General features: G+C 41.6%; 9 protein-coding genes across 13 annotated transcripts; 6 read left to right on the forward strand and 3 right to left on the reverse strand.

The window, feature by feature from the left end:
- Positions 1-10283: 10283 nt before the first annotated feature.
- Positions 10284-16258, forward strand: LOC115740782 (potassium transporter 3). The gene is made up of 9 exons (XM_030674376.2): positions 10284-10561; positions 11125-11368; positions 11450-11698; positions 11842-11892; positions 12262-12522; positions 12611-12663; positions 13043-13157; positions 14162-14416; positions 15007-16258. Exons 1-9 carry the CDS (start codon positions 10559-10561, stop codon positions 16116-16118), a joined length of 2343 nt encoding a protein of 780 aa, XP_030530236.1. The 5' UTR covers positions 10284-10558; the 3' UTR covers positions 16119-16258.
- Positions 16259-18467: 2209 nt separating this feature from the next.
- Positions 18468-21956, forward strand: LOC115740783. Its single transcript, XM_030674377.2, has 4 exons — positions 18468-18965; positions 19298-19450; positions 20974-21045; positions 21165-21956. Exons 1-4 carry the CDS (start codon positions 18807-18809, stop codon positions 21831-21833), a joined length of 1053 nt encoding a protein of 350 aa, XP_030530237.1. The 5' UTR covers positions 18468-18806; the 3' UTR covers positions 21834-21956.
- A 2189-nt stretch (positions 21957-24145) lies between these two features.
- On the forward strand, positions 24146-33908 carry LOC115740781 (fidgetin-like protein 1). Of its 4 annotated transcripts, none has more exons than XM_030674369.2 (17): positions 24146-24293; positions 24845-25094; positions 27277-27398; positions 27495-27583; positions 27660-27695; positions 27922-28015; positions 28512-28554; positions 28673-28773; positions 29505-29569; positions 29721-30217; positions 30315-30402; positions 30501-30662; positions 31681-32249; positions 32348-32486; positions 32565-32633; positions 32748-32882; positions 33417-33908. In XM_030674369.2, the coding sequence occupies exons 2-17, from the start codon at positions 24877-24879 to the stop codon at positions 33528-33530; spliced, it is 2541 nt and encodes an 846-aa protein (XP_030530229.1). In that variant the 5' UTR covers positions 24146-24293; positions 24845-24876; the 3' UTR covers positions 33531-33908. The 4 variants fall into 4 exon arrangements, with proteins under 4 accessions (XP_030530229.1, XP_030530230.1, XP_048141198.1 ...); XM_030674370.2 differs by lacking the exon at positions 24146-24293 and adding an exon at positions 24467-24625; XM_048285241.1 differs by lacking the exon at positions 24146-24293 and adding an exon at positions 24467-24625 and having other exon boundaries at positions 32751-32882.
- A 1534-nt stretch (positions 33909-35442) lies between these two features.
- On the reverse strand, positions 35443-37648 carry LOC115740867 (reticulon-like protein B1). The gene is made up of 5 exons (XM_030674499.2): positions 37341-37648; positions 36411-36591; positions 36174-36315; positions 35956-36025; positions 35443-35878 (listed from the first exon to the last, which is right to left on the reverse strand). Exons 1-5 carry the CDS (start codon positions 37534-37536, stop codon positions 35709-35711), a joined length of 759 nt encoding a protein of 252 aa, XP_030530359.1. The 5' UTR covers positions 37537-37648; the 3' UTR covers positions 35443-35708.
- Positions 37649-39256: 1608 nt separating this feature from the next.
- On the forward strand, positions 39257-42304 carry LOC115740866 (50S ribosomal protein L25). The gene is made up of 3 exons (XM_030674498.2): positions 39257-39738; positions 40533-40662; positions 41653-42304. The coding sequence occupies exons 1-3, from the start codon at positions 39322-39324 to the stop codon at positions 41868-41870; spliced, it is 765 nt and encodes a 254-aa protein (XP_030530358.1). The 5' UTR covers positions 39257-39321; the 3' UTR covers positions 41871-42304.
- A 749-nt stretch (positions 42305-43053) lies between these two features.
- LOC115740865 (glycosyl hydrolase 5 family protein-like) lies at positions 43054-46966 on the forward strand. The gene is made up of 3 exons (XM_030674496.2): positions 43054-43714; positions 45408-46002; positions 46342-46966. Exons 1-3 carry the CDS (start codon positions 43127-43129, stop codon positions 46767-46769), a joined length of 1611 nt encoding a protein of 536 aa, XP_030530356.2. The 5' UTR covers positions 43054-43126; the 3' UTR covers positions 46770-46966.
- A 4737-nt stretch (positions 46967-51703) lies between these two features.
- LOC115740914 (probable membrane-associated kinase regulator 2) lies at positions 51704-54021 on the forward strand. 2 transcript variants are annotated; one of them, XM_030674565.2, is made up of 2 exons: positions 51704-53296; positions 53548-54021. In XM_030674565.2, exons 1-2 carry the CDS (start codon positions 52018-52020, stop codon positions 53631-53633), a joined length of 1365 nt encoding a protein of 454 aa, XP_030530425.1. In that variant the 5' UTR covers positions 51704-52017; the 3' UTR covers positions 53634-54021. The 2 variants fall into 2 exon arrangements, with proteins under 2 accessions (XP_030530425.1, XP_030530424.1); XM_030674564.2 differs by having other exon boundaries at positions 51708-53296; positions 53539-54021.
- A 3795-nt stretch (positions 54022-57816) lies between these two features.
- On the reverse strand, positions 57817-58880 carry LOC115740907. Its single transcript, XM_030674558.2, has one exon. The coding sequence runs from the start codon at positions 58597-58599 to the stop codon at positions 57940-57942; it is 660 nt and encodes a 219-aa protein (XP_030530418.1). The 5' UTR covers positions 58600-58880; the 3' UTR covers positions 57817-57939.
- Positions 58881-65193: 6313 nt separating this feature from the next.
- LOC115740801 (late embryogenesis abundant protein At1g64065-like) lies at positions 65194-65865 on the reverse strand. The gene has a single exon (XM_030674394.1). It carries the CDS (start codon positions 65863-65865, stop codon positions 65194-65196), a length of 672 nt encoding a protein of 223 aa, XP_030530254.1.
- Positions 65866-68574: the final 2709 nt, after the last annotated feature.

The raw sequence follows: 68574 nt of genomic DNA on the forward strand, positions 1-68574 counted from the left end.
CGTCGCCTAGAAAGGGCTGACTGGGCGAAGGTCGTTTTAAAATACCTTTTTTACGTTTTAATCTTATTTAATAAAGATTTTAGTTGAAAAATTAGGATTTAGACCAAAATGACATAGTCTTAGTTTTATATTTCATGTTTAGTAAAGCCAATACCACGTAGAAAAGAGAAAATATTAAAAAAAGTCACATAGGAGAAGAAAACAAATCATGTCAGTATTATCCGTTAATCTAATTGGACGGAATTAATAGAATGACTCGATTGCATAAATTTGCAAGTTTTAGAACTTGATTGTACTTTTTATAAGTTTTAGGACTCAATTGCATTTTCGTTATAAGTATTAGGACTTCCACTGTACTTACCCTTTTTACAAAAAATTCATTTATTAGCCAATTAGCAGTACATAAAAAAAAAACACTCACAAAGACAAAGTCTCAACTCAAAATAGATTTTTTTTTTTTTTGGGTCCATCTAGTGAAAATTAGAACAATTGGAAGACAAGTGCCCAATTCTGAACCGGCTGATTCTGGCCTGAGAATCAGCCGGTTCGGTTCGAATCAAGTGGTGATGACTCTTCATCCAAAAATTGGCCATCTCATTGAAGATTTTGGTGACACAGATGAGACGTACCCCAACATGTACATGTATACACATGAAGTCAATGTCTACTCCAAAGGCCCTAATGAGGAAATTTAATGTCAATTTGCTATGTTCCAGCTGGGTAATCTGCCAATCTTAGCTATAGCTCATCATATTCAAATCATATCGAAAATCACCATAAAAAAGGAACCTAGCGCATTGAATTTCTAGCCCTGTGATTGGGAGCTCAATTGCAATACCTAGGTTCCATGTACTATATCTGGCATCAAAAATAAGAAAAATGCAAGATGTCGAGGAACTTCCCATGATCATCCCCGTAACTGTTAAGGTCATCGAATTTCAACGTTTGATCCCATCACAAAACTAAAGGTACTGATTTATCGATCAAGGGAGAATGATATGCTTGTGATTTCGATATGCTATCTGAGCAGCAAGTCCCGATGGACCAATTATTTGCCTCCTATTATATATTTCCACGCCAAGTCTCAGGCCAAAATGCCTCCTACGTATGAGATGAAGTGTTGGGATCCCATAAAGTCTCATAAAAACGTGAAGAGTTAATTCAAAAGCTCTTGGTCATCATCCAATACCTTCGTGAAGCGACAAGATTTGACCTATCGGTGATTGCATTAAGACACGCATAAATTGAATTATCGGTGACCTACTAGTATCAAAGTATTATCGTACACCAATCTAGCCATTTGCACTTAGCTTTCTGTTGTCGAGAAACCCTGCAATTCTCTAGACATTTCATTACTCAGTGACTCTTCATCTGAACTTGACATCTAAGTATGGCAAATTCACATCTAAGTGGTGGCTTTGCCTCTACTAAACTAACACATCGATGAAGTCTCAATGTTGAGCAAAAGCAACTTGGCCAATTTGTATGATCGCCATCTTGCTAACCTTGGCATTGTAATTACTTCGAGAGGGTAGGTTGTCAATAGATTACGTAATATCATATAGACAACTTAATTTTGTTTTATAAATTGTAGTTCAAATATGTGCTAACCTGCATTTAGTAACTAATAAAAATTTAGCTCTTTGGAGAAATCCAACAGGCAGTCCATATAGCAATTGAAGAAATGTGTCATAAAAGAGAACTCTTTAAGAGTTATCTTCATGAGAATCGCATGCTTGATAAAAATTGTACTAGACCGGAGTTCAAGATAAAGTGTGCTAAAGACTGCAATGATCCATCTTGTTCGGGTCACAAAAAGAAGAGAAACTACAAGAAGTTCTCTTTTGCAAAACAGCATAAGAGGAAAGGAAGATGGAAGTTCCTTAGAAGGAGGAAATCCCATTCCCCCAAGATCCGAAGAAAGTCCAAGTTAGACAGGTGCTACATTTGCAACAAAAAATGACATTTTACCAAGAAGTGTCCTCAAGCAAAAAAAAAAAAAAAAAAACAGGGAAGTTACATGATCCAGAAGATTTCCCAAAGCACGGGAATTCCCTTTGATAATGAAGATATTGAATCAGTCTTTTCCATTGAAGATGAACCCTCATATGAAACCCTTTGTGCCATTAAAGCCTCTTCATCTCGATTCGATGACTCTCCAAGAGAAATCTTTGCTTTCTTCCCAAGCCCCGTTGCAAATTCTTTTCACATCCAATCCCCCGTGTTCCACTCTCCCTACATTCCAATTCGGATATCGCTTCCCGAACGGAATAAGTCTCATCCAAGTTATAGCACTCATAGATACTAGAGTTGCTACTTCCCCGATGGATATCAAAGTACTTCTAGAAGAATTTTGGACACCTCATATGAGGTATTTCAATTCCGCTTCTGGTAATACCTTTTCTACCAAAGTGCGCACCAAGTCATTAACCCTTTAGATTTTTCCCCAATGTTCAATCACTACAAAAATCCTTGGATGTCACTCCTATGATAAAGATCTTATCATTGGCTGGGATATTTTAGCCTAGCTCCCGCAACTTAAAATTCTTCCCAATGGTCTACAGTTCAAAGATCATTTCAAAGAATTGGTTGACATATAGAGACTTTTCATCATCCAACCCGAAATTCTTGACCCTATCACTCAAACCCTCCTATCTTGTTGCGTTGAAACTCATTCCCAATTTTCCTAGATTTCTTCTCATCCTCTTTGGAGGAATCCAGATTTCTTTGTTCGTTTGCCATTTAAAAAGAATGAGGACATCAATCCCACAAAAGCCAATCATTCTGGGATGAATCCCGATCATCTTGCTCTAGCCCAAAAAGAGTGTTCAAAATTGCTTTCTCAAGCTCTTATTAAACCTTCAGATTCTCAATGGGCTTGTAAAGCTTTTTATGTCAACAAAAGAGCATAACAAAACCGTGGCAAACTCAAGCTAATAATCAACTACCGGCCTTTGAACAAGTTTTTCCAAGATGATAAATTCCCTCTGTCCCACAAGAATTCCCTCTTCTCCAGCTTAGCTCAGGCCAAAATCTATTCCAAGTTCGATTTGAAAGCAGGATTCTGGCAATTAGGAATCCATCCTAAAGACAAACCCAAAATTGGATTTTGCATCCCAAACCAACATTTACAATGGACTATTGTCCCATTTGGACTTAAAACAGCCCCTTCCCTCTTTCAGAAAGCTATGTGCAGAATTTTCCATCCTATTATACCACATGCCCAGATCTATATTAACGATATCCTCCTCTACTCTGCTGATGAGGAATCTCATTGCAAACTCTTGTTCCAATTTGTTGATATCGTGAAAAGATATGACATCACGCTTTCCCAAAAGAAAATGCTTGTGTACAAAAGGAGATTGAATTTTTTGGTATATATCTTAAAGAAGAAAGTTACTACCCTGGACCTCACATTGCAGAAGACCTACAAAAGTTCCCAAACAAAGACTTGACTATCAATCAAGTGTAGTCATTTCTTGGCATTTTCAATTATCTTCGGGATTTTGTTCCAAAAATTTCTAAGGTGCTCCATCCACTTCAGAGAATGTTAAAGAAAAATGCACTACCATGAGGATCCAAGTAGACAAAAGTAGTCACTCATCTAAAAGAGGTATTGCAAAATCTCCCTTCCTTACGTATTCCATCTATAGGGAAAAGAGTTTTGCGGACGCACGTCGATGACAAATACTCGGCGGTTATACTTCTTGAAGAAACTAGTGGTAAGCGTCGAATTTGCGCTTACAAAAGTGGACAGTTCACCCAAGTAGAAATGCATTATCATTCCACCTTTAAGGAGATCTTGGCAGTCAAACATGGCATAAAGAAATTCGAATTCCATCTCATAGGACACCATTTTCTTGTTGAAATGGACATGTCCTCTTTCCCTCAAATGCTCAAATTTAAGGTGACGCAGATTCCCCATCCACAGCTTCCGAGATGGGTAGAATGATTTTTGAAATATTCTTTTGATACCAAGTATATTTTAGGAAAGAAGAATGTACTTGCAGATTTTCTCTCTAGGACAAAACAACTCTTTAATTAATACATACGTGCGAAAAAAATTCGCAAGTACATTTCATGCGATTAATATGAGAGAACACTAGTGGCCTTCACACCAATATCCTCTTAATGTTCCAAATTTAATCAGGCAAAACCAACTCACTCCCAACCTCACAAAAAGATTTTGGCATTACCATTATCTCATTTTTAGAGATTATAGTGCATTAATGCTAAAACCAAATGGTCTTAACTATGACTATCCATTCATCTATCCACTTCGGTGGTCTCCAGATCTTGAATTCCCGGAAGACCTTAAATGGATGTTATGGTACATGTTTAATATCTACCATGTTGCTATTGAGTTCCCTACATACAAGATTGTAAGGGCCTTGTCTAAGGCTCTCATGGGAAACTATTCCAACTAGCAGCATATGATGGATGTGTTCACATGGTTCCAGCCTCTCGGAGCTTGGCGAGAATTGTTCAAACAGCAATGGCGAGTAGGAAGACCTGAACCAGAAAGACATACCACTATTTTTTTTTTTATAAACCATGGTTCTTTATTGGTCCAAAAGGAGATCATAGATCAGACGCGGCTCAAACCGGCACTACCACATTCAAGCCTAATATTCATGCATAGGTGGCACAAATTCATCGTACTTTGCCAAACACAATCTTAGCCATTCCTCATGAATACATAGAACTTTAGCGAGTTTTATGCCAAGAGAATCATATTATTCCTCTAGAGATATGACCATATCATGCAACGGATCTTTTCGAACACACCCAATAACCTTTGAAGCCCTGGAAGAATTCAAATAGAACCAACCATCATCTTTAATGGATATAGATACACAAAACTAGTCTCAAGATCCATAGGAAGGACCGCTCTCACGAGACTCGTATGATTTTCCCCAACCAACTTTGCCCAGCCAGTCCAGCCAAAATATGCCAACAAATATTCCATGTAGTTCCATTCCTCATGATCCCGAGCTTGATGATAAGATTTCAAGGTTCGAGGAAGAACAACTTTTGCGAGCCTTCAAGAGACAGAAAGATAGCCCGGATAGCTCGGACTCTGACGACGCAAATTATTACCCTTTGTAATATTGTGTCGGCAGCTTTCATGAGTGTGTATGTATTTGAAATAATTGACCATCTGTGGTCAAAAGTTGATATGTCTCTATCATACCCCGTGTGTGTCAATTATGTGAGTTAATTATGGATTTAGGAATCCAATGCCAATGTCGTGTTGTGAGTCGCTTTGCCTATATAAGGCACCTTGTGTAATGTACCTGGCAAACTAAGCTTTACCTTGAAATATCAGTGTGAAATTGTGATACCATGAGTTTCTAAACCTCTCTTCTCTTCTTCTCCGAGCAAGGTTCCTTAGCTTTAGAATCATTTTCTTAATCCGGTAGTACGATTTGGTTCAGTATGCTCTCCACTTGCCACTTAGTGAAATCTGTGGATCAGAAATATCTAATGTCTTGAGGGTTGAGCTTCAAGAATGAATTTAGAAGCTAACAGGCGGACCCCTCGAAATCGCCAAGGGCTTGATATGGGGTTAGCATACCTGCTTCTTGATTGAGACTTGTCTCCGCTTCCTTCTTTGGTATTAGAGCCTACTATTGCAATTATCAACAAATTCCTAAACCTGTTACAATTTTTTCAATTTAGTCATAAACCATTTTTTTTTTTTTGCTAATTTAGTCATAAACATTTTGCATTTGTGCCAATTCAATACTTCCGATCAATTTTGGCCTAAAATCACTAACGTGGCACGACCGACGTTGACATGGCGCAATTGGGGTCATGTGGCAAATTTTTAGTAATATTTAAATATTTTATTTATTTTTTATTTTCAAATTATTTTTTAATTTTTTTTCATTTCGTTTTCTCTTTTTCTTCCTCCTCCGGCCGGGTGACACTCGCCCTGGCCGGTGGTTGGTAGGTGAAAGCTTCATCGGCCCTAAGCGACCAGCAAAAGGAGGAGGAAGAAGAAGAGAAAAACAAGAAATAAACAATTAAAAAAAGAAAATTTCAATATAAATAAAAATATTCAAAATAAAAAATATTAAAATATTATTGAAAATTGGTCGTGTTAATGCCGGCCACGCCACACTAGCAACTTTTAGCCAAAATAGGTCGGAAGGACAGAATTGGCACAAATACAAAATGTTTAGGACTGAATTGACATAATTACAATATGTTCAGGAATTTTTTGGTAATATTTCCGATGATTGTCTATTTTGGATAAAATACTTCACAATCTGATAACATGTAAGTTAGCTTTACCTAGAAAAGTTATTAGTCTATTTATCTAGTTGAAAAGTTTGGGGGCCAAAAGAACATCGATGAAAATTCAAGGTATTCATTTTTTGCATGGGGAGGACCCCCAAGGGTCTGCACCTTAGCCCTTGAATACGTCATTTGATTATTTTTATCAAGGCAGAAAATATGGAGAGACTATAAATCCTCAAAATTAAAAGCCGAATGGCTAATTGTGCTACGTGTCGTGCCATGTGGCAATCACATAGGCAAAGCTGGAGTGACTAAGCTATAACTTTAACTATGTATTAGTTGCACTTCTAATATGCACATGTTTGAAAACATATCTTATTGGGGTTATTCTACATTGGTCATGAAAGGGGTTGGTGGTTAGTTTATAAGTGTGAGGACAATTCTCATCCTTTAAGCTAGCTTTTGGGATGAGAGAGATCCAAAATCACCCAACATTGAAATCAGAACCAGACGTGTGAAGATATATATATATATATATCTCCCATTTATCAAGGGTGTCAATACATAACTTAGGACCTTGTACTTGAACCTAATTCTTGATTCAAGAATTTTCATCCATGATATTTTGGGTTAAAAGAATTATCCACTTTACTTTAAAAAAAAAATTGACTTAGCTAGATGTTAATTCTGTTCTATTCCAACATATATAGTTATAAACAGAATTGAGGGAATGTTAGCTCTAGTGCTTTATGCAAAGCACTTCACTTTGCCTTTGTGTGTGCCACATGACACGTGGCATAGTTTTGCCACATGGCGCTCATTCAACCAATAAGTTTTTAGCGTGATGATGTGTGATCTGTCAGTTTCTATTTCTTTTTCAATATAAATTTCAGAAATAAACAACGAGATACAATATGAAGAATTTATCTCTTATTGAGCTTAAAAGAAAAAAGGATAAATTAGAGAAATTAATTTCTACATGAGGAAAAAATTACAAGTAGATTCTGTCATGTCTTGATTATTATACTTCATTTATATTGAGTTGAACGTTAAAAAAATCGATAAGAGCAACTATGTCAAATCTGAAAATAGAAAAGGATAAAAGGGAGAAAATATTCGAACTTATATTCTTCGCTAATATTGCTTACTTGCAATGTATTTTCCTTAATATTTTCATAAACAACAGAATTTTCGAGTCAAATACAAGATTTTGCATAAATTCTTTAGTGCCCAGTAATTTTTTTGAGCGAACGGAAATTAAAGTAGGATACTTATTCGACGGCAAAAGTACACTTTTAGTGCCAAAAGTTGTGTACGGATATCACTTTAGTGCCAAAAGTTTCAATCGGATCACTTTAGTGCCAAGTTGGAGAAAAAAGGATCACTTTGGTGCCTCCGGCCAAAATTGTCATGTGGCATTTTTAATTAATTTTTGAATTTTAATTGGCATTTAAAAAAAAAGAATTCCACGTTGGTTTCACATGGACTTCAAAATTTAGAAAAATAAAATAAAATAAAAATTTTAAAAATGAAAAACTAACAGAATTTTCTTTTGAATTTCTATTTTTTTTAAAAAAAATTTGGCTTATTTCTCAAATTATGTTAAATAAAAATTCAATTTTTTAAAAAAATTCTACTGTGGACCGCGGGTGAGCCACGTCACCGTAAATATTATTAAAAAAGTGTCACATCAAAATTCCGACGGAGCAAATCCGACTTGGCATCAAAGTGATCGTTTTTCAAAAAACTTGGCACTAAAGTAATCCAATTGACACTTTTGACATCAAAGTTATCTCTATACACAATGTTTGGCACTAAAAGCATACTTTTCCCCTTATTCGACTATTCGTGGTGAACAATTAACGTCGAACGAAAATATTGATCCATTAGATGAATTAAATCAAGTTAGCATTTGTCCATACCAAATACAAATTGACTCGACATCTGTTAGAATTAAAGTAAATATTGATCAAAATGCAAGTTGTGGATACATTCTCCGAGGTTGCCACTAAGAAGTAGTATGAAACTCAGTTAGATTTAAGTCACGGGGAAAAGTTCGGAGACAACTAAAAATATCAATTCCTTGACCATCAGCATTTTTCATGCATCTTCCCCTATGTATATGACGAAAAGATCTCCCAATCACATACATGCTGGCTTAAGCGTTGAAATACCTGATGAAATATGCCCTTCTCTATTCTTTTTATCCTAATTTCTAAGTCTTATTACGAATAAGCTTTGGATATTCTCCCCCTTCTCTCCTTCTTGTTCTTTGTTTCCCCGAAGGAAAGTTAAATGGCATGTATTGCAAACTGGGCGGGCATGACAACACTTCTACGAGTAGAATTTATGCTCCAAAAATGCTTCTAGAGTAGAAATCCATTTGATTACACGACTTCATTTTTGCACTTCCGGAGCATTTTTTTTTTTTTTTGGCTGCAGAAGTAGTTTTGGAGCTATTGAAAAAGTTATAAAAAAAAAAGAAATTACTTCTCTTCAGAAGTAGAAAAATCATATACATATATCTATGCCCAACAGACTATTGAAATTCGAATTTGGATGCTGACGATCCTAACTATTCTGTTCTCACCAAAAAACAAAACAAAATTTTGCAAGTGCCAATGTTCGTAAATTGGACCACCACCCCACTCTTCGGTCCACAATTTTTCTCTGTTAGCTTTCAATTTTTTTTGTCATTTCTGTAAAAATATAAAGTCTAAATATAGTTGGAAATTGAGATCAGCGGCTCGAATAATTAGTTTGGCAATGTGGGGTGGCCCTTCCTCAAGCTGTCCGTTTAACCTCGCTGGCTAGAAGACAAATTTGACATGTTAGGCAGTCGTTACCGTGTCGCTTTGACGTGTCTCCTCCTCGGCCACTTGTGGAGAGGTTCAATTAAAGAACGGTTCGTGCACGTTTGCCAGCCAGCGGTCCGATGCACCCGATAATGACTTGCAAGTTACTCATGATAGCACGTTCGAATGTGTGAATTAGATGCGGTGAAAAGTTCAATTTGCAATTTAGGTACCCACCTAGGTTCCGCTCGAGTCTTGATTACCTGATCTAGAGATTACGAGAGTGTTTTGCGAATCCAAAAGATAATCCTTATGCATTGGAGTTTCGCGTAAATGGGAAGAAACGGAAAAAAATATATATATAGTGATCACGAGAAATGGATATTGATTAGAATATGCTTGAATCCACTGACGGGTCCTTTCGGGATATGCGGGATACTAAATGATTATTTCAATGGTTGAATCATCTTCTTAGTAGGGATGATCGACAAATTATCAACTCGATTATATAAAGTAGCAAAGTAGAGCGGATATGAAACCCGATTATCACTACTTACTTAGACATCCGAATTACCTCGATTTGTATCATTGCTATAACTAAAAGTTGTTGTAATAATGGGTTAATGGCTCAACAAAAGTGAGTCAAGGAGACACCACAAATATAAACATAAGGAACTTTAGCAATCTATGTAAGTAGCAGTGAAATGGAACTTATGTGAATTTCCTTATTGAGAGCATGCAAATGGATGTTATGGACTCTTTTCCGACGGATTAGTCAGTATAAGTAGCAATGAAATGGAGGAGCTTATGTGATTTTGGGATATTCGAACCAAACTCAAAATCGTAAAATTTTAATCCGTCCAATTCTAAGTACTGATGTCGAATCCACAATTAAATACCGATGTCGAGTCCCTCATATTAAATTATACATAACGTAAGACTGTGTACCCTCGTTTTTTTATGACATTGTAGGTTATACTAAATAAAGTTTATGAAATTTCATTGCGGGAGGCCGTAATATTAAAACGGTTTTGACAACTACTTTGTTGAATACTTAACAAAACACACATTATAGATATTATAATTTTCGGAATACTAATTACATGTAAGAAAGGAAAGCTTCATTTAAAACAACAAGCTTGTTCTTTTCAAACTTGAAAAAGTAAACGAATTAGAAAACGCTTGTTAATAATTTTTTTTTATTACATAAAACAGCGAAGAATAACCAGAAAGCACAAAAGAAAAGTGGAAAACAGGTGGCAAATGCAACGCGTCGGTCATCACATGATTCATGATCCATTTTCTGGGCCCGCTCCAAGCAAAAAGCGCCGATCTTCGCCAGAAATTTTTGGGGGAGATCTGAAATTCTCAGTCCGTTACGAACAAGAACAAACGTTGGACGGATTCAGAGCTGCCCCTTTTCGGAGCATCGCATGTCCGCCTTCACCCCCATGCATATAACCCCGCCTGTGTGCAGATCTCTTCGCTTGTCGCCTCCCCGCGCAGAGACATAAGCCATGGTATGTATGTCGTCCGTTTTTTCCGGAGTTCTTGCACGACATTGATCGATAAACGAACAAGGCCCGTTCAAAGCAATCGACGCCTCCCGGGTCTCAGTCTTGTTTGCGTATGCATTCGCGTTTCTCATTGAGATGGGTCATCGTTTATGGGATCTTAATTTGAGTTGGGTTTGAGTTGATTCGGAAGAAATGAATTCGTGGGCTAGTATTATATGCATTGCCCAATGCGACATTGTTTTGTTGCATCTGGTTCAGACTGCAGGAGAGAGAGTTTTTGGTGACAGATCGTGTACCTTAATTTGATTAGATATCTGCTTCGAAAGGTTCAGGTTCGAGGCGCTGTTGATGCTTTGCTCCCGCTTGCGCTTCGGAGTACTTGTGTAGGAGGCTTATTGCCCGGATTCGTCGATTAAGCAGAAATTAGTAATGATACCACTTTATATTTAGGCAAATTGGTCTTAACTAAAAGGATTGGAAGCCCATTGCCTGTGCAGCGAAAGTTGGTCCTTTGAAAGTGTTAGTACTCAACATTGCTCAACTGACTCTTGTCTCTGTTTCGACAGGTTGGGAGTAAACTTCAAGGCAAAGAGGTTATCTTTCTAGCATATCAGAGTCTTGGCACAGCCTTTGCTGACTTAAGCATCTCACCCATTTACGTTTATAAAGTTACATTTTCGGGCAAATTAAGGGACTATCAAACTGAAGATGTGGTGTTTGGCGCGTGTTCGTTGGTTTTTTGGACGCTGACCGTAGTTTCATTGTTCAAGTATGTGATCATCACATTGACTGCAGATGATAATGGCGAAGGTATGAATGTTAAAAGCTTTTGAAAGATACTCATGAGCCTAGGCTTTGTGCTTATACTTTGTGATCGTGTGTCACATGCAGGAGGAACTTTTGCTTTATATTCTCTTCTATGCAGACATGCGAAATTCGGTTTGCTTCCTAATTATCAAACAGCGGATGAGGAGATTTCGACATACCATAGTCCGAACTACTCACTCAGGGGGACAACTTCTTCTAGGTTCAGAAGATCTATCGAGAGGCTTAAAAGAAGAAAGACTCTTTTACTTCTCTTGATTTTATTTGGTGCTTCCCTTGGGGTGACTCTTGGTGCTCTTACACCTGCAATTTCAGGTATTATAGTATGCATGATCCATGTTGTGAAAAATAGGATTGGAACTTGTAATGGATGAGAAGGATGCAGTTTTATCAGGTTACTTCTGCCCATGATCTCTTCAGGAACTCATTCTTTGATTTGATTTGCTTTTTTTGTCCAGTGTTATCGTCAATTGAAGGTGCACAAACGCGAGTAACATCCTTGCATGAAAGTAAGTATACTTTTAGTCGCATCATCAATACATGGAGCTTAGCTCTTATGTAGATTGAAGATATAAAAGTTCTACGATCTTGTGAGATAAGATGAACCGAACTTTAATGCTGACTGTTTCTTACTGCTTCGGGACGTTGAGTTCGCATATGACATATCCCATGAAGGCTGGCTTTTCTATGGGTGTTTAAGTTCAAAAGGGGTTCTAATGTTGTTTCATTCAATATGAACATGAATGCATCTTGCAGGAAAGATATAAGTTCGATTTGTGAGCTTTGGGCATTGCCAGGATCATTTGATTGTCCTTTTAAACCAAATACTTGCTTATTCAAATGTCTTCCCTCAATCTTTGACTCTTTAAAATTCACAGGGTCTGTGATTGCTATTGCTAGTGTTGTATTAATTGGCCTCTTCGTTTTGCAACACCGTGGAACATACAGGGCGGCCTTCCTATTTGCTCCAATAATGATTCTCTGGTCACTATCAATTGCTGCCGTTGGCATCTACAACATCATAGTTTGGAATCCTAATGTTTATAAGGCTCTTTGCCCTTACTATATCGTTGAGTTCTTCAGGCACACAGGAATAGATGGTTGGATATCTCTAGGAGGAGTACTTCTATGTATCACAGGCAAGTATTTTGTGTGAGATAGTGCAAGTCCTAATCAACGAGCTTTTTCTGATCATCAATTTATGGAAGTAATTCCTGTCGAATACAGGAACAGAAGTCATGTTTGCAGAACTTGGTTCCTTCTCAGCTTCATCATTACGGGTATGTACTGCTGTTAGGGCCTAAAGATATTAAAGACAACTTTGGTTTGGTTTATGGCATTGTAGTTGTGACTCGAAGTGATTGACCAGGGGCTACTTAGGTTTTGTTATTTCACCTTTAAGGCTTATTGTAGAAACACGTTTATCAAACTCATGTTGAACTTTGAATAATTCCCTTTGAAGAATGATGATATCCGATGCTGACACCTTAGGCACAATATCTGTTGCACAACATCAACTTACCTTGAATTGCTATCATGATACAATCTTTCAGCTTAATCATATTCTTGCTATTCAGTCAATTTTATTGGGGACATTTTGCGCCTCACAAGTCCATTGCACTTTTTGGATGGAAATTCTCATGAAGTTTCTCTATGCAGATTGCTTTCTTATGTGTCACTTACCCTTGCCTGGTGCTTCAGTACTTGGGTCAGGCTGCATTTCTGTCGAAGAACTTCACAGCATTTCCTAGGAGCTTTTATGCATCTATTCCAGGTAGATTATCTGTTCCAACACGGACGTTAATATCTGGCCCTTCGCCATCCTTCCCCCACCTCTCCCCCCGAAAAAAAAATATATATACTTAAAAAAAACCAAAAGAAAAGAAAGAAGCACAGATGTTGACATGGATTACTGTTAGAGTAAAAGTAGTTAGATGTGTTAATAATTCCAGTCCGTTCAGCACTAGTCTATGTGCTTTTCTAACTTTGCAAGACCGATCTTATGACTGGATAGCGGTCCTTTAGTCTTAACTGAAATAGTCATCTGATTGCATAAGTTTAGGGCATTTCCATGCATGAGATTATGATAAAGTGCTCACTTAAAGAAGCTGATATTATTTAGATAATTATGGGAATGCTCGAAATTAAGCTGACAATATGGATTCTACTTTCTTTGTTAAGAATATGGGTTGTTTAGTGGAAACTACTGATTCATCAGTGATCACTATATCTTTTGCTGCTGGAGGATTCTCATTTCAGGATAAATAAAACTGTAGGATCTACGAAGTTTTCTGATGTCTTTCTCTCAGTTAAATGGATTAGGTGAAAATAAGATGCAAGTAATGTTCAGCAGTGGCATGTGTCTACTTTGCTAAAAGTAGAGCTAGAGATCATGTAGTGAACTGGTGCTCCTCCTCTATTTACTTATATTATATGGAAAAATTTAACATTTAGACTATTAGTTGCTTTCCCCAATGGACAAGATGAAGCGATACACTTTCAAGAAGTGTAATGTGTCCGATTATATTATCATGAATCAAACTTAAATGATGAGCTCGCTAAATTTTCCCTTGGTTATTATTTGAGTGGTGTGAGCAAGTTGCCATTGGAGCTCTCTTCTTCAAGCTATATCTCTGTGAAATTTGATGGGAAGTTCCTAGAATCAATAAATTAACCTTATCACGACACCTTGTAGGAGTTCCAGAACCATTGTCCTAATACTAGAGCATAATTTTGCGTTTGTGTTCTCTAATGAATGCTTTTTCAAAATTTTGTTAGATCCCTTATTCTGGCCATTTTTTGCCATGGCTGTTTTGGCTGCAATTATTGCCAGTGAGACTGTAATATCTGCCGCATGCTCATTGGTTAAACAAAGCCAAGCATTGGGTTGTTTCCCTCGAGTCAAGATCCTGCACACATCAAGGTGGATCAAAGGACGGATATATGTACCGGAGTTGAACTGGGTTCTAATGATACTTTGTTTGGCTGTGGCAGTTGGTTTCAGAGACACTAACCGCATGGCATATGCTTTCGGTACGTCAACCAGAAATCTAGAGCATGCCGTCTTTTTGGAAGTATTTTTTTCTGTTTAACATTATTCTGGTCGGTTTCATCTAGTTGTAGGGTATCTAGTAGGCATTCTACACACTAAACCATTTGAGATGTTCCATAATTAAGTCGATTTCCTCTAGATATGGTCGTTAGAGAGGTTGAATCGTGGATATAAAAATTCATTTTACTCATCTCAAGCAACATAGTGACCTCACACAGTTTGCAGTTAATCACTGTCCTCTTGAGCATGAAATGGTTACTTATTCATGAACCAAGACAGGTGAACTTGGCTGGCCATGGTAATGTTGTCTGCCTAGTGTGCTGACATTCAACACAGGATCCTGAACCCTGAGTCTCCATCAGTAAACTGGTTTATTAGCTATTCACAGTGGTATTATATATCGTAGAGCCTACTTTTGCATTGTCTTGGTGAAGAATTAGGGTGGGCTTCATTTTTGTGAGTTAATAATTAGTTTCCTATCGGTTACTATCTTGATTGGAATGAGAACAGAAATTGGCATGATTCTAGGTTTTTCACAATTGGAAGGTTTATGTTTTTGTCTTGATTTCAGCATTTGCATGGATTCTGAAGGCGTTTGTGACCACTTGGCTCATGTCCCTTGTAATTCACCTCGTGTGGCATAAAAATCCTGCGGTCACCATCTCTTTCTGCTTGTTATTCGGATCGATTGAGACCATTTACTTCTCGTCTGCCTGTCTGAAAATTCCAAAAGGGGCATGGGTTCCTCTTTTTCTCTCTGTGCTGTTCACGTTCGTGATGTATATATGGCATTACGCAACGAGGAAGAAGTATAAGATCGACCTGAATAACAAAGTACCCATGAAGTGGATTCTCAATTTGGGCCCCACTCTTGGTGTTCTCAGGGTCCCTGGGATCGGTCTCTTCTACACTGATCTGGCTACTGGGATCCCAGCAACTTTTGCACATTTCCTATCCAACTTGCCTGCATTTTACCAGGTGGCTGTGTTCGTCTGTGTCAAAACCGTTCCCATCCCACATGTTCCCCATAAAGAGCGCTATCTGATTGGCCGGATTGGCCCCAAGTCGTACGGATTATACCGCTGCATTGTTCGGAACGGCTACAAGGATGTTCACAGGAAGGACGACGACCTGGAAAACGACCTCATCATGAGCATAGCGGAGTTCATTCAGCTCGAATCGGAAGGTTCCGGGACCGTCGATGGCTCTATGGACGGCCGGATGGCCGTTGTGCGAACATCGGATAAATTTGGGACGAGATTGGCGGTCTTGGAATCAGACAACCCCACCATAAGCTACAGCCCAAGCTTTTCAGATTCGATGGGCAGCAGCTGCAGCAAGTCTGCCGCCTTGAAGAAGCTGCATTCCATTTATGTCAAGGAATCTTCCCACCTCACCCGTCGTCGGGGCCGCATATACCATTTCGAGCTGCTCGAGACGAAGTTCAAGAACCCGCAGGTCAAGGAAGAACTCTTGCTTCTCGTGGAAGCTCAGCACGCTGGGGTGACTTACGTGATGGGTCACTCCCACGTGAAAGCTAGGTCGCACTCGTCGTTCTTGAAGAAGTTTGCGATCAATGCAGTGTACTCTTTCTTGAGCGAGAACTGTCGAAGCCCAGCGGTGGCTTTGAACATACCTCAAGTGTGCTTGATTGAGGTGGGCATGAAGTACCATGTTCTCTAGTCTTTGATATTCTTCTCTGGGGATTTGGTTTGTGTTCTTTGGTCGTTTTCGGTTTCCACTTCTCCTAGAGGTTCTCTTGTATTGAAATTCCTTTGAACGCAAGCATAAAATTCCTTTTGATCTGGGCCTTTAGCTCCTACTATGCTTCTATCTGTACGTTTTCGACGATGCAGATTCCAGATTTCATGCTCGACTCGCGTTCGATTTTTTGAGCTCCACTCGAAAGAAACGCTCAGGATGAATCTGAACTTAAAATAGAAGGCCATTGAATTTCACATTATGAATGGGTCACAGGGTGTTTCAAAGATAGAACAGATTTGACCATTCGATCATACTGAACGAGCCTTTTGAGCTAAGTTTTATCAGGGTGATTTGTTTTCGGTCCGGTCCCACCTCGGAACCGGAGTTGCTTGGAATTAGATTGGACCGGACTGGTTCAGTCCGTATTCCCAGGCTTGCATGTGTTTAAAACATATATTCTCATTTTAAATGTGTAGAAATACCTCTAATAATTAAAAGCTTAAATAATTTTTTTAGAGATTTTAAAAAATAAAATTAGAATTTAAAAAAAAAAAAATAGCCTATCCAATCCGAGCAACCCCACCCCTGGAACCTAATATCAAACCGACAATTACCGGCGCCAATTATATGGATTCGAAAGCCGAATTGTTGCCCCCGAAAACCGGACCGGATCGGGGTCTGTTCGGTTTGATCAGATCGATTCTTTTTGCTCACCCCTAATATGAATCTGGAGTGACTCGACGTGGCCACATCAAGGTGGCATTAGACAGAAGAAGCACGTGATCTGTGCTGTGCACCCATCTTTGTCACTGGTGCGCAAAAGTCTCGTGCGTGTTGGGACAAACTCTTGCTGAAATCTTTGCGCATATGGAGCATGTTTCGCGCGTGCTACGTTATGTCACAAGCAAAGCCCTCGAGACTTTCCCCCGAGACGATGTAGTCCAACTTCTTCCATGTTTCCATGGTTGTTGTCTTGTCTTAACCGTTGAAACATTCAAACATCTTGGCTACCGATGGACTAATCGGCTCGGACAGAAATTCTCTCTTCTTATTCCGGTAAACTTATGGTCGAGGACATTACAAGATTCCGATAGACATCGAATCGATAATTCGATAATGGATGCACTCGACTTCGACCGATATAAGCCTCTCGAAGTTCGCCAAAAGACCCATTGGAATCATATCAAAAAAGGGTGAATCGGGCAAGCAGGAATGACTAAGCTAGTTCTCTTGAACTCAACAGCAAACTGATGGTTCTAAATGGAGGTGTCAATGAGAGTCTTTGACCCACTTTTATTCACTTGTGTCATATAGAGGTTCAATAAATTAAAAAAAAAAAATGGGTCAAATAAGGATTTAGGCTTATAAAGCCCATTCAAATATGGCTCTTAACCCAACCCATTTTTAACTCGTGGCTTGTAGCTTCTCAGGCAAATGGATCAGACTCTAATGAGCCTCAAGTATATTAGTTTATATTTGATATTTTATATTTTTATAAGTCTAAGAATGAAAAAAAATAAAATGTAAAAATTGTTTTGGAAGCCGCCATCGGCAGTGTTGTTAATAAATTATAAGAAATAAATATTCTATGATTTGGTTAAATATAAAAATATTTAAGTAATACAAATCGGGTCGGGTATAGGTTGAATTAGGTATGTATTGTTAAATTTCCATTGTATGACAATTGGTCGAGACAGGTTAGATGGGTCAATATGGGTCGAATTATATTCGATCGAATCGAAACCCAACCCGATCCACCCATTGACACCTCTAATATAATAAAAAAAGATTATAGCTTTACCCGGACTCTATATGAACTTTGCATATTGTTTCATATCGATCGGACATCTTTTTTTTTTTTTTTTTACTAGCAGAAAAAAGAGATGGCTAATTGGGAAAGGATACAGGAACCTTGGATTGGAAAACTGATTGGTGAATCGATGGTGTGATGGTGGAGAAAAGGAAAAGGAAGAGAGCCCCATGTTTGACCAGGAACGGTTAAAAACATTGACTTTGCTTGACACGTGGGTTGCTGGCTCGCCTCCACGTACTCGTCCTTAGCTAGACGGTAGGTTAGGTACAATAACTAACAAAGACTATTTGTGAAAAAGAAAAAAAAATTAAGTGTCTGAACTGTTGTTAAGAGATAATTAGAAGGGGATTAAGTGTTAATTCCGGAATTTAGCAAAATCGAGAATTTTTTCCCCAATTTTCACCGCGTTGACCGTCCTTCCTTTTTTTTTCCCTTCATCGCCTCCATCGTCGACGTCGTCGTCATCCATGGAGTTCTTTTCCACCACATTTAAGTCATGCGTGATTCATTCCTCATCGTCATCGTCAAACCAACAGTGATTCCTACTCCTCTAACCTAACCCTAGAGAATCACAACCGCATTTCAAATCCTCCTCCTCTTCCTCCTCCTCCTCATCCTCGATTTCCCGCGTTGGATTCCCTAACCTCCTTTGCCGGAAGATTAGGTCGCTCGTGTTCGTTGCGCTCTCGGGTGTTCGAAATCTGATTCTTGTTGTTGTTGTCGTCGTTGCGTTGGATTGGATTGATCGGCTGTTTGGATTGGGCCGGACCGGATCCAATTCGCGCATGAGCTGAGAAGGAGAGGAGCCTGTGATGCGAGATACGGAACCCTAAGATTGCATCATCCGCCATCCCATGTTGAGCTCTTGTTGCTCTCACTCTCTATCCCTTCGCCCCCTGGTTTCGCCTTCCGTCGTTCGGTTTAGGGTTCCAGCCAGACCGGCCTCGTCGCTCGCACTCTCGCTCTCGCGCAGCTCTGGGGTCTCAGGTTCGCGCTGCAATTGCGCCAGAAATGTAAGCTTTGATTCGTCTTGTGCTCGATTCGGTTCAGCTGCGTTTGGTTCATGATTTCCTCGTCGCCGCATAGGAATAGGGTGATTATGATTAATCTTTTTGCGTACTTTGGCCGTACGCCAGGATTGCATTCGCTGATAGTTGATTCAACGGAATTGCGTATTTCTTCGATAACCTTACTTTTTGCGGTGGCTTTTAGATCAAGAGGAAGGTTTATTTAATCTTTTAGTTGCTGGGAGCAATTTCTTTCTTGCACTTGTGATAACTGGTCTCTAGTTTATGACAGTTGTTGATTATTTGCTTGATGTCTTGGTGCTCTGATGACCATGCAGAATTGGAAGATTTCTTGCTTCAGGGACCAGAGTTTCTCTCCAGATAGTCAACAATTCAAATTCATTGAAAATGCTCTGCCAGAAGAACGTACCGAGCCTGAATTGAATACTGAAGTCACTGTTCAGAAGGACTGGAAAGCAAAATTTAGAGAGGTAGCTTTTTTCTGCTTTCCTTTCTTCAAACCAAGTCATTTCGATGCATGTGGATGAGGAGTCTCATTTTGTTTACTGAAAAGAGAATGTGTATGCTTAGGAGTATTGAGTAGATATCTGCTGATTTAGGAGTTTGAGAGGGCAGAACCTTTTTACATATAGGAATAAATGTTGCACAAGGGTTCGGCATAGCGATGGTCTTTTCTTCAGAGGCTTTGGGCTTGAATTCTGATTCCGTTCTTCCCCATTCACACACTTTACCAAGCCCAAAATACCAAAGCCTGCTTTCCTCAGCCATGAAATTCTATGTATGCTTTTATATGGTTGAGGCTTTGATCAATGTGTTAAAATTACTGACATACATCCCTTGCTGGAAAGCTACTTCTGTCATGACCTTTCAACTGTGCTGTGAACGTCAGTATGCTAGATCACAAGTCAATTGAGAAAAGCAATACAAAGCAACGTGAAGCAAATCAAATAGTTAGGGAAGAGGATAATATAATTGCTGATGTACAACAGAGACATCTAGAGAGTCTGAGCAGTTGTGGGAGAGACTTCTGCTGAAAATGGCCTTAGTTGTTCGGGTCGTTACTGGTCACTTTAGTTTGTATAGTAAGTTGTATGACAGCTCTGGAACGGAAGCACATTGTTAGGTTGAACCATGAAGATATCCAAGTACTTAAGGGGATTGAGCATGGTTTATTATCCTTAACTTGAAAGAATTCCGGGTTGATTTTGGTTACTGTTGAAAGTATCAATACCCACTGTTTGGCTGCACTTTGTTGAAAAGTCTGGTTCTGATATCTGTATATGCTTTGAACATCCAAAACATTTTATGCATCTCTTGCATTGTCGATATGGAGAAGCTAGCCAACCACTGATTGCTTACTAATGGACGTAAACCTCCTAGTGATATAACATATTCATAAGATACTTTCTCCTTGAATGGGATGAAGGTCATAAATTATGATCACTTGTCAGTTATTAATTCTTGGTTTTCCTATGTTTTAGACTTAACTGACTTGACTGTAGCAATAGTTTAGACAGAATCAGGGTCATGCTAAAGTAACTAGGAGTATGAATGTGAGAGTAAATGCAAATAAATGCATTCATGATATGGAAATTAGATCCAATTGCATTTGGAATTGCATCGGTGAGGGTGAGAGAGGAGCTTTCCATTTTGATGTTGTTTGTACTGGCATAAAGAAGCCAATCCTTGGTCTTGGGTGTAGTTACATTCCCTTAGTTCAAATTTTGAAGTCCGGGGAGGACTTATGAGAGGGCAAAAGAGGAGGAGACCACAGGGTGTAGGCTGAAGATTCATGTGATCATTCCCAGAATGAAGATTTTTAGGCTTTGTTCTCCTGTTACTTAATTAAGAGATCCTCTATGTATATTAGAGCAACATAATGCAAGAAATGAGAAGTTTTATGGAATCCTAGTTTTAAGCAATAGTTCCATGTCCTGACACGTCACATTTGAACACCCTCAGGTTTCTAAGAAATGTTTTGGTTATAATGTAGGCTGTAAATGCATTATTCAGAGCAATTGGAAGGCCTTGGACAGTGCCCTGGACAGCAGAGACAGTGTTAAAGGTACTTCCTTTTAGTTGCTATAAATCTCCACGTGCATGAGAAGTTCTTGATCGAAACTTTGAAGTAATCAGAATTTCTTGTTAATTGAAGGTCTGAAGAATTCTCCAATCGTGATGCAGGTTATGGTTCTTTGGGTTACCTCATTCTGGTTTATAGGGACATGGCTGGTTCCTTTCGCGGTGCATATAGCAGGTTTCAGCAAGGAATCTTTGACTTTCAGAGGGCAGGCACTCTATAGCCTCTTGACGGATGTGACTGAAGGCATTGCCGGAATTTTGATCCTACACCGCTGCCTCTCACGGTTTTATCCCCTCCCGTCTGATTGGTTTCGTTTCAGTCTAAAAGGCAAGTGGCAGTTTGACGTCGCGCTTGGGTGCCTCTTGTTTCCTCTGGTCAATCGCCTCTCACAAATCAACCTTGATCTATTACCGATTCTCCCCTCCACACCCGTAACACTATCAAGTGTTGAACAGTCAATTTTGGCACGGGATCCGATTGCGATGGCACTTTATGCACTTGTAGTAACAGTTTGTGCTCCTGTATGGGAAGAAATAGTGTTCCGGGGTTTCCTTCTTCCTTCGCTTACAAAATACATGCCTGTGTGGTGTGCAATACTGGTGAGCTCAGTCGCCTTTGCTTTAGCGCATTTTAATGGACAGAGGATGCTTCCGCTCATCTTTCTCGGGGTGGTGATGGGTCTTCTCTTTACACGGTCAAGGAACTTATTACCATCCATGCTATTGCATAGCCTCTGGAATGCTTTTGTTTTCTTAAGTTTAATGAGATAGCCTGTAGCTTTGCATGTAAATTAGTGATCAATCAGTAAAATTTTTATCCAAACGTTAATTTTGTCCAGGGTTGATGTGCAAACTCACCCTAGTTTGCAAAATAATAGCAGTGTCTTCCTGAAACCGCATCTTTAGATTAACAATCCGTTGTTTATTCACATTTCTTGTGAGGGTTGAATACCTGGTGCTTTTGTCAACGACAAGATCTTAAAGCGAATTAATGATGTCTAAAATCCGAGGGACAGATATGCAACGCAAATTAAGGTAACGTTGTTTTTGCATGTATGAGGAAGGACGAGAACGAAAGCAAAGTATGAAGTTTGTTGGGTTGGCTTGAAGCTCCGGCCATGATGCATAGGCTATTGTTTTGTTCTGGTCTGATGTTTGGACCCGAGGCATGCGATATGAATTCGGAATGGGGTGTCGTCACTTGATCGATCGGTACTCACTTTTGTGTTAAAATTCCTTCTGTTTTCTTTCGAGATAGTAACACTGCACATGCCATAATTGGTTTGGGTAGAAGAAAACCAATGCGTTATTGACCTATGACAATTACATCCACGTTCCTCTCGTACGGGTGAAACTCTTGTCTAGAACCGTTTCCTGGATAAAAGTGCGATGTGAATCTCGATCCGCAGTTCGTGATTGTACTCGGGCCATATACCGATCCCTGCAAGAATATCTCCGCACTTGGCTTGTCCGACGACGTGAGCATCGGATTTTATGGCACCTTCCGAACTTATCCGAGACCATTTTCTTATCCAGAATTCATTCCGTCAAATTGACTCATTGGCCAAGAGAGGAAGATATTCACGTCGAAGATTTCTCGGAATTGACATATTGTATCAAGCTCAAATCACATGGTTCGGTCTGGAAACTCAGCTCAGACTCTCAAGTTTCTCTGTTCTGTTTTTCTGGGCAAGTTGTCCCACATTAATGAGCTTCTTTAACACCTTTTACCAAAAGGGAAAGGTCCTCAAGGTTTCATTTATTGGGGGCAAACACTCTGAATTAAAGCTACTTTGTCATGCTCGCCGTCTGGAGGCAAATACTCTCAATTCGCCGTAAACTGTCCCGTCCAAGTATATTCAATGCCGATAGACATGCGATCTTGCCGATAAAAAGAATAGTAGGTGGGGACGCTAGCACTATAGGTGCGAGATTCAACTCCTGCGCTCGATAAAGAGACAGAGCAAAAATCATAAAAGAGAGTTACATATAGGACAGACAAGAAAAAAAGAATATTTGGTGAAGCCTCATGGTAATGTGCGTGATTCTCAAAATTCACATGAATGAATGACATTGTGAGTTTTTAACACAAGAATTGTCGAATTTAAAATCGTGCATTTAACCGCTTGATCAACCTTTAAAATAAATTTTAGAGTCTTGACATGTTAAAGATAAATTACAATAAGAACTTACGTGGGAAAAGTACCAAAATTCATAAATTTATTATATTGATACAAATTCAGTTTTAAATACTTCAATTGTACCAATTTAAACCTAAATCTTTTTTTCATATTAGTATCAATTCGGTCCAATCGGTCAATTTTAGCCTTAAATCGCTAACTTAGACATCGATCGTCTTACGTAGTGCGATTGGTGTTGGCGTGAATATTTTTTAATAATGATTTTCATTTTTTTATAAAAATATTTTTAAATAATGATTTCCATTTTTTTATAAAAATGCTTTTTAATTATTTTTTTCTTTTCTACACACTTTTTTGCTCTTTCACTATAGCCGGCCACCGGGTGAGGGCTGCGGCTCTCGCCAAATTTGGGTGAGGGTCTCCTCACCCCGCCGCCGCGAAGACCTTAGGCGAGGGCCTTCGAGGCTCGCGAGCCCCGCCGGCCGCCGGCGAGGGCCGAGCGGCCCTTGTCGGCTAAAGTGAAAAAGAAATATTTAAAATTTTTTTAAAAAAATTATTGAAAAATGTCTACTTCAGTCAGCCGCGTTACGTAGGACGGCCGAATGAACTAAAGTGGTACTAATGCATTAGATTTATCAAAAAAAAAAAAAAAATTGTACTTTTCTCAACTTACATGATTATGATCAACATAGATCAGAATATTGGGCTCTCCGGCGATCATAAGGGTCTTCGGACAGAACCCAGTTCGGGCAATGACCCCTCGATCGTGCCAAGACAAAAAGAACGTGGACGCCTGACCATTCTTGTTGAGAAATGGGAGAACTGAACTGTCGTTACCGAATGATAAACCTTCAAGAAACCGACACGTTGGCTAATTTGTAAGGACACTCTCTCTCTTAGTCACACTCCTCTCTCTCTCTCTCTAAATTGAGGAAAACCGAGGTGAGAGAAACTACCTAGGAGGGTCTCTCTGTTATATAGCGGGAAGGAACCGACTCATCATCATCAACCCATCTCTCTCTCTCTCTACCACTCTCGGCCCAAAACTCTGTCTCCTCTCCGCCACCTGCCGCGTATTTCGCATCGAACGGTGCGTTTCTGGGGGTGTTCGCGGTTTACAAGATCCACTCACTTCACACTTAAAATTTTAGCACCCACTTATCAGTTATCACCCTGCCTGAAACGTTTTACATGTCTACCGTGTACAGAGACGCGATGCTTATGTTTCTTCTCTCACTCTCTCTCTCTCTCGATCTCTCGAAAGTTGCAATTTGATGGGTTACTAGGATGTTCTGAGTACTCCCAAAGCCGTTAAGTTTTCTTTTCGCTTAGTTGTCGACTCTCTGTTTTATGTTTGGGTAAAATCTGCTACTGGAGGCTTTTCTCCAGAGTTTCATTTGTCCTGCTAGCGTAATTTCCCTGGTAGATCGACTTTCTCTCTCGTCTTCCAACGTTTTCTGCGGGCGAAATCTCCATGCCTTTCGCTGTACCTTGTTTAGAAAGTAATAATAGTGGAAATAAGGAGAACAGGGGATTTTATGGGGTGCTCTTTTCCTGAACCCATTTGTCTGATCTTTAATAGACCCATGCCCTGTTTGCTTATTTTTTTGTGTGTACTGAAAAAAGATGATCCTTTGGCAGGGTTTTGAGTGTTAAGAAAGAAAGAAGAGGCTATGGAACAGAAACACATATTGCTGTCAGCAATAGGTGTCGGAGTAGGAGTTGGGGTGGGGCTTGGAATAGCATCAGGACAAACAGTGAGCAAATGGGCAGGTAACGCTTCCTCCTCAGACCCGATTACTGCTGAGAGAGTGGAGAAGGAGATGCTCAGACTGGTGGTTGACGGCAGAGAGAGCAAGGTCACTTTCGACCAGTTCCCTTACTATCTCAGGTCACATTGACATTCTCTCGCTTCAATCTCTGGTTAGAAAGATACTTTTCCCCGTTCCTAGAGACAAGTGAATTCAACCCAATTCCAATAGTGTTAAACAATCTAATGGGTTATTATTGTGAGGCCTTGCCCAAATGATTTGGGTCAAAATTTAATGGTTTTTGGGCTTACAGGCTAAGACCAACCTATATAATCATGTTCAGATAAGGAGCGACCCTGTTTTTCTGGATTCTCTAGCGGAACTTTTTCGCTATGATAGGTCTTGGAAATATGTAGACATGGTGAATGAAGCTCTGGCCAGTTTCTTGATTACCTTGGTTTTTTTCAGGAGTTTACCCTGATATTGTTTGGTCCTTAGTGATCGTGGACAGGAAACGCACCATATTATTGGGAAGTAATTACACCTGAGTTTGAGCTAAGCTATGGAAACTATATGTTACTCTAATCCTGGCAAATTGATTTCTGGCCTGCTCTTCACGTGTGTCTCTTTTGTCCTATAAATTGCTGCTCAAGGAATATAACATTCTTATCCAGATTTGTTGGCATCTGTGGTTTTTTTTTTTTTTTTCATATAATTTTCAACTGCTTAGGTGAACTATTGCTGTTTGTGGATTTTCCTTTCTGACGGAATTATTATTGAAATATCAATTTTGCTGGGTAAGCAGTGAGGTTTATTGATTTCATATATAAAGCAGAGGATACCTGCTACCAAAAAAGAAAAAGAAAAAATTGTTCAAATTGCAACAAATCATATATGGCATCAACCTCCAGTTCCTGTGAATGGCTATATGCTGAGAGGAAGAGCCTATACTTGTTTTTTTATCATTCTTTTTTAATCTATACAAAACATTAAAATGAATCTGGGAAAATTTAACATTGCTCAAAACAATAAAACTGTCTTCATGGATATCTTGCCCCGTCATTCATAAATAACTGCACACCAGGCAACCTCAAAGATGAGACATCGAATAGATTTGCCTTTCCAAGTAGTACATGTCCTTGCAACTCGGAATCCCGATTAAGCAAGCCTCTATTTATCCCACGTTTCTCATAACTTTTCCTCCAGATTTCCTCAGCTATTATACACTCCATAATTAAGTGATTCCTTGATTCAATATCAGCTCCACAAAGCACACAGTCATCATCGACAGCAACGTCTTTATCCTATCCTTACTGGAGAGCTTATTCAAAATAGCAAGCCGACAAATAAAGCTATGTTTAGAAATATATGGGGGTAAAGCGAATCAATTATGTCAAATATCTTGCTTGCTCTAGCTGTAGCACAACTCCATACACTGTTATCTGAGAATTGCTTTGAAGGAGTTGCCTTCCCTATCACCATTTCTGCTTGCCCTTCATTTGGAAAAAGAACTCCGCACAATGCTAACTGAATAAATAGCATATCATCTAATCTAGCAGCTTCCCCAATTCCACCTTCCTGCTACTTTAGCTTGCAGATAGAAGCTGAAGAACGGATAACTCTTATCAGAGAATCGATCGATCAACTATCATCATCATCGTCATAGTCATTATTATTATTATTGCCTTCGTCGTCGTCGTCGTCGTTGTTATTATTATTATTACTTCAGGGTTAAGGTTCATGTTGAAAACTTTGGGTATTTATTTTGTACTAATTCTGAATTTCTCATGCCACATGCATTGGTGTGCTATTAGTCATGGAAGATTGAGAGGGTAAAAAAATAGGAAAGATTGCGTCAATGATGCTTTATAAGATTTTATAAATGAAAGTGCATGGAATCAAGAATGAACAGTTCGAGATCATTATGAGTGTTCTCTGGTTTGTTTCGTGTATTGTAGCTCAGTAAAATTCTTGAACGTCTAAAATAAACCTAACAATGTCCATGTTATATTGTGTGGAAATTCTAACAATGGTCAAGGGTCTATGGGAACAAATGGGTTTTATCATTTGAATTTTTTTATTGGAAGCTCAGTTATCAATTTGTACTGTGATAGTGTGAGCTTTTGAAGTGTATATCAAACTTTCTAGAGAGCGGGAGGTTTCTGGTGAGGTTCTCTATGTCTTTGATGAGTATTCATGATTCTTTGTTTCGTGAGACTTTGAGGGTTTCCCTTGACTTCTACTATTGAGGGCTCTCTCTTTTTTTCCACTTCTCGCTTCTTGACTACTTACCTTTTTCCTCCTATTCCAACTGCAACACAGTGAGCAGACACGAGTTTTGCTGACTAGTGCTGCATATGTTCATTTGAAGCATGCTGAAGTTTCTAAGTATACAAGAAATCTTTCACCTGCTAGTCGAGCCATTTTGCTCTCTGGACCTGCAGGTTGGCTGTGAATCTACTATGTATCAAGTTGTTGGTTTGAGCATTTGTCAATGCAGGCTCTAAAATAATTCCTCTCTCTTTCGTAATGACTTAAAGAACCTTACCAACAAATGCTTGCCAAGGCTCTTGCCCATTACTTCGAAGCCAAGTTGCTACTGCTAGATGTGACGGATTTTTCTCTAAAGGTAAGTGTTTGGAGTAAATGTATACATGTTGGTTTGGGTTTTGTTTTCATTATAAGATTTATGATGTTCCTTGCAGATCCAGAGTAAATATGGAACCGGGAACAAAGAATATGTATGTCCATCTGTTTTGTTATCTTGACTTGATCAATTTTTTTGTCTTGTATACTTGTGCTTGTTTTACTTGATCTGACACATAAGCACTGGAAAATGGACATTGCTTTGCTATTGATGAAGTGTTTGCTGATTGGTCAATGCACCGTGGTTTGATATGCTTTAGTATGCTAGACAAACTTTGGCGTCCAGATTTATTTCTATTAATTTGTATTATTGCTATCTAGCCTTTCAAAAGATCCCCATCAGACTCAACACTGGAGCGGTTGTCTGGCTTACTTGGATCTTTTTCAATCCTTCCGCAAAAGGAGGAAGCAAAAGGTACGCCAAGGTGATGGCTGTGCTTCTGCTTAGAGGTTTATGTTATGTTTTACAGGTGGCTTTTTTTCGTTGAACACGCATATCACATGTGAGGCAGTGCTTTAGCAAAAAGAAATGTGAGGCAGTGTTGCCTTGCATGATATTCTTCCGTGAGCAGTGTTGAGCTGTCCTGAGAGATAAGTAATGCCGGGATCCATGCTTTCTTGGACTCTAATCTGTCTTTTTTGGCATAGATTGGTGAAGTACCATAGTCATCAATGTTTTGGACCTTTCGGGTTTTTTACTTCTTGTTTCACCATTTGAATGGATTGTTCATCATAACATTTGTTTTCTTCTTAAAGGGTACTGACAAAAAGGATATACTAGAACTCATGTAGAGGTCACAAGCTTTGTCTGGATAAGTAGTTGGAGCATTCTTCTGACAATGCTGAAATTGACTTCCATTTGCTTACTTGGTTTCCTAGTTGTTCTTAGCTATGATAATATTCTCGTGCAGGGAACTTAAGGAGGCAAAGCAGTGGTGTGGACATTGGGTCAAGGTAATCTTAAGCAGTTATCTTTGTTGGTATTAGGAAATATATAGATTGCATTTGCTTTCTTGTTCTACTGTGATATTATTTTCACATCTACGTATATAAGCATGCTTGGGAATTCCAGGGGACCAGAAGGTCCTTGCAATCCACCGAAGCTTCGTAGAAATGCCTCAGCCTCGGCTAATATCAGTAACCTTGCGACGCAATGTGCTCCTTCTAATCCAGGTTTCTTCGCTGCGCTTTTGTTATTAAAGTGGTAAATTGTTGGGTAATCACCTAATCAGACTCAAGTCTTTAACTCCAAATAACTTCATGGTGTCGTAGTTATTTATTTTGTTTTATAATGTTGGCTGTGGGTGGGCCCAGAAGGAATTCTTGATTTTCTTTTCCTAAAGAGCACTATGTATAGATATAAACGATTCTTGGAGTTTTGGCACTATCTCCGTCATAGAGCTCGCTTCTACATAAGCAAACTGTGGTTTTTGCATGCAAAATTTACGCTAAGCTATGCCTTCTCTTGCATCTAATCTTCGGTTGGATGCAAAAAGATGGCATTTCTATCTTGATTATCCTAGGCTTCAGCTGATTAATTTTCTTAAATTTCTCTTGTACAGTTTCTCTAGTAATGGTAGAGTGACTGATATGCCATAGTCTAGTCTTTAAAATTTTGTTCTTTACGCGGTTGCTAATTGGTTCTACATTGCTGGCTAAGATTTTGATCATTTTCTGTTTAGATTCTTTTGGTAGAACTCAAGATTTCAAAATCTTCTAGTGATTTCATGGGGGACACATTGATGATTGGTTTCTATAGAAAAACCTAGGATAATGATGAATTTTATCACATTCATAGGTGATAGTCGTTTCATAGGGTCCTTCATACTTATTTAGACAGTTCTTCCTTCGTCCATGAAAGTCTTGTTTCTTATTTGGCTTCTCATGTTATTCCCCCCTTTTAGCTCCTCTCAAGCGCACAAGCAGCTTGTCTTTTGACGAAAAGCTTCTTATTCAATCTCTTTACAAGGTAGTTTTTCTCTTTGGATCAATCTGTCATTTGCATTTACTCCAGGATCCTGGGGAGCCATTACAGTATTGCAGTAACATCGTACGAAGTCAGGAGCTAATTTTTTATTTTTCTTCTTTTTATTATCTAATGCCATAGATGGTTCTTGCAGGTATTGGCATTTGTATCCAAATCCAGCCCCGTAGTGCTGTATCTCAGGGATATTGAGAAGCTTTTATCTAGATCACAGAGGATATACAACTTTTTCCAAAAAATGCTGAAGAAGCTGTCTGGATCAGTCCTCATCCTTGGCTCACGTATTCTGGATCCAGATAATGACTATGCCGAGGTAGAAGATAGGCTTGCTGCTCTTTTCCCCTACAACATCGAGATTAGGCCTCCAGAAGACGAAAACCATCTTGTCAGTTGGAAGTCTCAGTTGGAGGATGATATGAAGATGATTCAAATTCAGGACAATCGAATTCACATTATGGAAGTCCTTTCAGCGAATGACCTAGATTGCGATGACCTGGAATCAATTCACGTGGCTGATACAATGGTTCTGAGTAATTATATAGAAGAGATTGTCATGTCTGCTATATCTTATCATTTGATGAATAATAAGGATCCAGAGTACAGGAATGGGAAGCTTCTCATATCATCAGAGAGGCAAGATTAATATTCAATGTTGCTATTTTAGAATGTATTTTTCAACCATTTCCTTTTCCTCGGTGTGCTAAAGAGTCATTAGTTTGACTTGAGACAGTTTGTCCCACGGACTGAGCATATTCCAAGAAGGCAAATCCAATGGAAAAGATATGTTGAAGTTGGAAACTCATGCTAAAAAGTCTAAGGTTTGCTTGTCTTTGCGCATAAGCTTTCACTGGATCATCGATGTCATCAAGCAGAGTACTAACTTTGCGTGTTTCTTGTACTCATATGACTCAAATAGAAAGCCAAAGCAGAAGGTGACACCACTGTGAAGCCAGAACCAAAAGCCGAAGTCCCTCCTCCTGAGAAGCAAAGTGGAACTGAGATGAAAGGTGGAACTAGAGAATCAGCAACAGCCTCAAAGACAGGTGGTGATAGTGCAGTGACACCATCAAAACCTCCAGTAAGTTTTTGTTGTCATTTAACTCATGTTTATGTCATAATTTTCGCAAAATCCATGCGTGTAACCTTACAAAGCAGTTCCAAAAAAAAAAGAAACTTACAATAACAATCCCTTGCGCTGTAATAGAAAAGAGGAGGAATTTTCTTTCAGTTGCATTTGAAAATGGAAAGCTTCTTTCTTGCTATTGCTTATGATTCCGTGGTCCTTTATTCGACGTAAAACCATTTCCGTCTCCCTGCTATTTTATTCTCTTTTTACCTTAAAAACTCTCCATCTGACTTATACGGAAGCGGATTTCAAGATATTGCACGCAACATAAGCATTGTCTTTCTTTGTAGACCTGGGCTTTCCGAAGCAGAGCAAATAGTAGACAATACGTTAACATCAGTGCGACTGGGTCCCTTGCTTTTCTAGCTGACATCTTCCCTTTACTATTTCTAAAACTTCAATCATGGGTCATCTCTTCTCTGTTCCTATGCAAATTCATCCTTTCCTTTCCCATAGGAAGAAAGTCCGTTCCCCTGCTCTTCTTGATGCCTCTTCGAATGAGTTTGAAACTGCTTCTTTTTGGGGGTTCAAAATGGAAGTGAAGACTTCATGCTTTAACCGTGAAGACCTCTTTGTGACCTCCATATAGGAGCAATAACTATCAATTTCTTAAGATAAGACAAGATAAGATAGAAAGGATTGCAGGAAGGCTGAGAGGCAAGTGTAGCTTAGTTTTGATTGACCTCCTCCTCTTTCTGTTGGGAGTAGGGATGCACTTGGTTTATAAAGCCTTAAGAAATCCATCTTTGGGGAACCTATCATTTTCCTTCAAAGACCATTATGACTTAATAAAAAAAACTATGTTTTTCGGGCTTTCAATAAGATTCATCATTGGAAGAAAGTGACTGTCTTTCTCGAGAGCAAGATCTACAGAAGCAGCACACGCAGTATTCTGGAATGCCAAGGACTCTCGTTCTTGAAAGATTGTGTTTGGATGGAAGCTGTGCTTGCTCATCGTTTTTTGTTGTAGGAAGTACCTCCTGACAATGAATTCGAGAAGCGTATAAGGCCAGAGGTTATTCCAGCGAATGAGATCGGTGTCACATTTGCTGATATAGGGGCTTTGGATGAGATCAAAGAATCCCTTCAAGAGCTAGTGATGCTTCCGCTTCGGAGACCAGACTTATTTCATGGCGGCCTTCTGAAACCGTGCAGAGGAATATTGCTTTTTGGACCTCCTGGTACTGGGAAAACAATGTTAGCCAAGGCTATTGCGAAAGAGGCAGGAGCTAGCTTCATCAACGTATCTATGTCGACCATAACGTCTAAATGGTTCGGGGAGGATGAAAAGAACGTTAGAGCTCTATTCACTCTAGCTGCCAAAGTGTCCCCAACTATAATTTTCGTAGATGAAGTGGATAGCATGCTAGGGCAGAGGACCCGAGTGGGGGAGCATGAGGCAATGAGGAAGATAAAGAATGAGTTCATGACTCATTGGGATGGCCTATTGACAAAACAAGGCGAACGCATACTCGTGCTTGCTGCGACCAACAGGCCGTTTGACCTCGATGAAGCAATTATCAGACGTTTTGAGCGAAGGTACTCTTGCTTTTATACTTGTAAAAAAGTCGAGTATTTTCAGCTCAAGCAGCAATGATACGTGATAAACTTTTAGTGATGATTGCTCCTATGCTCAGGATCATGGTCGGGCTTCCAACCATGGAGAACAGGGAAATGATACTTAGAACACTTCTAGCAAAAGAGAGGGTCGAAGGAGGACTAGATTTCAAGGAGCTTGCGACCCTGACTGAAGGATACAGTGGAAGTGATCTTAAGGTCGTGTCTTGCATTGCATTTTCGTTGTAGGATTTGTTGTGGATTAGATGTTGCTGACTCAAGATTGTTTTGTTGCAGAACTTTTGCACAACAGCTGCTTACCAGCCAGTTAGGGAGTTAATTCAGCAAGAAAGAGTAAAGGGGCTGGTAAGCGCATTGTCAGTGCTACTGAATTAATGTAAAACGGAAAGGTGAACCTGCGACAACTCCATGTAGATGATTGTTTAATGTAAGTATTGACTGGGTCTTACTCTATCTTAGCAGGAGAAAAAGGGGAGAGCTACAGGGGGGACGAGTGAAGAAGGTAATCAGGACACAAAAGGAGGAAGTAAAGAGGAAATAACTATGACTGTTAGGCCTTTGAACATGGAAGACTTCAGGCAAGCCAAAAGCCAGGTAACCACTCTCTCTTCCCCTCTCTAAAATGAAGAGTAATTGATGCCCACCAAGGCATTTCAACCTGTTGATATCGTCCTCCTTTTTTTCTTTTTCAACCACAAACGCTGGAAATGTGGCTTGGCCAACCTGTACATGCCATTCCTTGTGTTTTTATTTGCAGAAATTTACTTGGTAGTCCATCCTTGATTTGAGATATTGATAAGGTGAATACCCAGTATATTCAATGCTAGGCATAATGAGTATAAGGACCTCCAAAAGTTCTCTTTTCTCCCTATGAACTTTAAGGTGTATGAAGTTTCATATTTGGTTCGTAGAGCTATTCACTCGATCGCAGACATTTTTGGAATACCTCTAACGGAGGGATAAATAGTCAATTTTGAAAGAACTTATTGTCAACCTCTTTTAGATATGAATCTATCTGATTCAATTCTTCGTCGTGACATGACTGATCCTCATTGATTTGTTTTGCATACTTATTTCCTGGAGGAGTAAACTGAAATTGCCGTTCTCCTATTGCTTTATGTCACGCAGGTTGCATCCAGCTTCGCAGCTGAGGGATCAATCATGAGCGAGTTGAGACAGTGGAACGAGTTGTACGGGGATGGCGGTTCGAGGAAGAAGCAACAGCTAACGTACTTCCTCTGAGGCCAAGGGTATATTGCATAGTAGAGTTACTTGTCCTATGACAAGTTTTCTGATGATCTGATTGCAATTTGTAAACCTGGGACAAGGTGAAGAGTCAATAAGGTGAGGAAGTAAGAGGGCGGCGAAGAACCACTCGAGAGAGGAAATGCGGGAATCTCAGTGAACTATCAGGCGATGCAGTATGAGTAGTAGTAGTATTATGTGTCGGATTACAGTTAGGTAGCGCTTTGCGGGACTAGAACTGGTGCAAGATGAAAGTTGTATAATAACGTAAGAATTCGCTTGGCTTCGGCGACGAACAATGTATGCTTGTACTGCTGCTGATTCGCATGCTTATTGTACTACTTTGCATGGGAGATAAAGATATTTGCCTCTGATGGGACCTTATCGGCTGGAGAACAGGATTTGATCACTCGTTCGGCTACTTAATTTTGAGAGATCGGCGCGGATGATGCAACAGTTACATCTCTAGTCGATCCCACAAATTTGTACATAAGATGTCATTCACGCTGAACCGTCTTACGTTGACGGTGGCGCATCGCCTCCATGGGTGCTAGACGCTGCGAGATAACACCCGAAGTCCCGGTCAGACAAAAATGAGTTGGCAAGAATTGAGGGCAGGTGTTGGTTCTTTTCCCACTTACCTAGTCAAAAGTAAATAACTCGCTAGGACAACCAAGCAGTTTCTTGATTGTTAAGAGACAGTTTCTTAATTGGTAAGAGGATGTATGACAATCATTATACTTCTCTATTTTTATTTTAAATTTATTTCTAAAATAGATTTGGTAGAGAAATTAATTTAGTAACGTAATTCTATTTTTCTATTTTTGAAACAAAAATTTATTCCAAAAATAAATTTAAAAAAGAAATCAGAAATAAATTTTTTTTAACTTTTTAAAAAAATAGAAATAAAAAATAATAACTCCTCACTTTTTTTCAAGTCCCTGCAGCCCACCACCACCCTCCACTGCCCGCCATCACCAACCACTATCTACAGCTGACCTTCGCCGCCACCAACTACCGCCCATTGCCGACTTTTACCGTCGCCAACCACTATCCTCGGTCGCCCACCACTCGTCGTCGCCCCCTGCCTCACTACCATCCACCGCCACCCCCAACCGTAGTCGCCGACCAACGCCACCCACCGGCTGTCTTCGCCGACCACCGCCTATCGCCAACCACAGCCCACCGCCAACCTCTGCCGCCCATCACCACCATCCATCAGTAGCTACAACCATCGCCGGCCGCCACCGCTCGCTACCGCCAACCATCGCAACCATCACCGCCGATGAAATAATAAATAATTTTTTAAAATATTAAATAATAATATCTAGAAATAGAAAATCTCAACCGTTATCAAATGAACTTCTATTTTAGAATCAGAAATTTTATGTCATTATCAAACACAATTTCTTTTCTCAAAAACTCATTCAAAAATAAAAATATATATATTTCTAATTAAAAATAAATTTCTGAAACAAAATAATTATCATGCACCCTAACTTCTTTAAAAGCTGCCACTAGTCTTTAAGAGCTCTGTTCTACCTGGACTATGAGAATGTCGCTCTTTCGGCAACTCCTTTTCAAGTCGGTCAAAGTCGACCGCTCTCAACCAGCCCCTTCCATGGACAAAAATGGCACAGCACGAAGCTGTCATCCAACAATACATCGTCTCCGTCAACTTTCCATTCAGGATGAGGACTCGACTTCCCTATTAAATACCGAGAACCGACGCAGACGGGGACATCAGATTATAATCTTCTTAACATTGTCCACCGCATGTAGCGGCAATTTAAGAACAAATCCTACTCGAGTATCATGCGAAATTACAGAGTAGCCAGCAAAGTTCTCCGCCGACATCATTACCATGACTGGCAACCTCAGCAGGAATATACATAACACTCTTTAACATGTGCTAAGCCAAACTAATCACTATTTCTCCAGATAAGTAAGTTCAACCAATGTACAATGCATTTGACCATATGAACCTAAACCCTTGTAAACACATAAGCAGCCCCATAACCTAGTGCAAATAGTGTCGATTCAAGTGAACCCAAGGACTCGGAGAAAACAAAACATGAAGACTGGGTCCTAGACAAATAATACAGAATTCACAGAGCATGGACAGAACACCAATGCTACCAAATTCTTTCATTAAAAAACATGGTTCAGCCACATTCAAGCCACCTTCTTATCCTTCAACGGCCCCCTTGGGATCTTACTCAAGACTTTGGCGTCAACAACGGCATACTGCTTCTTGAGTTCACCCATTGCCCTCTCCGCCAATGGATCGACCCTGTCCGCCTGCTTCTCGTACAGCACAGGCACAGTGTGCAGCAATACAAAGACTGTTTACACAATAGAACCGTTTAGCACGACCACATGTTATCTATAACCGGTGGATTGCGCAAGTCAAGTCACTTACCTATGTAGAATAAGGTCAAGAAGTTGCACCAGTTGCCCACGATTGACAAGAGCCACAAGCCGGCAATCACCTGATTCAGCATCAAATTTGTGACTCTAGGTGAACTCCAGAATCAAAATGACTGAATCCAGAATACATGGCATCAAATTTAACAACAAACCATGGGTAATGAAGATATTTTCCATTCACATCATCGCTTAAAAGAGAAATTAACTTACTAATAAGAACTTCTTAAGATCTCTTCCAGACGCAATATCCCTCAATACAGCAAACGCCCGGTTCATCTCAAGTCTCACGGCAGATGCAAATTGCAAAACTGGCTCCTCTGGAATAGACACATCAGGTATGCGTGGCGGAGTCCTAAGCAGGGGCAAGCAAAAAACTAGAATAACTTAAGAATAATAAATACAATAATTCCGCGTACTTTCACAAATTTTCGAGGAAAAAAAAATTACTTGTGGATAAAAGCGTGTGCATTAGACCACAAGAACAAGACCGCCAGGGCGAGAATCACACAGTGGGAAACCAAAGTTAAGAGGTGGTACTCCGCCAACTCGAACAGAACCCATATCACAGTCGCAACACCAAGCGCGCCAGCTGACACCTTCTTGTTCCTCCATAGGAACACATCAGCCGCTGTTTTACCAGACAAATCAAATGAGCTTTGTTCAGTATGCATTACAAATACACAGGTCCAAAATTTCCTTCTCCGCTATTACCGAAACATCTTCCATTATCATGATCATGGAATCTCTCTTGTTAGTAGCATTAATTCCTTATTCAGAAAGCAAACTAGCATCCGCGAAAAAGCTAGTGTCGCTCGGAAACCTACTGAGATTGAATAATGCATCCGCCTACAATCGCTCTGTTCAAGTATGGAAAAACCCAATTGGACCAAAAAAAAAAAAAGTATGGAGAAACCCAAAATTTAACACTCATCTTGCCATACTAGCTATCAGAAATAAAGCAGATCTAGGTCCACACTCCCTCAGCAAATCAGTACAAAAGAACTAAACCTAAGAGAAGAAAGCATCTACACAATCAGAACCAGCAGAATAGCAGGAAATTATTTAATTGTCGGAAACGCTTTGACTACATCCCATAAAAAAACCAAAAGGGAGAGCACGAAATTCAAATGAAGTAAACAACAAATCAAACCGCAAAAGCGACAAAATCCCCATACACGTTGAGCCAGTTGGTTAAACTCGAAATCTCCATATTTAACGGAGAGAGCAACGAACAAAGGAGGCATAAAGCAGATACCACGTCGCGTTCGAAGCTAGATTCGCATATCAAACAGCAAAAGAGGACAGCCAAAGCCGGAAGCAACAAAAGAAGAACAGAGAAAACGGCGACAACAATCAAACGAAACGACTCCAACATACGCTTGCCACCACCGAGGACCTCGTGGACGGGCCGTTCCCTCCCGAAGAGGCGGTAGGCCTTGGCCTGCGTCTCCGCCGGCTTGTCGTCGCCGGAGTCGGACGACGAGGACGAGGACGAGGACGAACCGCCGACGCGGATCTTCTCGGATATCTCGTCCACCAACGACTCGCCTTTCGTCTCCTCGTGATCGGCCATCGAAAATCAGGCAGGTTCCCAGAAATCTCACACAACCCTAACCCCTCCACACACTCGACGCTATGGAGTCTCACAGCTTTCTTGTCGCAGGAAACTCTCTAGAACAACGCAGAAGACAAAGGCAGAACAAGTGCCCCCGTATATAAGAGGCGGTATCGACCGTCGGATAGGGGAGATGGATCCGGGCCGTTGGTAGGCTCGGAGCCGAGCCGAGCCTCGAGCTGCGGATGGGAACGGGAAAAGGAGCAGGTGGCAGATGCTGGTGGGGATTTGAAATCGGAGGGGCGGAGGATCAAAAGCGCGCGCCAGGTAACACGAGGTTGCGAAGGACACGATCACCTGCCCCAGATTTTCGACACGTGGATCGACTTTTTGTGATGTGTGGGGCCCGCCGCTTGAATTGGATGTTTTCATGAATTTTTTTATTTTTTCCGGAATGTTACGGGGTCAGCAATTCACAATCTTTAGCTACTAAGGAAAATATAGAAAAAAGAAATCATTTTTAAAATGCATTAAATGGGACGGGCCTTGCGTGTGAGGACAAAGAATCTCCGAGGACGTGGCGTATACGAGGAAATATTCAGCATCTTTTAATCCATCTCTATCTCCTTCGCTCTTTTGCTTTCTTTCGAGAATCGGATTCCCTTGACAATGTTAGGGGTGACATGATCAATTCGGGCCGTTCAAATAAAAAATGGATGGCCCTGATTGATCCACATCACTTTTTCTAAAATTTTAAAATTTCTCGTCAAAAAATTTCCCCCCTTTTAAAAGATGATGTGGATGAATCCGAGCCGTCCATTTTGAAATGGACGGGCCAAATCCATCAATATCACCCCTACCTTTATGGTAGGGGATCCGAATCCTCCTTTCGGGGCCTAAGATCCTACCGCCGACAACATGGGAATCGGGGCCGCCCATCGGGTTGAACCATGGCATTGTCATGCCCACCACTTAGTTACTACGATACATAGATCACAATTCATATTTAAAAAAATAAAAAAATATGAAATATTAATGAAATAAAAGTTTCATTTATAAATATAGCCGGAAATAAAAGTTCGGACTAGTGATTCAAAACTACACACTCATCATCGAACGATATGAAATACTTTAGAATTGCGCAAAGACACGTATCAAGAGAAATAGAAAAATTTATTCCAGACAAAGTCAATTCTCCGATTTTTGAAATGTGAAGCCTACTCTGCATGCCTTGAAATCATGTACACCCCGGACTTTTTGTAAATTTTGCATTCACACCACACGCTCACTTTTCCAAAGCAAAACCATGAAAATCTGTCGTGCAACAATTACACATGGGATCATACATACGTATTTCGTAATTTTTTTTAGACATACGGTGGTAAATTTTGGAGGCATGACTGAAAATAGAAAGTGATAATTTGATTTTCCATGATGTCAAACTGGCCCTATCGATGCCATTTATTAGGTAATTACCGTCGCAAGTGCTGAGTGTCTCTTCGGCATCGCTTGATTTGCGCTTGACAAAACGGGCCGGTTCCGTACGGCCTAACATGATACGGGCCTGGCCCAACTACTTTCAACTTTTTTGGCCCAAAAGGCTTGTTAAGAGTGACATTACACTTCCTCACCTAAAAGCCCATGTTTCAAGTAGGCCCGGCCCAAGTGTCATTCAATCAACGGCCCACAATAATCACAAACACTCCCCAAAACCCTCCCAAAACATTCTGAACCGTCGTCTTCTCCGTCTCTCCACCATCTCTCTCTCTCTCTCTCTGACCCGCTTGCGCGAAGGGGCCAAGCATGTTTCTTTGGCGCTCCGTGCTCGCCAAGTCCCTCCACCTCCGCCACTACACGCAGTCGGCCTCCGCGCTCGCCGTCGCTCTCGACGAGCCCCCTTCCTTCACGTACCTCGAGGGACTCCCCAGGCCCGACCCCAAGTACGACGAGACCATCCTCGCGATCCCACGCGCCGCCTCGGGTACGAGCGCCTCCGCGAAGGAGCGGAAGCATGGGCGCGTCCCGGGCATCGTCTTCGAGCAGGAAGACGGCCAGCACGGGGGCAACAAGCGGCTCATCTCCGTGAGGGCCAACCAGATCAGGAAGCTCGTCAACCACCTCGGCTACTCTTTCCTCCTCTCCCGGCTCTTTGACTTGGAGGTCCGGGCAGAGTTCGAGTCCGACGAGGTCGTTGAGAAGGTCCGGGTCTTGCCGAGGAAGGTGAGGCTTTTCTTTGGTTGCCAAGGGAGTGTGTTTCTGTAAAATGTAGGAGGAATTTGATTAAAATTTAGTTTACTTGTGTTCCTATTTTTTGGCTAGATTTTTAGTGGAAAATGCGGTCCGAAGAGTGTGGATATCTAAGTGAGATTCAGTTGTTGACGTGCTTTCGTAGTATATGATCTTTTCGGATTAAGTATTAGCGAAGTTAATAGAAGAAGGAAGTTATTTGTTCTTCTTAGGATGATCAACAGTGGAAGTCTTGACGCTTATTGAGAAATTTCAGGGCATCTATAATTATGACATTAGTTGGATATTGATGTTGGAAGGGAAAGGGAAAAAGAAGCTGATGATTCTCTAATGTGCTGTCCTGTTCAGAATGACCTAAACTAATTAGAGCCCTCTTGACTGAATGCAAAACCAGCAATCACGTGTAAATTGACGACCCTTTTCATGTTTTCACGATAATCAAGTTTTTTCTGCTATTCTTTGAGGTTTGAATGCTACATTGGCGCTCAAATGGCAATTCTCTGACAAACCGCTAAATTATCTACTGAGTTGTGTCCCCAAAAGTCCTCTATTCAATTTTCAATGGATGTGATATCTATATGATGTTCGATTCATTGGTTCATTTTTATTTGAGCGACCATTGGATTCATTTTCTCTCTTTTGGTATGTTATTGCCGGATTTACTGGTGGGTTTCATTAGGTTGCAATTGTTGATGATGATAGAAAAGAGACAACAAATAGTAGTTACAATCAAACCTCTGAATTCTTCTTTTTCCTCATTGTGTCAGCTTCATCTGCACTCAGGTACGGATGCAACTCTAAATGTTACCTTCATTAGAGCCCCCTCACATGCTCTCTTGAAAGTCGAAGTCCCTCTTGTGTACATAGGAGACGATGTATGTCCCGGGATAAGGAAAGGTATGATCTGATGAATTCAATCTGAAGCTGAATTAGCAATGCCGTGATGTGAATTGTGATAATGTCTCGGCTGATCATCGTGTATATTCGCTGGCATCTGAACTCTTCTCATTGATCAATTCTTTCTATTAAAATTGTTTAATATGCATTACATGAACGATGTTTGAACTTAACTCATTCAAATAGAATATGATTCTTGAACTGTTGTGGTGTATGCACTTCAACTTGATGACCATGGGCAGTCATCAGAATCAATGACTTATGCGGAGCTTTTGTGATGTTCCGTTTATCAGAAAAAAAGAAAAAAGAAAAAAGAGCCCTAGGAAGGGCACCTTGGTTGTTGTCTGGAAGACGAACTTCCATCTTGCTCGGAATCTTAGTTTCTTGTCAGGAAGTAATTTCGCAAAGTCCCTATTATTTTATACTGCTATATGTTGGACAGAGGTGCTACCTAAGTTTTTTCTGTCAAATCCATCTATGGTTTCTAAAGGTTGCTGTCCGTGAAAGCATAATTGAAAAGGAATTCAGTAACTTCTGTATTAAGGATGGGAGTGGTTAGAAACTGATAAACATTGCATACGTAAGTGCTATAATTGAGTAAGCAAGCTGCACTGCTTACTTCTTGGAGACATAGTTTTGGTTCTTCTTGTTCTCATGTCTGTGAGCTGTATGGAAGCTCTCTGATAGTCTGATCACTACCTCAAAGTTAGCAGTGATGGCGAGACCTACCACAAAATGGAGATTTTTGTGTGGTTTAGAGACTACAAAAAATTTCTACGAAGATAAACTGTAATCAGAACCGTTTAATTGGTTTCTGATTTTCTACAGTGGTAACAGTTAGCTCACTTATTTCGGTTCATTGCCATAGGAAATCAGCAACCGCATACTTGAGTTGGATAACTTCGTGTTGTGCTTTGTTTCTTTCCATTGTTCATGACCCTAGTGCTGGTTGGTCCAGTTGAAGTTTTCATTCCCCTAATGATTTCACAGGTGCTTCTTTAAATACCATTAAGAGGAAAGTTAAGTACCTGTGCCCTGCAGACATAATCCCTCCATATATTGAGGTGGACTTGAGTGAGTTGGATGTTGGCCAGAAGTTGGTGATGGGAGATCTCAAGGTTCACCCTGCTTTGAAGCTTCTTCAGTCAAAAGACGAGCCTGTTTGTAAAATCTTGGGAGCCAGAGTTTCTGACCAGAGGAGAAAATAAGCTCTTCTTAGTTCAGATTCTTATCAGCTACATAGGATAGAGGATGGTCCCCTCAGTTTCGACAATGCACTCTTCAGCATGCATGGATGGATTTTTGCCCCAGCAACAATATTTTCTTGGTAGTACAAAGTTTTTGATGGAGATGGAAGAGTGCGAGGTATCTAGGAGTAGATTGGGGGATGCTGTTTACTGATGGTATTGGTGACGTTGTAAAATTTGGGATTGTCTTGGCTGAATTGGTTGGGATGATCAGCTGAATTGGAGAAATAAGACTCTTGCTTTTTGTCTGCCTCAGGTGCATATGTTACGTGTAATCGGCGGTATAGCAGCTATCTGAGATTGGCTGCTCTTTGTTTTACTTTGTTTTGACGACCTTGTGGCATTTTGGTACAAAGATGTTCAACATGCTGCTCGTGCAGGCCTTTGATTTTCCATTTTCATATGTTTGCTTTTGGAAAATCTGCATGTTAAGCACGACTTGCTGATGGATGACTTAGTGAAGACCTTTTCTATAAATTGAGTGGATACATGCTGCTCGTGCAGGCCTTTGATTTTCCATTTTCATATCTTTGCTTTTGGAAAATCTGCATGTTAAGCACGACTTGCTGATGGATGACTTAGTGAAGACCTTTTCTATAAATTGAGTGGATTCTGGTCTGTCTTGATGTTCTGTCGATATCTTTCGGTTAGCTTCCCATTTTTCAATCCAACAGCTAGTGATATGACAATTCGTCTCTGCTTTTGGAAAATTTGCATGTTAGGCACAACTCACTGATGAATGATCTAGTGAAGACCTTGGAAAAAAGAGTTGAGTGGCTTCAGGTCTGACTTGGTGATTTGTCAAAATCTTCGGTTCCAAACCATTTGGCAAGTTCATCCACTACTTTTAGGATTGTCGCCCAATGTTGTAATCTCTTGAGTGCTTTCTTTGTAATCAAAGTCCCTCGAGAAAGCTGAACGAAACGCACCAATCAAGCCGACATAGCCGACATGATGAGTGTGCCGACAGTTGACAAGGGTGACATTCGTGAGTAAAAGGGAATGTCTCCGCCTAAGTTAAGAGTCGTGTGCAATCAAAATCCAAGAAATGAACTTACTTGTCGGGGCACTATGTATGATCTATGGCTACAAGCCTCGTGCTATATATGGTCATGGTCTGCTGTATGTCAGTGGAGCATCAACACTCTCCATTTCTTGTTGATTCTCTGGGCCATATATTTGATTCCACGCTCCCACTCTTTCCCTCAACATTTAAAATGCCAATATCATCTTCACGGGCCCCTCTCGTCCTCTGTCTCCTCCTAGTCCTCTTCACAAGCATCACTTCCCCGCTCCCGCTCTCGACCGACGGGAGGTGGATTGTCGACGCAACCACGGGGAGGCGCGCGAAGCTCGCGTGCGTCAACTGGGCCGCCCACCTGGAGCCGATGCTCGCGGAGGGCCTCGACAAGAAGCCCATGGGCGACATCGTGGCCGAGATCCGGAGGCTACGGTTCAACTGCGTGCGCCTCACTTGGGCCACCTACATGTTCACTCGGCCGAGCCTCGGCGAGCGGCCCGTCGGGGAGACCCTCGACACCCTCGGGCTGGCGAAGGCCAAAGGCGGGGTGGCTAGGAACAACCCTCTAGTGTTGAGCATGACGCATGTGGAGGCGTACGCGGCGGTGGTGGATGAGCTTGGGAAGCAAGGGGTGATGGTGGTGCTGGACAACCATGTGAGCAAGCCCATGTGGTGTTGTCCTTACGATGACGGGAATGGCTTCTTCGGAGATGAATATTTTGATCCTCAAGAGTGGCTGAGAGGGCTCGTCGCCGTGGCCGAGCACTTCCATGGGAAGGGCCAGGTGCGTCCCTAATGAAACCGCCTTCTAGTGATGGAACATATCAATTATGGATCGGAAAATTGTCCAAAAAAAAATCTTCAATCTATTACATTTTTACCAATCCAGTTCTAATTTTTTTAATTTTGCCAATTTTTTTTGTCAAAAATTTTGTCAATTGAGTTTTAAACTTTTTTACGCTTTGCTAATTGAGTCCATTGCGCCAATTTTTTGACCGAAATTAGCTTACGTGAACACAGGCCATTCTACATGCACGATTGGCGATGACGTTGATAATTTTTTATCACATTTTAGATCATTTTTTTTGTCTTTTCATTTTCTTTTCTTGTCTTTTTTTTTTTTTTGGATGTGGCTGGCGAGGGACCGTCTTTTCTTTGCTCTGTACTTTTTTTTTATTCTAGAAGTAGCCGGTGAGACACCGATTGTCCACATCAAAGCCGGTCGAGCCACATAGGACGGCTGGCGTCCATATCAGCCATTTCGGGTCAAAATTGGTATGATTGACTCAATTGACAAAACATGAAAATGAGTATGACTCAATCGATAAAATTAAAAGGGTTTAGGACCGGATGACAAAAAAAAAATACAATATGTTTATCACTCTTCGAACAATTTTTCTAAAATCGAAAAAATAAAATTGGACTAACATTGAAACTATCGATATTGACATTTTTTTGGTCGGAAATTAATTATCGAACTCATATCACGCGACAGCCGACATCGGTGAGACGAAAAAGAAAACCGATTTTTCGAGATAATCTCGAACGGAATCTACGAACCGCGATATAAATAGTGAATGTTTCTCACAAAATATGCTAGCAAATAAAGTTGTTATATTTTTTTCCCATTTTGACTCCGAATATTGTCTCTTGCGTAATGGGGACAGCCTAAAGATACGAGGGTTGGTGGAGAATCTCTCGATTGGGTTCGGGCGTGCCCAGCCGACCATTGCCCCGACCGTCCAATTGTCAATCATGGTGCCACCAACGAGAGAGGGTCAACGAGAGAGTGTCTGTGTTGAGCAGCATAAATTGACAAATGGGTTTCGACGTCCGCATCATCAATTTCTGACCAAAATTGATCGAAATGCTTAAATTGACAAATCGTTAAAAGGTTTCGAGGTCCACGTCATCAATTTAGGATGCGTTTGTTTGAGTGAAAGTATTTTTCGGATTTCACCCATTTGATTCGCCGAGATTGATTTAGTCAACGGAGAATACTTTCCGATCAACGGAAAACTCATTTATAAAATTAAGAAAGTAAATTCCTAAAATCTATAAAGATGAAAAACACCAACCGGAATTGCTTATCTCGAATTTTATAATACTTTATATATTTTTTTTATTTTTATATTTTGTATTCTTGTATTTTTTTTAATCTTTTTATTTTTCTTCTTCTTTTTCTTGTAAAATAAAAAAAATCAAATATCAAGTACCATAATATATAAAAAATTAAAAAGAATCATTTAAAATTTTGATTTTTTTTTCATCGGATAAAGTCATGAAATTAAAATCATTTTCAAATAAGACCCAACTACCAGAAAATATCTCTCATCACATATCACCAAATAAAGGAAAACAAACCATTATCCTGGCTCATTATCCAAAGTGAAAGGCAAATTGATTAAGTGTAATAGATTTATAACTTTTTTGACAATTTTTTTTTCTGATTTTTTCCTCTTATTTTTCAATTTTAGGTGGTGGGACCGAGCCCGCGAAATGAACTCCGCGGCTCACGTCAAAACGAGCACGACCGGTACCCGTACATTCGCATTGGGGCGACCAAGGTTCACCAGGCCAACCCGAATGTGTTGGTGATCGTCTCGGGCCTAACTTGGGCCTCCGATCTCAGCTTCCTGAAGAAGAGGCCCATGGGCCCGGACTTGAACCACAAACCGGTCTACGAAGCCCATTGGTACTCCTTCGGTGGGGACCGGAAAGTCCGGGAGGTCAAGCCCGTGGACCGTGTCTGCGCCAACGGCGTGCAGAGGATGGACGACCAAGCCGGGTTCCTCGCGAGCGGGCCCGGGGCGGTCCCACTGTTCTCGAGCGAGTTCGGGTTCGACCGCAGTGGGAAAAGCCGGGCCGACGACCGGTTCTTGAGCCGCTTCATGGGATACGCCACGGGGAAGGACTTGGACCGGGCCTTGTGGACATTGCGGGGGAGCTATTACTACCGGGAAGGGGTTGTCGGGCTTGACGAGACCTTCGGGGTGCTCGATTTTGATTGGGATGGGCTCCGAAACCCAAAGTTTAAGGAGAGGTTTCAACCGATGCGCACGATGATTCAAGGTATGGTTTCTTGATTAAATATGTAAAAGTGGTTGCGAACCCTTCGTCTTTATAGTGTTCCCTTCGATGTCTTAATAGATCTCAACTGTTTATCTATAAAAACGAGATGTTAATCGACGGTTGAGATTTAGCGAGACGTCGAGCGGAGCATTGTATGGGATGAAGCATTTTCTTAAATGGGCTAGGTACTCTTTTTAGTTTCTTCTCTAGCTATGGTAGCATTTGGTGACTAAAATCCATTGGAAGCGCTGAACTTTTTCTTAAGGACTTGATCATGAAATTTTTGTGACCATAACAGTCACGTACCTGAATATTTTGCCGGAACTCTTCTTTGGACAGATCCGAGCTCCAATTCATCGCTGTCCTACATTATGTACCACCCTCAAAGCGGCCGCTGCATCCGAGCAAATAACAACCGCAAAATCGGCGCAGCTGAGTGCCAACGTCGGAGCAGGTGGAGCCACGACCGAGATGGCGGCCCGATCAGGCTGATGGGCACTCCTCTTTGCCTTGAAGCCGTAGCCGACGGGCTCCCGGCGACACTTTCCATCGACTGCTCGAGCCGGCTGAGCGCTTGGAGACTGATCTCCAATTCGAATCTTCAAGTGGCTGCCACGGATGGACGTGGGAATCACCTCTGCTTGGACAAGAAGTCGAATGAATCTTCCGTGATTTTGACCAGGAAGTGCATCTGCGCGGACGATGATTCCGGGTGCATGGAGAATCCACAGGGCCAGTGGATTAAGTTTGTGCCCACCGATACATGATCAGTTGATCAGTAACCACGACCAAACGAATGGGTGGCTTTGATTGATGCATGGTGTAGCATTTCAAAGGAGAAGAAATAAAGTATGAGTAGAAAGCAACATCTTTAAGCTAAATATAATTGTGCCTAAGTTAAATAAGTGTTTAAGAATAAAGCTTAAACAAAGAATTCCTCGAAAAAGAGTAAAAGAATCCACCTTACAGACAGCCTTGTTCGTTGGTATGTTCGACAAGAAAAAAGGGTTGAGAAAGTCAGGAAAGAGATGAAGAATGTCGCCCACTTCGTGTCCTTGAAAGAGAGCGCTAGTGGCAGAATAAACGCCATTTTTTTTTTTTGTTGCTATCACTATCATCACGATCATTTTCAGTAGGGATAAGCAAAACGGACTAACCGAATCGGGAATCGACTGGTTCGGTCCAATTCTTGGTTCCATAAAATTGGGACTTGTGATTTTCGGTCAAGTTCTAGATTCTAGGTGGAATCGAATCGCAATGATTGGACCAATTATTATTTTTTTTATATTAAATGTAAACTAAATAATCTACCGAGTTTTTCATTTCTTAAATGCAAACCTAAGTTTAACTGATACATTAAAATTAATTCGTGTTGCTCACCCTCACCAATAATAATTTATCGGTTTTATTGGACCGCTTGGAAAACCGACCCTATCGATTGGTCCGGTCCAGTTCTCGGCCCCCGAAATTGAGAATCCGTTCGGTTTGTGGTTCCTTAGTAGGACCGAACCAGATCCGAACCAATCACCCCTAATTTTCGCCTTGATACTTCCCTATAATTGTTGTATTACTCAGTTTTTTCATTTCATGTACCAGTAAAAAACAAAAAGCACAGCTCAGAATGACAAATTGAAAGGCCCGAAAAGGATTTACGCGGCTGCATGTGCTAGTTAATCACCGCGATCTGTATCACGTGACGTCTTGACGTCCATTTTAAATTTTGATTGTTCATATATAAATGGTCCGATCATACACTACAACTCGATAAACTGTCAACTTAGAAGGTACTTAAAACGCGACTTATATTGACTTTTAGCCAATGGTGATGATCTCTCGCGATTTTACTTGCGTGCCCATCTATTTGAGATTCATAGCATTCTATTAGGAGCGAACGCATGTTCTCTTTTGTGCCAAAGTGAATATAAATCACTTTTAGCTTCTCAAGCAGCCCACCTATCTTTCTTGGTCAAGTGGGGCTTTTGACTTTGCTTTTCGAATGGGGTAATATGCATAGCCTTGAGGAAAGGTGGGCAGAGAAAAACAAGCACGAAACACTTATTTTTTTTTAACGATCGTAGCAGCATTACATTATGTCGTTGTCGGCCCTTATGAGTCCTTCTACCCTTGTTGTAGAGCTCCATCTTGTACAATTATGCATCTATACAGAGAGATTGCTCATGTGACAAACGTGCTTCCTTCTCCTGATTGGGAATCGAATTATTGTACTCACGCATTCTTTTGGGGGCACCCGACAAACATACACTCACGTGTCTTCGTTAATTATAGGAATGGAAATATTGCCGTATCCAATGAGGATTTCGGGGTGCTCAGAGAGTTATGAGCATCTTGGCGATATCAAAAAGAAAAGATAGAGTTTCAAACAATGGACTGAAGTGAAAGTAACTTTTAAAAAAAGGGCTCGAAGTGGAATTCGTGTCGAATAAGGGTTTGAAGTGGCAAATTAAGTCTCAAATAAGGCCCCAAGCTCACTTACTAGTCAAATCTTAATTAATATAGTCGGGCATTTTCATCTCAAAACCTTTCGGTTTACTTTTCTTTCTTCCTTTCTCTCTCTTTCTCCATGTTTTATTTTCTTTCTTTTTTCTTTTTTCTTCCTTCTTCAACCTCACGCCGAGACCTCCGACTCGGCCTTCGACGACCTCTTTCGTATTGAGAAGTAATTCATATTCCCCATCGATAGGAAATTACGAGGGTCCGGGGGAGCCACGCCAGTTGGATTCTCAAGAGGTCGGCGCTCTTTGGACACCAGAGGAATTTTATAATTTGAGCCCATAATTTTTCATTAGTAGTTTGGACTTGAGCCCATGAATAACTACTATTATATATACTTTTTTTCGTTTGTAATTAAATGATATAACGAGAAGTGCGAGATACTAATTATACCGAAATCCTCCGGTAGACGTAGCTCTAGTTAAGGATGAATCGGGATAAAATTTCGTGTCTCAATTTTTCTTTCTCGCTTTTTTAAGCTTTACTTCGTTGTGATTTGTGCGCAGAATCCTAATACTCTGCACCCTCTCTTTGCCTCAGTCGTGACTTCTCCGCAAGAGCACCTTCAAAGCACTCATCACTAGTGTTTGCCATTTTGGCCGCCTCAATGAAGCCTTGCACACTATATTGGTTCGACGCCTTCGGCCTCAACACCGTGACGTCGGAATTCTACCGGCGCGACGGCTACCTTCGAGCCTCAGTCAATAGAGTCCGGCTTGACTAACAATACGGTGATAGCATAGAAAAGGAAAGCGAGCGCCTTTATCGGGTTATCGGTTTTGTCCTTAAGCGTACGGGTGGGTACCCTTTACCAGGAGGTCGCCCATCTTGAAAGTGCTCCCAATTGAGTATGCTTAACTTTGGAGTTCCAAAACTAACCGTCGCCATTACGTCAAAAAGCGCCTCCGTGAGTTAATTCCACTGTGAGTTAATTTTAACTTTCACATATATATTCCAAAATCGCTTTCCCCTTAATTGGTGCATGATTCAATTCATTTTTGTTCCCTTCGCCATTCTAGAGGCTTACCAGGAGCCACTCCTTGTCTAGACCTTTTGACCTCGACAACCACTCCCCGCCCTTATCGGATCGGGTTGTTACAGGTCCATTAGCTTCCACGTGATTCGTTCCCGAATCATACATCTACTAGAGGGGGTCCCTTTGACACCATATATTGTGACGCCCTGGATTTACTACTCACCGAGTTGTGATTGCTTACTCCAATTATTCCAATCCTTTTTAGGTTCTTTATCTAGCGGCTAATAGGACGAGAGTGATTTTGGAATATATATGAAAACTGGAATTAACTCATAGATGTTCTTTTTGACGTAACGGCAACGGTTAGTTTTGAAACTTTAAAGTTAAGCGTGCTCGGGTAATAGCACTCTTAGGATGGGTGACCTCCCGGGAAGGTGCCCAATCGAAGACTTGCTCATTCTCTTTCTCTCTTCTCGATTATCAATTTCCTAAGCCGCTCCATTCATTTTTACGGTCCACAACACACGATCTCATCTCATCGAATGCCCCGAGTGATCTTTGCTTCTTCTTTTTTTAAATAAACGACTCAACTTCACACCCTTGTTGAAATTCTCCTCAAAGAAAGATGTACACATACGCGTTTAAACAAACGGAGTGCAAAATTTAAATGAGCTACCCTCAAGAGTAGATTCTATATTTATTTCATTCTCCTAACTTTCTTCGCGACTCGACCTTTCATGGTGCTTAATTTTGCATTGAGTTATTGCAGCGTTAGCGTCAGCTAGAGAGAGAGAGAGAGAGAGAGAGAGAGAGAGCATTGAAGATTTTAGGGTTATGGGTTGTACTTGCGAGGCCCTTGTGAATGCCTCACCAACGAAATTATGAACATCCTATCTATGTCTTATGCTCCCTATTTAAGTAGATGATTCGTCCAGCTACCGAGTTGTCTCTCTTTCTGGGTAGTTACTGCCTATTTGTCCTTGCATATTGACATTAAAATACTTGCTACCAATATAAACAAGACCAAATCGAGTTAAACTTTGTACTGAAATTTAGTGAATTTTTAAATTGAATGACTGGAACTTTTGTTTCACTTGTCAAATGCACCGAACTTCCTAATTTTTTTTTTTTTTTGCCGAATGACTCTCTAAACCAGGATTTGATCGGCTTTTTTTTAGCAAGATACCGATGTGACAAACATGGAGCTGTTTATTTCTTGGATGCCATGTAATTCCAACATGAGTATGCGGGGTAGGTTTCAATTTTCAGAATATGCGGGGTAGGTTCCGGGTTCCGAAAAAATGAGGAACATATTCCGACGAGTAGGTTTCGGGTGAAATCTGTACGGAACTTGAAACTCTGCTCACCATTTTTAGTATTTGTGTGGCGTGAGGCTTTTGCTCTACATTGTGATCCCAAGGCTAAAGGCTTTCAATCATGGAAAACTTAGAGATCTTGTTTTTTTTTTTTTTAGGATTTAGGTGGCTAAAAACTTCCACTCCATGTTACGTTCATGACAAACCGTCGGGTTCCTGCGAAGGCTTTCAACCGTGGAACATATAGTAAAGTGTTTTCGGGATTTGAGCGGCTGAAAGCTTTCACTTGAGATGATATTCTTTACAGTCACGAGATTCTACGCTTAAGAAAACTTTTAAGAATCTGGATGGCCGAAGGCTTTTCGCTTTCGATTGTAATCCAACAGCCAAGGGCTTTCCAATCCGGTTCTCGGGCTGGGGGGCCATTGGAGCCCTGGACCTCACATATGATGTCTGAGGCTCAGCCGCAGCAGCCAAGCTCGGGTTCTCAGAGGTGAGGGATGGAGATAGCCAAATGTGGTGGTGGGAAGACGGTCGGGCAGATTAAAGAAACCTTCAGTAGAAAACCATAGGATGTTTGCACAAAATTGCGCCAAGAAATGACAGCTAAACTAGCGAATAGTGTCCAAGGCGATGTGTTGGTAGACATGTGTAGAAAGAATGCACGAAAACGGAATGCTTGCTCAAATGGCGCAACACACACTCTATACTTACTGATTCAGATAGTTAAGTTTCGATTCGACCGAGGGTTACATGAATTTAGGATCCGTCAAGACTCTTTTTTTTTTCACTTGTCCGTGAAATCGGGTAAAGTGGGAGAGCGAGTGAAAACAAGTTTGAGAAAAAGAAGGAGAAGGAGAAGAATAGCATTCAATGTCGTGTCCCTGTTGAATCTGACTTCCACACTGCTCTTTCACATGACTTCTCTGCAACCCCACATCCCTCCAAACACACACTCTCTCTCTCTTCTCTCTCTCTCTCTGTCTCTCTTCTGAGCTCTCTGCAACTGCAAAACCCACCATTGATTTACCCTCTACCTCAACTTCCCCCCCCTCCCCCTTCCTTTTACCTGCCTTTCTTCCATTCACTCTCTGTTACTCTCTCCTTAACGTCTCTAAAGGGCCGAGCGCCCCCCCCAACATAGAAGATTTTTCCACCTCCCCCACCTTCCCTTTTTCGCCCTCCCGTCTGCTTATTCTGGCTCTCCCGACCATGGAAGCTTTTAGCCTCCTCAAGTACTGGCGCGGCGGCGGCGGCGGCGGCGGGGACCCCCGCGCCACTTCCGTCCCGGCCACCACCATCTTCGCCTCCGCCGTCTCCCACTCCTCCCCTGAGACCGACGACGACGACGACGGCGGGGACGACGGGCCGTTCTTCGACCTGGAGTTTGCCCCTGTCCCCGACGACGAGGACGACGAGGAGAAGCCTGAGGAGGAGGAGAGGCGAAAGCAGGACGAGCCCAGCAACGACGAAGACGACAGTGCCAGTGAATGCGGAGGTGGCGACGAGGATGGCGACGACGTGGACAGAGAGTTCGACTTCACGCTCTCTTCTGGGTCGTCCGGGTCGAGCCACGACTGCACGGACGCCAACATTGCGTCGTCTCTCTCTCCCTCCGACGACCTCTTCTTCAAAGGGAAGCTCGTGCCCATCGAGCCCTCCGACCCCGACTCCTCCAAGCCTCCGTCGTTTGCCGCCGCCTCCTCGCTGCTGAAGTCTGCCACCAAGTTTCGCGTCTTCATGTTGGGCCTCAAAAAGCCGAAGCCCATGAACACGTTCGACAAATCAGAGAAAGCAGAGACCTCGGAAGAGCCGTGTCTCACCGTCACAACGCCGCCACGGAGAGCGAGAGCTCAAGAACATAGCAGCAACAAGCAAAGCAGCAGCAGCAGCAGCAACAAGTTCTTCACGGTGAAGTTCAACGCCGACGAAGTGCCGCTCGTCTCTCTCTTCACTCGTGACAACAGCTCGAGGAGCGCCTCCGGCGCGAAGCCGCCGCAGAAACAGGCCTCCGAGGAAGACGCGGCGAGCGGCGACGAGAGACGCTTCGCGAGGGAGGCGATGCGGCGCTATCTGAAGAAGGTGAAGCCGTTCTACATTCGCGTCTCCAAGCGGTACGGCGAGAGGCTGGGACTATCCGGGCAGATCGGCCACGCCGTGTTTGACCCGACGGTGGGCGAGAAGAGCCGGTCGAAGGCTTCGGCCGTAGCGGAGGTGCGCAGCGGCGGCCACGGGAGGAGCCAGAGGCAGGGGCAGGGGCAGGGGAATAGCAGCATCCCGGCAGGGCTGAGGGTGGTGTGCAAGCACCTTGGGAAGAGCCGCTCGGCCTCGTCGGCCGTCGCCGCAGCGCCGGGAGGGCAGGCCGCAGCGCCGGGAGGGCAGGCCGCGGCGCTGGCGGCGGCTTCGAGGAGGGACGATTCGCTGCTGCAACAGCAGGATGGGATCCAGAGCGCCATCTTGCATTGCAAGAGATCCTTCAATGCCTCGCGAGGTAACGGAACGGAAAATTTTTCACACCCATCTCTTTGGGAATTGTTATTCTGTAATCACGGTTTCATATACTTGAGAAAAAATCAAACTTGGCGAGGAACAGAACTTGAACCACAACTACCATATCATGTGAGACATACCCTGTTTGTATTTTTTTTTTCAATGTTTATTTTTGTTCTAGGATGTTGCAGCAGAAAGTAATTCGAATGACGGGTGTTTCTTTTTCTTATTTGGTGTGGTAAGGTTTATTAGACTCGGAGTCGTCGCTGTTGGCGAGGTCAGCGAGCGATCCGCTGCGGAAGGATGCGTCCAGAAGCTCGTCGGAGGACGGAAAATGAAGGCAGAAAGCGCGGGAAAAAGAGGAAAAACCGAAAAATAAGACAACCGAATGCATGATGCGTGGGCGGGGTTTTCCGATGTTGGTTGGAAATCATTGCCCAATGAAAGGAGTGGGGGAAGACGAGGAGGGGTTGCGCGACTAAGGAAATGATTAGTTTTTCCCCCCATCGGCCGTCAAACCGTCTGTGTTTTTTTTTCCCTCGACTGTAAATTTTCCAGGAAAATATAAGGGGGAATTAGGGTTAAGGATAGAAGAGATGAAGTGGGTGGGGGGAAGTGAGAGAGAATCGTATCGGATCTTTTGTATGGGTTCTGCATTTCGGTAAATGTGATCTGGACTGGAGCATCACTGTCTTGAATATAATATTGAATTAGTCGTCTTCGTCTGCTCTCTCTGGTTTCTATTTTTAATGAAAACAAAGGCGTCTTTACCGGTCAGCAAAGTGGGAAAGTGTGAGCCGGAACAGTGAAAAGGACTTCTCGCTTTCGCGCTTTTCTTGCTCGTCAAAGCAAAGACGGAGACCAAAAAAAAAACAGAAGAAAGGCAAGAAGAGAGAGAGAGAGAGAGAGAGAGAGAGGTCTCGCAGATTTAAGAACTTGTCGGATCTGTCTGTCTCTGTACTCCGTCTCTCTCTCTCTCTCTCTTTCTCTCATGGTTGTTGCTGCACTCTTTTTTCCTTCTTCTTTTGTATTAATGGCGGAGGGGGAGGGTGCGCGATTCCAAGAGTGGCTTTGGAGAATCGAGGATTGAATTGATGGCGATGCATCATCCGATACCTGGTGATCGTCCAGTTACCTGGTGGCGTGTTCGCGAGACCAACTAATCATCTTTCGGAGATTTTTAGTTTGTCTTGTTGTGCCGGGGTGTTGGACCTGGACCGGACCCTACCTCATCTGCTCCTTTTTCTTTGAATTTCGCTCTAGATGGATAGCGACGGTGCGTTCCATACTTTCTATCATCGATAGAAAAAAATATCGACAATCAGCAGGAATTTTGAGGAATTTTTATAATTTGAATTTTAGAGTATGAACAAGTACTATTATATATTATCGTCTCTTTAGCTTGTAGTCGAGAAAGTGCAAATTACAGTAAAATTCTTTGCTGTTGGATGTAATCCGTTTGAGGGTGAATTATGATAGATTTTGTATCTCAGTTTTCTTTTTTTAATTTTTACGCATTACTTTATCGTGATTGCATGCGGAATCTTAACAGACAACATGCACAATATATGTATATTGTTTTATGTACAAGAAGCAAAATTAATTAGCCTAAGCATTATTCAAATCAAGAGATGGTTATCCTAATGTCCGCATGGGAACTTGTGGCTACGAGCCAAGACCTAGTTTCACCAGCGGCGACGCTTTCTCCTTCTCTCTCTCTCTCTCTATTGGGCGGCTTAACTTTTGTCTTGTCTCCTAGTCCTGGGGGTTACTTTTTTACAAGGGGTCTTTTTGGACTAATGCCCCATTGTTCTCTCCCATGATCAATTCGCGATCGGAAAAATCGCATCCCAATCCAAGATTAGGAAAACTGCTCCCCGCTCGTCATGAGTGCCTTCGACTCCCTGTGGAGCCACGTGTGTCCATTGGAGGCAACGTTCCGGAAATCATTTGTCAATTCCCCACTCTTTCTTCAATCTCGCAAAGATTCTTCCTCCGAAAAAAAGTTCGTTCTCTCTCGAATTCGACGAATTTCATCACCAAAATCTTAGAGACGCATTTCTCCTTCGCAAATTTTTGTTAAATTTCATTCCAGAATTATTGAGCTAGATGACACGTGTCATTAACTCGCTTGATTTGACAAGTCAAAATGTAAGTGTATCTGTTCACCTGTGCTTTTGACGAAGGAAGGGTAATAATTTTTCGATCATTAGGCTCTATGAATCAAACTCCATCACTAGTAGAAGGTCTGCCCGATATGCCCTGGAAATCTATTTGTTTGTATCATAGATTTCTATGTGAACTTGCTAGATCAACTCAGTTATTCTCACGTGTTATTCAACTTATCATCATGGTAAAGTTGACGAAAGCTAACGGATGGTAAATGTGTCCATGTGTATAGATTTGAAATTTTTGGTGAATCAAAATTTAATTTGGGATAAATTTGTCACAAATGTACAAGTTTAGTTTACAACGCGCTTTGTACTTTTTTCAACCTATTTGTCCGGATGTTATGAGGGTGTTGGGGACGTCGAATCTAGGCACGCACTACCTTTTGACAAAGCCGTAGCTACCGAAGAGAGATTTTTCGGTGTATGCTCATCAATGATAATGATGCGAGATTCGGTGATTGAACACCGATTGTGCTTGGATTTTATGATAAATCCGTCTTCATTTTTATTTTAAAGTTATGTATTTCGCTTTGATATGAAAGGGAGATCTTCCTTTTAACTAAAAAAAAAAACATCTGAATGACATGATATGAGGATGTTATATTGGGACATGCGCTACAACATCTCAATACACGCTGACGGCGATCACGAAATCACCATCATTATGTGATGCGAAAAAGGAAAACAATGAAAAAGGAAGTACTATTGGATCTGGTGGATCTTAGTGGGCTGGGCTTGTATTTGAAATACTTTTCTTCTTCGGCCCAGAAGGAGGCCACGTGTCAAAGATTGTCTTTCCTTCTGGCAATGGGCCGGACCGGGAAATTTTTGCTTTTCTTTCCACAATGTCTGCAAATCACCGAGGAAGCATAGGCCCTTTTTGAAAGAAGCCGACAGCCGACAGCCATAAAGGGTATCGACTGTAACTAATTCCAAAAGCAATTAGAATGAATCCTCTGCGAAATCTAACGTAAATGGCCATGCTTTCCTCCATCTTCCATCGTAATAAGCTCCTTCCAATCAGTCTTCTAATTGACTGACTTGCAAATGCACTATTCCGAAGAAGTTTTGCATGTTAACGAGTCCACAATCCGGAAATTAATTAGTTCGACCGAGCGACGCCCCAAACCTAACATACGTAAAGCGCAAGAATCACAGCCGTTCTCATGGAAAGAAACGGATGGGATGTTCCATTGTTTTCCCTTGTACGGGAAGCTTTCTTAATGGTGACTTTCGACGCTCTTGCTTATCGTCGTACCGGTCCATGATATATCGTATTATGTCTTTCACATTTTTCTTCTTCTCAATGTAAGGATGATATGCTATATGTATCTAGTGAGTATAGTCAAGATTATCAGGGTAACCCTCGGGATTGACATAGTTCGTTGAGGGTGCCGGAGAAATTTCAAACTCTGAAACTATAGACCGCCCCTTCAAATTTCAAAAGTCAGGTGCGAAACCTGTTTTGAATCGAGCTACTTGTTAAGGGGTCATCAGTTCTAGAGTTGATCGATTCCCACCTTGTCGGGTAGGATCGGTTCCCAGTTTGTGGAACCGAGAAGCGATGATTTCTTTTTCTTTTTTTCTTTGATTTCTTATATTCCCTACGAGTGAGAGTTTTCCAACATTAAAAGGAAAAAAAAAAAAAGTCACTAATAAGGGTTTGCTTTGGAAATAAAAAATATTAAGATATCTTGGTCCGTTGGTCCGAGCGGTCCTATTTCTTATGTGAAATCATGAACCAGACCTGTCACCCCGAGAACCACCCGGAACCAATCGATTCGGTTCGGTCCGATCCTCAATTTAGACAGGACCGATGCACATCCCTATTATCTACACAAACTAGAGATGTGGACTTAAAACGATTCATGAAATTTTCGTAGTATTTCATGATTCTTCATAATCTTTATACCCATGATTCTGGATTATAAAAGAGATGGGTGATCAAGTTCCAAAGATACTACGACCAAAAAAGAAAAAAAAAATTCCAAAGATGCGGGTCATTCACATGTAACGTGACTACCAAAGTCTTAATCTTCATTCATATGTGACTTATTCGCATTAATTACGTCAATCATTAAGTAATTGACAAGGATGGGCTAACCATAAGTTTAAGCTTCTTTAAGGGCAGCCACATGTCAATAATTCGAGGTAGGAGATCGAGAGACACCGCCGGCGCCGGCCCGGCCGCCCTTGGATCCTCCATTTATGGACGACTAAGATTTTTTTTTTTAACTCAATGGAAAATCTAATTACTTTAATTTATCTCCATTTTTCACTCAGATTTTTCTTCCATTAAAGTAATTCTTTCGTTAAGTATTTTTTTTTGGGTCGAAATTATTTCTTTAAGTATACTAATTACTTTTCAATTTCGCCAAAGAAGTAAAAAGAAAAAATTACCGTTTTATAAATAATTCGGGCGTAAATAAATCATTAAAAAAAAAAAACATTCTCAGATCAAAGATGAGAACCTTCAGAACGAAACTCGCCGTTGGCATTCTTCTTTCATCTCCCCACTGGCGATCACGTACGCGATCGTGCAGTTCAACCTCACCACCACGTGTTTCCTTATGATTTTCAAGATCTTTACTCTGCCGTCGATCCTCGTGTAGCTCTCCATCGTCAGGTTCCCGGCCGCCAGGTCGCTGCTCAGCCTCGGCGCCTTCGCGATCCTCGCCGGCACCACCTCCACCGTCACGTTCACGCGCTGCGTGCGCCGCGCCGCCGCCTTGCCCGCGGGGATCCTGCCCTCGCCGACGACCTCCCCGCCGTAGTACAGCTCCGTCGTGGAGTTGCCGTACCGGAAGGACGCGGCGTTCGGGTTCTTGACGGAGACGTCGGCGACGGCGGTGATGTTGGCGCCGGAGAGCGCCGTCCCGTTGGAGACCAGCTGGGCGAGCTGGGGGATCTGGACCCGGTTCATCCTGACGATCGGGTCCTCGACGTGGAAGACGGTGAAGACGAGGACGAGGGCGACGACGGCGAGGATGAGGAAGAGCGCGGCGGCGATGCCGCAGCACTTGAGGCAGCTGGGCCGGCGGAGCCTGAAGTGGTCCGACAGGGCTTGATCTTCGTCGCTGCGGGTGATGTACGACGCTGGCGCGAGAGGCCTAGCTTGCTCTTTCTCGGCCATATCCAGCGGCGGCGACTGGCGGGCACTTTGTGTTGGAGTTGCCGGCCAAGTGTTTGTGGAAAATGATTGGGTGAGGCGTTCCTGGGGCGTGGATGATTGGTGTTATTTCATTATCGACGCGTCTCTGCACGGCCTTCGCACGGCACGACTGTTGACTAAGTTGCTTTGCGCCGTGTCCATACGAGGAAAATTCAGCCGAGTGTTTGTCGTGCGGTTGACCCCAACGACTCGTATGGAAGCTTCTCTTGGTGTATAATTGCTTTCTTTTTCCTTTTTTTTTTCTCTCTATTAAGTAATGGACTTGGCATTATGTTGACACCTAAAAAATCCAAGAGGGCTCGTGACAAGCACGTGAGGGGGGCGACAATCAGCTACAAGAAGGAACACCGAAGCAAGGTATGTACCGATCAAAAAGGTGCCACGTGTCGGGATAAATTCTGGCGCCATTTCCTTCCAAAACAAGAAAAGCGCGCGGAGAAGGGCCACGATCGGAGCGGTTACCCTCACAAGGTAAAAAGAAAGGGCGCGAAGACTAGGAAACCGCCATCCACGTGGCTTATGGAAAAGGATAAAGCGTGGGGCCGAAGAAAGAAACCGCTCGACGGTTATCAAAGAATCCGCCTATAAATACCCCGTAGTAGCAAAGACAAACACACACAACAAACACAAAAACACTTATCTTTTCAACTAAGCTCTTAAAGCCTTTAGCCTAGTCTAGCTATAGCTTTCTAGATTCCCGTCATCAATTCAATTCCGGTGAGTTTCATATCCGGAGTCGGGTGTCGTCGATTAGATTCCGACGTACGCTCACTAGGTTCGATGCCGTCGATTCAATTCCGATGCTGCACCCTTCATCCATCTTGTCCAATACCGTCAATTCAATTCCGGTATTGTGTCATACAATCTCTCGTCCAGTCTTGTTGATTGTTGATTGAATTCCAGCATTGTATCCTACATTTCTGTTCGACCCCGCTGATTTAATTCCAGAGTCGTGTCGAAGCTTGCTGCACGCCTCGACTATTGCATGTGTTGGGTTGTCGAGGTTATTAAGAGTCCGTAACACGCCTTTTGTATTAATAAAGACATTTACTGCATTTGACACTCTCTGTTCAAAACCGATCAAGAACTTCTTTTCGGAAAACGAATAGATTAAGTTCGATAAAAGATTCTCACGTTAGCAATCTCTTTTGGGCTATAGTCATTTTGAGCCCGGAACCCATAATCAAGAAAGCTCTGTCGAAGGATTTCGACGTGCAATACATTGGGATTAAGGTAATTGAAAAAAATTTAAGTGTCTGTAATTGGATATTTTGTGCATGTTGAACGGTCCATTAGGTTATCTTCATTTGATTAGGAATGAAAGTCTTGTTAAATAGGGGAGATGGCGTGGTTTAGATTGTTTTTGGAAGGCATGCGAGTGCTATGTGTGCATAAAAATTGCAGCCAAAGTTATCTTCCGAGTGAAAGTTGGTGCGATTGTTTCGTGCAAAATCCACCCAACCACACATACTCAGATTCACATATTCGAGTACTATCAGTTGCGTGTAAACTAATTTAGATCGTAAGCCTATACTTAACCTGTTTATGGGGCTTAAATAAAGTGTTTAAGAGATCTTTAGACTTTTGGTAGCTAGGTCTCCAAGCCCTAAATATTATAGAAATGTGTTTAAGCCGATATGCAATTTTGAAGTTGTTCCACGACCAACTTCCACCAAGGGATGGTGATATTGGGTCCGAGAATTATGGCAACGAAATCTAAGCCACAACCATGAGGGTAATTCCACTTCCTCAAGTCGTCCACTCCCTAATATAAACACTTTCTTCTTTCTGGCGGGAAAATTATAAAAAAACAAGGCATAAACCTATTGTACTTTGGCCAATTTGATTTTAAACCATTTTATTTTGCCAATTGAGTCATAAACCTTTTAACAATTTTTCACTTTAGTATTTCCGATCCATTTTGACAGGAAGTCACGGACGTGTGTGGACGTGGCCGTGTTATGTGGCATGATCGGCGCTGATGTGATTTAATTTTTTTAATTTTGTTGGATTTTTTTTATTAACTTTTTTTTCCTTTTCAATTGTTAAGAGCCGCCTAAGGGCTGTCGATCATCGGTTGAGGTCGGTAGACTCCTGCCGGCCATTGGGTGGGGGCCTCCGAGCACTCGCTAGAATGTTCCACGAGAATTATGGTAACGAAATCTAAGCCACACCCATGAGGGTAATTCCATTTCCTCAAGTCGTCCACTCCCTAATATAAACACTTTCTTCTGTTTGGCGGGAAAATTATAAAAAAAAGTCATAAACCTATTGTACTTTGGCCAATTCGGTTTTAAACCATTTTATTATGCTAATTGAGTCATAAACCTTTTAACAATTTGTAAATTTAGCATTTCTGATCCATTTTGATAGGAAGTCACATATGTGTGTGGACACCGGCCGCTCTATGTGACATGATCGGCGCTAACGTGATTTTTTTTTTTGTTAGATTTTTTATTAACTTTTTTTTCCTTTTCAATTGTTAAGAGCCGCCTAAGGGCTGTCGATCATCGGTTGAGGTCGGTAGACTTCTACCGGCCCTTGGGTGGGGGCCTGCGAGCACTCGCTAATCGTGTGTGAGGGTCGCAAAGCCCCCACTAATAGTTGGCAAGGCGTAAGCCACCGGGTGAGAGCCGATAGCCGGGCTCGAACCGGTGGCCAACCCTTACCTATAAAAAAAAATTTAAAATGTTTCACGTCGGCGTTGATTATGCCACGTAGGACGACTAACGTCCACGTCTGTAATTTCCAGCCAACATTAGCCGGAATGACTCAATTGAAAAATTATCAAAATGTTTAAGATTTAATTGGCACAATTAAAAGGTTTACGACTGAATTGGCCAAATTCTCATAGGTTTAAGACTTTTTGAGCAATTCTCCCTCTTGTGACAGTTGTATCATAAACACAATGCCCTAACTTTATTTGGTTTCAAAAATTAAAGAATCAGATTGTGCATGGGTAAATTACAAGGAATCCTTCCCCAATATGTCATTCAATGCGGCGATTTCGCCGTAAAGTAGTCTCTAACAACACCGTTGTACGAAATACTTCCGTTTTTTCAATAGCAATAAAGGAGAAGCAAAGTCGTGTTTCGATGTCTATCCAAGTTTGAACTAGCTCATCCATTTATTGATTTCAAAAGCAATCTGCTTGAGCTCGTCAATCAATCCTGGCAACCTTTGCGTGCTTGAGAAAATCATGAATGTTGCATTCACTCCATGAGTTTTGCTAGGGGATGTTTGTGGAAAAATTCAGGCTAAACATGACATGTCAGCGGCAATAAAGAGATGTCAATACATTGTGAGAACTTGAAGTCTTTGATGAATCATCGAGTTTATAGTTTTTTTTTTGGTAAGGATCATCGAGTTTATAGTTACATTAAATATAAATCATAAATGCCAATTTTCAGTTTTTTTCTCAAGGAAAAATTGATTTCCTTGAAATTTTGGGCAGTGCAGGCAGATGAAGATTTGTTGGGTAGCTTTACTTGAAGGATGGAGAAAATTATCAAAACAGTCACAAACATATTGTAATTGTGCTAATTCAGTCCTAAATCCTTAATTTTTTTTGTCAATCGAGTCCTAAATCTATTGCAATTGTGCTCGTCCTAGGATTGACAAGGGCCGTGAAGCCCTCACTAGTGCCAACGAGGGTTGGCCGACGACCCTCGCCTGGGGAAAAAAATAAAAATTAAAGAAAAGAAAAGAAAAATGGAAAAATAAAAAAGAGAAAGAAATTCAAAATACTATTAAAATGCGTCCACATTAGCATCGGTCATACCACGTAGGACGGTCGGCGTTCACTTCAGCAATTTATGGTCAAAATTGATTGAATGAACTTAATTGACAAAACTTAAAAGGTTTTAGGATTGAATTGGTACAATTATAATAAGATTAAGACTTGTTTTTTGGGTAATTTTCCTTGAAGGATTTGAGTGGAAATTAATAAAACTCTAACGAATGGACTATTCGGATCTCCGCCGATTCGTTTTCTTCTTTCTTTTTTTCACAAGAAAATCTTTCCATGGACTAGGCTGCGTTTGGTTCGATTTTGGGAATAGGCTTTGGGGGGATATCCAATACCTTTAGCCTAAAGGGCTTTATGAAAATGGAAATGATGTTTGGTAAAAAAATCCTTTAAAAAATCACTTTGAATTAAATAGTGTTTGGTAAAAATAATTTTGCGAATGTCTTTGGTTGCATTACTTTTGATTCTCAAATTTTTTATTTAAAAAATCAAACCCTTAAGCGCCTTTATGAAGGGTTCGGTTCGCCCCCGAGCCAGATTTGGCTTTGGCGGCTGTCGCCCAAGGGCACCCGAGGTCGTGCGACCCCGGGCAATGAGACTTGTGGTCGCGTGACCTTAGGCGGCCCTCGAAGGGGTTGCGCCACATTAGGCTACGATCGCCTAGGTCGCACAACTTTGCCGGCCCTCCATAGGCCCTTCGTCGGCTACATGTGACCTCGTCGACAGCCCTTACTCAATAAAATGAACAGTGGACTAGGACTTTACTTTTTTAAAAGACGTAAAATTGGACTTTTAGCAAGGTTTTAACGGCAAAATAGACAACTAACTAATTTTCATAATTGGATTCCCAAAGCCCCAATGGTTGCCAAACAACACAAATTTTTCCTAAGGGGCTTTGGCGCACAAAGAAGCTTTTTAAATACTGAACCAAATGTACCAAGATGAAGAGTACGTCGAACCACCATCAAGCTTTCCTAGCTTAGTGCGAATATGTAGTTATAACTCAAAAGGTTGAGCAAAATACTGTAGCTTATGTACTTACTGCACGATGATTCATGCAACAATGAAATAAAATCGACGCCATTGAAAGCCGAAAATAGTCGATAAACTAAGTTTACAAACTAGCATGACGGAAAAAGGAGGTTAAATAAGGGGAATAAATTGTTATACGCTAGTGTGAAATTTAGTGAGATTACTGCCAGTTGTTCTAAAAGTTTAAGTTAATAGATGAAGCGTGATTTATTAAATATCCTATATTTCCCGTCACACTTAGTCTAGTCTATTTTTTTTCCCTAATAATAGGCATGGAAATATTTCATTAAGAAGGCAAATCGATGCCTAAAAAGTTTTGAACCGAGGTCCTCATGCTCTAATACCATTTGTCATGTGCCTAACGGAATCTTGGCTGTGGAATAGCACGTGTGGCACCTGGTGAGCCGAGAACATCATGCCAACATTCCTTTTTTGTGGCGAATCACATTCTCATACGGGATCGTACCACACTCGGTTTAACTTGCGTATAAGGTCCCTTTAGCGAGATACATAGAATACTTCAGTAAAGTAATTGGTTTTGACTTGCCACGGCCTCATTAGGAGAGCGGCATCAACCAATTTGTGCATGGGTTGTCAACCATGCTTTCGGAGCTCCTCAGTGTATAACCATTTCCCCCTAGAACTCCTAGCACAAACGCCTTGATGCCACTCCTAAGACTAGTTGTATTATCCCTTTTGCATCACTCGCTTTTCGTCCTTATGCCACAAAACTCCACTCTTCAGCTCATCACGGTACGAGAGAATTCGGTCCGTGACATTCTCCCCACCCAATTTCGCAATGCCCTCATTGCGGTCTGCTCTATCGCTTCCTTATGTTCCTCATAAATTAATGCCACTCCCTCGGGACTTACATGAATGACAATGCTCGCCCAACAAAACAAGCCACTATCCTCCATTGCTGGCGTGCCCCGATCAAAGTTGTTCTCGGATATCCGCTTAATTGCACTCTGCTTGATAAGTGTAATATCCCGACCCTACTACGCTCCCTCAGCAGCACTTTCTTTCACATACTAAGCTTCTCTTGATCTTAGCAGACCAATGCATGTTACTCTCCTTGTTGGAAACGTGATAGAGACCTCCTCATGAGATTCACCTATTGATCCAGGAACGTTTTCCCTATTCCGTAAGCAATTCGACTCATCGATATCCTCCATTGCCATCCTAGAAGTTAGACGAGAGCCCCACCATATCCGAGCTCTCTTTAGCCCCAGTGGTGACTCCCTATCCTCATAGGATCGTGTAGACCACAGGCTTTTCCCTAACCAACCACCTATTGAAGGAATCTTATTTCAATAGCATGTGAAATTTTGTATGATCACTGCTAACTATTTTAAAGGTTTGAGACGTTAGATGAATGTATGGTTTATTAAAATATTCTATCGCACAGAACATCATCACCTTTATATTTCGTAACCATTGGGAAAATCATGCCCGTCATATTGGCAATCCAATGTGATTGTCGCAAGCCATAAGTTTGTGATGCCCATAGTACTCTATTCCAATATTCAAAACGAGCGATTTTCGACGTCAATTAAAGATCCACCGCATGATGACGCTCGTCCAAAAATCACATGGATTTTCCTTCTCTACTTGTCATCAACGTCGCTACGATCTCAAGCTCGATATCAAATTTTTTTTTTTAATGATTTTTGGACCGTACCCTAGTCAAATAGTAAATACAGTCCCACTAATGGAAAAGCTAAAAACGAAAACAGAAAAGAGCGAAAGAGAAAAAAGAGGCGAAAACGCCACTGTCAGTTACACCGCAAATCCCGGACCATCCGGCCGCGCAAATCAAGGCTCATGGTGCAGTTCATCTCTGCCGTGCGCCACCTCTTGATCCACCCCACGACCGTCACTCTCCCTCTCATCTTCGCGTAGCTCGTGAGCTTCACCATCCCAGAACCGACGTCGCTGGTCAGGTTCTTTCTTCCATCCGCCGCCAGCTCGCTCGACCTCACCTCCATCTTCACCGTCACCTTCTCCCTCTCCCTCGCCCTCGCTCTCCCTCCACTGATCTTCCCTCCGCCCAACGCCGTCCCTCCGTAGATCACGCTCACCGCCGTGCCGTTCAAGAACTCGAACCTCCCGAAGTTCGTGTTCCTGAGGACGGCCTCGCCGACCAGCGTGGCGTTCAAGGAAGCCGACGAGGAGGCCGTCGTCGCGGTGGTGGAGTAGCTGAGGGTCCTGACGTCGACGTGGCGGAGCCTGAGCTCGGGGGTCTTGACACGGAGGACGGTGAGGGCAAAACCTAGGGAGGCGGCGCAGAGGATGACGATCAGGGCGAGGGCGTAGACGAAGCACTTGCTGCTGCGCCGCTGGTTGCGGCGAGGCGGGGGCTTGGCGAAGGACGCAAGCTCCACGTCGTCACTCCGGAGGTGGGTTCCGGCGGGCGCGATCGGGCGGGTCGGGTCTTCTCCAGCCATCGCGAAGCAAGAACTCGGGTCACGGGGTCAGTCCCTCACGGAGGTTGATGGGTTCGGGCGTCGTTTCGAGTGTTTTTTTTTTTGTGTGTGTGTGTCGGTGGACGTGTGGATGATCGATGGCAGAATCGGATTGTACGTTATGAATGCATTTATGTATATATAGAGCAAGAGAGGGAGAAAGGTGACAAATCGTGTTTCAGCTTTCTGCAACTTTCAACGACCGTGTGAAGGTGAGTTGAGCGGGTCTGTGCTCCGTCGCTGTTGCTCTTTGAAACGCCGCCGCCGCCGACGAAATGAAGTTATAAAAAAAAAAAAAATGAAGGGGAGACTCTGAGAAATTGGCCCTTTGCCATTGGATTATAAAAAGGTAATCATGATTTTTCCGTTTCTTTAAATCCTTTTCGGTTTCGTTGAAAATGAAACGCGGATGGCGGAAAGGAGGCGTAGCATCCGACGTGGAAGGCCCACCCGGTCAACAAACGACCACGCCCTTGGAAAAATAAAAAAAAAAATGGTTCTGTGCTGTACCTGGTTCACGTGAGCCGGGCTCACGTACACCGTTAGATGACCCTCACGTGATGGAACATGAACGTGGCCTCGACTTGGATAACTTCAATGGTGATTGGTTTCTGATTCGGTTCGATTTCTTGGCTGTCCAATTATTGAACTTGTCGCATTTTTTGTTTTATTATTTGTTGTTAAGTTTTTCTTCTTAACGACATATTCAACGCACCACTTCTCCTTAAAGATATCCCGTTGTCACTAAATTTGGAAGTCATGCTAAATATCTCAAGCATATTAGATTTAGATTTAAGTTTACATTTAAGAATTTTTAAAAAAAAAATATTATCCGATTAGTTCCGGCGGTCCAGTTCGCCCCTGAAGACAGAACCGGACGGACCGCATACGACTCTAAATTCGTGGAACCGAAATCATATGGGAGCCCCCAGGTATTGGACTAAACAGACCGGTTAGGTCCGTTCAGACGGTTCCCACTTCGGTTGATCTATTGTCCTCATGCCCAACTTCAATGCATTCATAACATTGCTCTGGGTGTTGGGTATATTGATTTTGTCTTAAAAAAAGACATCCAAAAGTCAAAATGCAAAGATTTCTTTTCTCTCTCTCTCTCTCTCTCTCTCTCTCTCTCTCTCTCTCTTTTTTTTTTTTTGCGTTGAGAATTGTGCTTTTCGATGCGTTTAATATTTATGGAAGAATCGCGTGAAATGGTCTCTTCCTCGATGATTTTTGTCTGATCAAGGCCGTGATCCCGTCTTTGCTTCTAGCTAGTCTTTCGGTTGAAGAGGTCTCAGAAGATACTAATCGTAACCGGTCGATTAAATTAATCGAGGGCGTAACCTTTGGATGAGAATGAGCGTGTTCTAAACATGCGGTTATGTCTAAATAATTGCTATGTTGCTACATACTATTAGATGTATATCCTGCACGAGCTGCAATAAAATTAAATTGTAGAAAATGCAAGTGGGGGATAGCTAAATAATTGACTAAACGTAAATAAAATGCAACGCGTGCTGACATATCATGTATTCTGATTCTCAGCTTAGCTTCAGCGGAAGTCCCCATGGCCCGACGAAATTTTTTTTTTTTTTACACTTCTGACATACTTAAAACCTCTTGAAGGATCAATAAATCTTGATCCAGAAAGATTATTATCTCGAATTATGTTGATGATGTCACGCAGGAAAAGAACAAGGGAACACATCGAACACATCGGACTTTGATTTCTCGGTCGTATGTGTCGGAAGCGCGCAACAGAAGTTTGATATCTTTGTCTAGGCGCCAAGAGAGAGCCCAAGTCCGAGCCTATCAACACATCCGATTGAACCCACGTTCATTTAAAAACTTAAGTTTTCACAATGCCCACCTCCATTCTTGATCTCTTTCTCCACACTGAATCAACAAGGTTAAAAATGACTACGAAAGGTGGGAGTGGGCTCTATTAATTAATTATTAGCTTTGACACCATTTGTTTGCAACACGAAGCTGAAACTCAATGCATTCACTTGTGGAGATCTCCAAAAGAGAGCCAAAGTCCAAGTTTGTCAAAATATTCATTTTGGCACATTTTCACACAATCTCCTTAAGCCAATGAGTTATGAGTCTATTAAGATATATTAAATACTTCACACCACACTAATTTTTTGATGTGAGACTTTTCTGACATAATTAACAGGTGCATCTCAATAGTATCACGGAAGAGAAAATTTGTGAATAGGAGGAAACAAAGTTAATGATCTTCCTTTTGTGTAGAAAGAAATGCAAATAATAGTTGAGGATTTTTACTATTAATATTATTTGAGGAAAAATTGTCCAAAAATTTCTAACCTATTGCACTTTTGCTAATTTAGTTCTAAACCTTTTAATTTCGTCAATTGAGTCCTAAATCTTTTCATATTTTGCCAATTGAGTCTACCTAACCAATTTTGGCAAAAAAAATCTTTGACGTGGGCACTAACTGTCTTACGTGGCATGATCGATGTTGACATGAATAATAATTAATAGTGTTTTAATAATTTCTAAATATTTTCACCAAATTCTTTTTCTTTATTTTTTTTACAGTGCCTGGCGAGGATCACTGGGCCCTAGGTGAGGCCATTGCACCCACAGGCAAGGTTGGCCAAGCCCAAATTATTGCGACATTTGGAAGGACAACGTTGAACATCTTCAAGGATCATTTTTGTCATTATC

This window comes from Rhodamnia argentea, chromosome 9 (assembly GCF_020921035.1).
Source record: "Rhodamnia argentea isolate NSW1041297 chromosome 9, ASM2092103v1, whole genome shotgun sequence".
Taxonomy (NCBI): Eukaryota; Viridiplantae; Streptophyta; class Magnoliopsida; order Myrtales; family Myrtaceae; genus Rhodamnia; species Rhodamnia argentea.

Excerpts from the sequence above, each read along its gene's own strand:
- LOC115740783 (XM_030674377.2), top strand. The coding sequence starts at position 18,807 with ATGTTGAGCTCTTGTTGCTCTCACTCTCTATCCCTTCGCCCCCTGGTT. Across the intron at positions 19,451-20,973 it reads GGAAAGCAAAATTTAGAGAG|GCTGTAAATGCATTATTCAG; the intron begins GTAGCTTTTTTC and ends GTTATAATGTAG. Across the intron at positions 21,046-21,164 it reads CAGCAGAGACAGTGTTAAAG|GTTATGGTTCTTTGGGTTAC; the intron begins GTACTTCCTTTT and ends ATCGTGATGCAG.
- LOC115740865 (XM_030674496.2), top strand. The coding sequence starts at position 43,127 with ATGCCAATATCATCTTCACGGGCCCCTCTCGTCCTCTGTCTCCTCCTA. Across the intron at positions 43,715-45,407 it reads ACTTCCATGGGAAGGGCCAG|GTGGTGGGACCGAGCCCGCG; the intron begins GTGCGTCCCTAA and ends TTTCAATTTTAG. Across the intron at positions 46,003-46,341 it reads GATGCGCACGATGATTCAAG|ATCCGAGCTCCAATTCATCG; the intron begins GTATGGTTTCTT and ends TTCTTTGGACAG.
- LOC115740866 (XM_030674498.2), top strand. The coding sequence starts at position 39,322 with ATGTTTCTTTGGCGCTCCGTGCTCGCCAAGTCCCTCCACCTCCGCCAC. Across the intron at positions 39,739-40,532 it reads TCCGGGTCTTGCCGAGGAAG|CTTCATCTGCACTCAGGTAC; the intron begins GTGAGGCTTTTC and ends TCATTGTGTCAG. Across the intron at positions 40,663-41,652 it reads ATGTCCCGGGATAAGGAAAG|GTGCTTCTTTAAATACCATT; the intron begins GTATGATCTGAT and ends ATGATTTCACAG.
- LOC115740914 (XM_030674564.2), top strand. The coding sequence starts at position 52,018 with ATGGAAGCTTTTAGCCTCCTCAAGTACTGGCGCGGCGGCGGCGGCGGC. Across the intron at positions 53,297-53,538 it reads ATCCTTCAATGCCTCGCGAG|GTTTATTAGACTCGGAGTCG; the intron begins GTAACGGAACGG and ends TGGTGTGGTAAG.
- LOC115740867 (XM_030674499.2), bottom strand. The coding sequence starts at position 37,536 with ATGGCCGATCACGAGGAGACGAAAGGCGAGTCGTTGGTGGACGAGATA. Across the intron at positions 36,026-36,173 it reads ATCTTAAGAAGTTCTTATTA|GTGATTGCCGGCTTGTGGCT; the intron begins GTAAGTTAATTT and ends ATGCTGAATCAG. Across the intron at positions 35,879-35,955 it reads CTTGACCTTATTCTACATAG|TCTTTGTATTGCTGCACACT; the intron begins GTAAGTGACTTG and ends TTGTGTAAACAG.
- LOC115740781 (XM_030674369.2), top strand. The coding sequence starts at position 24,877 with ATGGAACAGAAACACATATTGCTGTCAGCAATAGGTGTCGGAGTAGGA. Across the intron at positions 30,663-31,680 it reads TGACACCATCAAAACCTCCA|GAAGTACCTCCTGACAATGA; the intron begins GTAAGTTTTTGT and ends TTTTTGTTGTAG. Across the intron at positions 32,634-32,747 it reads AAGAAAGAGTAAAGGGGCTG|CAGGAGAAAAAGGGGAGAGC; the intron begins GTAAGCGCATTG and ends ACTCTATCTTAG.
- LOC115740907 (XM_030674558.2), bottom strand. The coding sequence starts at position 58,599 with ATGGCCGAGAAAGAGCAAGCTAGGCCTCTCGCGCCAGCGTCGTACATC.
- LOC115740782 (XM_030674376.2), top strand. Across the intron at positions 11,699-11,841 it reads TCTTACACCTGCAATTTCAG|TGTTATCGTCAATTGAAGGT; the intron begins GTATTATAGTAT and ends TTTTTTGTCCAG. Across the intron at positions 12,523-12,610 it reads AGTACTTCTATGTATCACAG|GAACAGAAGTCATGTTTGCA; the intron begins GCAAGTATTTTG and ends TGTCGAATACAG.
- LOC115740801 (XM_030674394.1), bottom strand. The coding sequence starts at position 65,865 with ATGGCTGGAGAAGACCCGACCCGCCCGATCGCGCCCGCCGGAACCCAC.